This window comes from Branchiostoma belcheri, unplaced genomic scaffold, assembly GCF_001625305.1.
Source record: "Branchiostoma belcheri isolate BF01 breed outbred unplaced genomic scaffold, Haploidv18h27 scaffold201, whole genome shotgun sequence".
NCBI lineage: Eukaryota > Metazoa > Chordata > Leptocardii > Amphioxiformes > Branchiostomatidae > Branchiostoma > Branchiostoma belcheri.
The window spans coordinates 211,984-282,550 of NW_017803503.1; the positions used below are offsets into that span (position 1 = coordinate 211,984).

Genomic DNA, 70,567 nt, shown 5'->3' on the forward strand with positions numbered 1-70,567 from the left:
TACAAAAAAAACAATACATTACGGGTTTCACGCAGGTGCAGTACGTTCTGCCGATGTGCTACTCAAGAGGGCCTCAGCATGCATGGGGGGTAGTGATTACGAATGCATGCCCGTAGCCAGGATTTTGAATGGGGAAGGGGGTTCTTCCCACTGCTCGAGTGCCGAAGGCGCGAGGTTCCTAGGGGGGTCCGGGGGCATGCTCCCCCGTTAAATTTTGAAAAATGAGCCTTCTAAAATGGCGTTTCGGGCATTTTTGAGAGGATTTCCAAGAAAAAATCAGAGATAAATTTTTATTCAATGAGAAAGGGAGCAGATTCCAGTCCATCTTTTCAAGAAAAATCTTGGACCTTTACAAAAAAAGTGGACCAAAAAGTGGACCTTTGAACCTTGTGGGGGGGTTCTTCCGAACAACAACCCCAAAAATCACCAGTGTTGATGCCTCTTGAGATGACACCAATAGTTTAAACTTTCTACTATTACTAATTACTCTGCTACTAGAGTTCCAAACTTAGATCGCCCATGATTATACATTGTGTACTTAACATGCACAGAACAGCCAAACACTCTTTCCCTGTTCTTGGTAGGGCAATCAATCATAGAATCAAAGTTGGAACAAGTATTCAAGTTAAACATTGCAAAATACAACCATGACAGCATCAATAACAAAAAATTATAAATCGTAAAATAGTTACAACACTACAACTTTAAATGAAAAAAGGAACCATAACTCATTTTGAAACAGATTCAGTATAAAATTGATGCCTTTAAAATGAAACTTTACATCTTTATACTTTCTGCAGTACATTGCTCTGCTACTAAGAGTTCCAGACTGAGATAGTCCATCATCATACATTGTAATTACTTTACAGTATAATGATTGAACACTCTTTCCCTGTTCTTGGTTGGGCAATCATTAAAGTTGGAACAACTATAAAGTTAATATAATCTTTGCAAAATACATCCATGACGTCATCCTTAATAAAAAGGTAAAGATTCTGAAATAGTTACGACCACAATTTGTTACAATACTACAGCTGCAAAATGACAATTTTAAACCACAGTCGATATTACTTGTTCAAAATCACATTGAATTTGGAATCTACCATTATAAGCAACCAACTTTGAGCTTGAAAAGTACACAAGCTACTATTAAAACTGTACATAACTTTCAAGAATTGTAACTTACAAGATTAGAATTTAAGAATGTTTAATAGTACATTTTTTTGTATCTGGTGTCCTGCCTACTTGCTACAAGAAATTTTTAAGTTAAAAATTTCATGTGTTCAAAACTCCCTAAATTCTTTTGAGAGAAAAAAATTTACATTCAGGATAAATCAAATTTAACAATGATTGAGCAAGTTCATTTATCCATCCCTAAGTTTCTTGCCTTTACCCTGCTCTGTCTCAAAATAATTGTTTTCAAAATCGTCATACCGGTGATAATGATCACTGGCCATTACAGTAAGCTGTGGTGTTTGTGTTGGATTCAGTGATAGTCTGAGACTGACCCAGTTCTGTCTTAAAATAATTGTTTTCAAAATCGTCATACCGGTAATAATGATCACTGGCCATTACCGTAGCTGTGGTGTTTGTGTTGGATTCAGTGATAGCTTGAGACTGACCCTGCCCTGTCTGATCCTGACCACTGGTCATTACAGTAGCTCTGGTGTTTGTGTTGGATTCAGTGATAGTCTGAGACTGACCCTGTTCTGTCTTAAAATAATTGTTTTCAAAATCGTCATACCGGTAATAATGATCACTAAGTGTCATTACAGTAGCTGTGGTGTTTGTGTTGGATTCAGTGATGGCCTGAGACTGACCCTGTCCAGTTTTAACACGATTGTTGTCAATATCTTCATACTGGGTATCCTCACCATTGGACATTACAGTAGCTGTGGTGTTTGTGTTGGATTCAGTGTTGGTCTGAGACTCAGACCCTGTTCTGTCTTAAAATAATTGTTTTCAAAATCGTCATACCGGTAATAATGATCACTATTAAAGTGTCATTACAGTAGCTGTGGTGTTTGTGTTGGATTCAGTGTTGGTATGAGACTGACCCTGCCCTGTCGGATCCTGACCGCTCAGGTCATTGTGGTAGCTGTTTTGTACAGAGAATTTAGTTTCGATGCAGTTGGTCCTGTGCCATAAGATAAATTTCTAGCATCGAGAGATTCAGTGATGGCCTGATACTGACCCTGCCCTGTCTGATCATGACCACTGGTCATTACAGTAGCTGTGTTTGTACACAGAATTTAGCTTTGATGCAGTTGGCCCTGTGCCATAAGATAAATTTCTAGCATCGAGGGATTCAGTGTTGGTCTGAGACTGACCCTGCCCTGCCTGATCATTACCACTGGTCATTACTACAGCTGTGGTGTTTGTGTTGGCTTCAGTGTTGGTTTGAGACTGACCCTGCCCTGCCTGATCATGACCACTGGTCATTACGAGAGCTGTGGTGTTTGTGTTGGATTCAGTGTTGGCCTGAGACTGACCCTGCGCTGTCTGATCATGACCACTGGTCATTACGACAGCTGTGGTGTTTGTGTTGGATTCAGTGTTGGTCTGAGACTGACCCTGCCCTGCCTGATCATGACCACTGGTCATTACGACAGCTGTGGTGTTTGTGTTGGCTTCAGTGTTGGTCTGAGACTGACCCTGCCCTGCCTGATCATGACCACTGGTCATTACGACAGCTGTGGTGTTTGTGTTGGATTCAGTGTTGGTCTGAGACTGACCCTGCCCTGCCTGATCATGACCACTGGTCATTACGACAGCTGTGGTGTTTGTGTTGGATTCAGTGGAGGCTTGATACTGACCCTGCCCTGTCTTAGCATGTGGTTTATCAATATCTTCGTACTTGTGATCATCAGCATTAACTGCTGTGTTACCTTCACCTGCATACATAGGATTTGTCAGCACTTGGTTATGGGATAGATTTCCAACGTTCAGAGATTCAATGTTAGCCTCGCCCTGCCCTGTCTTAACACGTGGTTTATCAATATCTTCGTACTGGTGATCATCTGCATTTACAGAAACTGCTGTGTTACCTTCAGCTCCATACATAGGATTTGTCTTTAAGGCAGCTAGCACTTGGTTATGGGATAGATTTCCAACGTTCAGAGATTGAATGTTAGCCTGGCCCTGCCCATTCTGAACGTCAGTATCCTCATACGGGTTATCATTTGCAATGGCCAATACAGAACTGCTGTGTTAATTGTGTTACCACCAACAACATTGGGATTTAACCCCAAAGGGGGATGCCTGCTCTTTATCTTGTTCCAAACTGTAAGAATGATGGCGCCAATCAGGACTAGCAGACCAGCTACTGGACCACAGACTGAGCCTATGAGAACAGGTATTGGGAAACTGGGAGCAGATTCTGGTTTGTTTGAAGTGATTGCAAGGGGCGAAGTTGGTGTTGCTCTTGTTTTGCCTGCAAGGCTTAATGTTGAGTCTGGATCTGACATTGGGGCAGCATTGACCTTGAAGTGATAGTTGTGTGAGAATAATTGGATTTTAGCTATCCGTGTTGATGCGATTGGCTGGGGTGAACTGGGAGCAGATTCTGGTTTCTCTGAAGTGATTGCAAGGGGCGAAGCTTTAAGTGTTCTTGTTTTATCTGCAGGGCTTGATGTTAAGTCAGGGTTTGGTTTTGGGGCAGCATTGAACTTGAAGTGAGAGTTGCGAGAGATTGTTTTGCTTGTGTTTTCTGCGGGGTTTGCTGTTGAGCCATCAGTGGTTTTAGAGACTGATGGGCTAGCATTGCTTTCTGTATCGCCAACTGAAGGTGTTGACACTGCAGCAGAACTGCTATGAACAGTAAAAGGTGATATGCTTGGCTCTTCACATATCAAATCTTTAGGTTTGACACGTGAAAGCTTCTGTCCCTGAAGTTTCGTGGGTTGTTTACATGTTATCTGGTCGTTAAATGCAGGAATATGCCTGAAGGCAACCATCCTACAGTCACACTGCCAGGGGTTGTTGTTTAGGTACAACAATTTTAGCTGGGGCAGATTTGCAATTGTACCAGGAGGGATGGTAGTTATCTGGTTGTTGTTCAGGTACAACAATTGTAGCCGGGACAGATTTGCATATATACCAGAAGGGATGGTAGTTATCTGGTTGTTATCCAGGCACAGCTTGTGTAGCTGGAGCAGATTTGCAAATACACCATAAGGGATGGTACTTATCTGGTTGTTGTACAGGTACAACAAGTGTAGCTGGGGCAGATTTGCAAATGTACCAGAAGGGATGGTATTTATCTGGTTGTTGTTCAGGTATAGCTCTCGTAGCTTGGGTAGATTTGCAAATATACCAGAAGGGATGGTACTTATCTGGTTGTTCTTCAGGAACAACAATTGTAGCAGGGTCAGATTTGCAAATATACCAGAAGGGATGGTAGTTATCTGGTTGCGGCTCAGGGCCAAATGATGTAGCTTGGTCAGATTTGCAAATATACCAGAAGGGATGGTAGTTATTTGGTTGTTGTTCAGGTACAACCCTTGTAGCTTGGTCAGATTTGCAAATATACCAGAAGGGATTGTATTTATCTGGTTGTTGTTCAGGTTTAGCCATTGTAGCTGAGGCAGATCTGCAAATGTACCAGAAGGGATGGTAGTTATCTGGTTGTTGTTCAGGTTTAGCTTTTGTAGCTGGGTCAGATTTGCAAATGCACCAGAAGGGATGGTACTTATCTGGTTGCAGGCCAGGTCCAACTGTTGCAGCTCGGGAAGATTTGCAAGTGCACCAAAAGGGAAGATAGTTATCTGGTTGCCACTGAGTATCAACTTTTTTAGCTCGGGCAGATTTCCAAATGCACCAGAATCGATGGTAGTTATCCGGTTGTTTTGAAGGACTAAATATTGTAGCTCTGGCAGATTAGCAAATGTACCTGAAAGGATGGTAGTTATGTTGTTGGAGGACAGGTTCAACTCTTGTAGCTGGGGTAGATTTGTAACTTTACCAGAAGGGATGGTAGTTATCTGGTTCTTAATCAGGCGCAACACAGACAAATTCTTATACCGTAATAGCTCAGACTTGTTTACAGTTTTGATAAGGTTATCTATTAAATGTAACACAGAGATGGATGCTGGGAGGTTCTGAGGGATGCTGGTGAGGCCTAGCCTGTTGCAATTGGCGAATGATGATGATGTAAATCTGCAGACAGCTTCTGGCATGTTGGGCTCCTTCAGGATGATGAGAAGGAAAATCAACACGTGTCGCAGCTTTCTTCCCATTGTGTCCTGACACCTAAACAGAACGGCAAGCTCCTCAGTAAGGCTAGCCTGGGCACCATCCGGATTTTCCCTATACAACGCTCGAAATCATTTTTTCGAGCGTTGCATAGCGAAAATCCGGATGGTACCCAGGCTACAGTAAGGCCACTCCAACTTTATGTTGGACGTCGAAATTTAAAGAAATGATAACTAAACATAAGGTCCCAGGTTAAACTCTTGGTTTGTACAAGAGAAAAATTTTGTTACACTCCAATTGCCCTCCCATGACTTTGTTTTGCCCACTTGGTAAATCATAAATTCCTCTAAAATGTCATAGAACAAAAAATTAGGTTGGAGTGGCCTCAGAAAATCAATGATTTTAGAACATCTCTAGGTGTCCAGTGTGACTTCGTTTTCCCCTTGTTTTCTGCTAATATATGTAGGATTGAGAGAGTGACAAGATGCCTTTGGGGTTAGGCTAGGGTTGTTGCCTTGAATCTGAATGTTCTGGGTTTAAATCCCTGCAAGGATATCCATTATTATATATAATTTATATACATATTATCATCTTTAGAGTACAGCGTATTTTAGATTTGTTGCTGGGACCCATGTTAACTTCCGGTAATGAAGAATACGCATCCCTGTGACACATAAAGGATTCTGACAGCCGCAGTCGAAACTACAGCACTACCAAAAATGCTTTTTCTTGTTTTTCTTGTTTTTCTTTCTTCTTTCTTGTACAAAGAAAATGTATCCTATAGAAAGAAAATTATTCTTTGAACAAGAAATTTAAGAATCCCCGTAGCAAGAAAATTCAAGAAACACATGTGTTTCTTGAGTAAGAAAACGATTCTGTCCACAAGAAAATATTTCTTGGACTAAGAGCTAACTGTTCTTGAAGCAAGAAAACCATTCTGTACACAAGGAAAGATTTCTTGTAGCAGAAAAAAAAGACCTAAAAATTCTTAAGTTTCTTGTTGGTGAGCATGATAGTAGAAATATTTTCTTTCCTTTAGAAAAAAGGAGAATAAAAATTCTTTGTGTAAGAATCAACAAACCAAATCTTTCAAGAATGTTTCTTGAATTTTCTTGAAAATCCCCCTGGCAAGAAAATATTTCTCAACATAAGAAAATAAGAAAAATAAGAAAAAAATTTTTGGTAGTGAGAAAACAGCCCGTAAACTAACCAGCGGGGCTCCTGTTTCCAGTTGTTATTGTTCATACCTGTTAATTGTCTGAGAATTGCTGCTTGAATATGGATATTGTGTTCTTCTTGTGGCCTTTTTTAGATCTCCCACACAAGGAAAAAATCAACAAAATACCAAAAAGATTGAATTAAATTTTATACTTTACTTCTTTTTCTGAAATATCATGAAAAATTAGCCATTGTAGGACTGTGTTCCTTACATACATGCACTCTACTGAATAATGCAATTGTAAAATATCTCCTGGTAAGCAAAGACAGATAAGCTAGTAAGCTGTGTTACTGTGTTCATTTTGGAAAGCCTTGTGTTCGCAAAATGGTCGTAACATCAAGCGTTAAAAACAGTTGAAGCAGACTGTGGCTTAGCAAAGTCATGATGGTTTATCTGTAGTTCTGGTTCCAGCGAAAATTTTACCAATAGTGCCACGTCAGCAAATAAAACAATCATGGCAAAGCACCCCTGTTACTTCGCTTTCCTTAGAACTAACCTTTTCCCAAGCAGATATTGAGATGAAAATTTCCTGATATCCAGACTTTTCTGACAGCTATGAAACATTGTCGTCAGTAAAAAAAACAGCAAACCTTCCTCCGTCATATCTCCTTAGAGAATCAAAATCTGATTGACAACTCCGATCTGTACAGTCACTGGTTGCCAGAACTTGGAGGTAACATTAGCGGCAGGGTGACCAGACAGAACAGAAAGATTGACCAATTGCCAGCAAGAACCGACCGTTATAAAAAGAGCTCAATCCCATACTTTAATGTCACACTGTTGAACGACTCTGTATAGTAGGTAATCCGTACACTCAGTCCTTTTGTGCCTACAGGTTGTATTTAGCGTCCTTGTATATACTTTACTAGTTTTTAAAAGAAAATAAGCTAGGGTTTTAAATATTTGCGGCATTATGATTTTAATAAGTGATATGTAATATGTGCAAGCAATTCAGCCTGTGACTGTGATGTGAAACATGCCAATTGTACTGTTTATTGTATTAATTTTGTGAAATATTCCCAATATATTGCCAGCCTTACCTATGGGCGTGGGCCAGTGGCAAACTGCCTACAAGGCATTTTACCTCAATCATTCATCCTCCCGTAGATACATACCTTTCACGTTGGTCAGAATAGCTTTAGTACAGTCACTTTCTGAACAGGAACTCGGGCACAGGTTGCTGTATAGTTCTTATAGGGTGTGTCAGCCTCCCTCTGTATCTAGCTGATCCTCAATGCAGTGTCACAAACAACCTAAGATTGGTCTTACGTAAATGGTGGAGTTAATTGTCTGAAGCTGGCTATTTGAATAACATTTATGATGAAAATTCAAACCATGCTGCCGGTCTCATGTTGCATATTCACTTGTTTTCATCATACCAGCATGATACTAAGAAATACATACAGAGGTGGTATCAGATTTTGTAAGATTTGATAGCGTCTGACAGTAGCATTTCAAATTATTATTAATAAATGACTTTTTTTATCTTTGATGAGACTGTATGTTTGTTCAGCAAGATAACTGAGTCTAGAATGCTTAAATGGATTAATTTTCTATGTGGTAACAAAACAGGGTTCTAGCTAGTTCAAAGTAACGTAGGGGCCCCCTACGCTATAATTTTGACCCCCTACGCTAAATTCCCCCCCCCCTATGCTATAATTTTGACCCCCTACACTAAATTTCCCCCTATGCTTATTTTTAATACAGCATAGGGGCAATGTGACTGTATTTCTTTGTTCAAGAATGCCAGATCAAATGTGAAAAATCAAGGATACATTGTACATACCTTTAGAAATAACATTTTTTTCCCTTTGGCTATCCCTCAAATGACCTCTTTTTAAGCTCAAATTTTCAAAAGCTCCACTTCGCTCCCTCATCATGCGGCCAGTGCCACTACGCTAAAATTAAATCCTTGCTAGAACCCTGCAAAAAATTGAAAATGGTTAGATTTTCGTCTACCTGGCGGTTTTCCATGGGACTGAGGCTGACCTTTGACATGTACAACAGACTGATTTTTGAAATGCATACTTTTGTGCATCATTAAATCTTAACAATCATTTACTGAGAGAAGGGGGCAGTCCGAGTGCAAGTATTGTTTTAGATTAAAGCTATTGGCTGAAGAACGGTTCTTGTTTTGTTTAAATCCATATTTGGGAGGGCTCTGGGAGTTAACAGTCACTGAAGGAATCACAAAGTTTAGTAGTCAGGCTATACAAATACAGATACATGCATAAAATGATATTTCTTGGTTGTCTGTCTAAGTCACTGATATGCAGATCAAGGAATTTCCAATTTAAATGCACCACATATAATTTTCTTGCATGTGGTACACCTTTATGCAATAATACATGTTGAAATCATGTAAGATATAGCATAATGGCTAACCTTATGTTTGACGTGCTGTCACACTCAGACAATGACAACGCTGCGCCAAAACATGTCCAAGATTGACTTTCCTGTGATTATCAACGCTGGCGTCTTGGCACCAAGCTACGGCTCTGAACAACCGCTGGATCCTGACTTAGTCTTCAACCCTACTTACGCCCTGTACCCCAACGGCGTCACCACTTCTATCCAGTTCAACGGGATAACACTTCAGGGTGGAATCACACGAGAAATGGCGAGAAACGCTCACACGCTCGCACAGAGCCTAACTAGCCCCGTGACCTTTACGATCCTTGCCGCCGTTTCGGTAACATCATGGCCGAACGTAAAATGGCTGCTCGAACAATCCGATACGTACACGTTGACGCTTTATGAAGGAGGACTAAGCGTCGATCCCGTCGATCTCTTCACTATTCGGAACGATTTCGATTGGAGCAGAGTTCTGTACGACATTACGACCGAGAAGGCAGCAGAGTTAGCTCGGATGAGTGAGACTGGAGGCAGTTTGGTCAATGTCTTCCAGGCCAACTACAGGATCTACGGACGGGACGCTCTCTCAATCACATGGGCACATGGCGTGAACTCAAGAGAGGCTCTTGAAGAGGCCGTTGGAGGTTGGTTTCAAAATTTCAAGTCATTTCATATAATTCAGCCATTAAGCTCTATTGGACCAGGTGTAAAATTTTAGATATATCATCCTTGTACTAATGTAAGTGACAAGCAGTAAAGAGGACCTGGTATAATTTTTAGAGTGCAAAAATGTCTTACTGTCCCCTCTCCCCCACTGTATATACTTAGCCTATCGTGAGATCACCATGTTAGAGGCTGATGTCAACATCCGCTCAGACGGCATTCCCATCATGTCCGACAACGCTTCCGGTACCGGAGGTGACGTCATGACGTTGGAAGAGTGGCTGGGCGCTGTAACCATCACACAGGGTATCATGCTGGAGTTTCATAGTGTCAACTCAGTAGTCCCAGCTCTGGAGGTAAATGGGGGCCCACATGCCCTTTTTCGTAGAGCGTAATCGGCCGTTTTATTCCTACGTAGAACATAGATGGACTGCTTTAATTCAACCTAGAGCGTAATTGGCCCATTTTGCATGGAGCGTAATTCGCCGTTGTAATTCTACGTAATGCGTTGTAGCCACTTGGAATTTATCGTAATTTTAAAGCGTAATCGAGAGACTTCCTGAACTCAGCGTAATACGTAGCGGGCTCTCAAAATTTAGCGTAGAGCGTTGACAGGACACAACCCCCCACCCATGCAGGTCCCCGTAAATGTTGGATATACCAAATACATCAAATATACTATGCTATATATAGTATATATATAGAATTACCATAGGTTCAAATACATTACATCATCACCAAGTAATCATCTTTATTTTCTATGATGTCTTGAATCAATGAATATTCATACATAGATAATGATGATAATTTCATCATTAAAATTGTACAGAAAATCCCAAAGCTTCGTGACCAGTTAGCCTGTGTTTGCACGTCAATCTCTTTCTCCATGGTTTTGATTAACCCCTCCCCTTCTGAGGGGTCATTTTCTTGATATTACAGATATTCCGAAGACGCTACGAAGACTTGAAAAGCCCAATCATGTTGAAAGCAAAGATGCCTGGTCTCTTCAGCAAGGAGACATTCATTAATCCAATTATTAATATGTTTCCTCACGTGTCAATAGGTAAGAACCTTGTAGTTTTAATAATTATTGGAAACCTTGTATTGTATAATAATTATTATTCGTTGGTGAGTCACTGAGTCAAGAGACTTTTTGTTATAACCAAGTCTTTTTATATTCAGTCGATGTTTAGGTTTAACCATCTACATGATTGTATAGCTGCAGTGACACCTGTGCTGCAGTGCAATGTGAACCAGTCAGAATTCCGAATCACCGAAACGTCACCTGTGAATAAAACGACTTGGTTGTATAAAAAGTCTGTATTGTATATTTGTAAAAACTTGTACAACTTTGTATATAAAATTTTCCATCCAGCTGATGTGAAAGTGTTATAATATTTAATGAACTTATGGTTTTTTTTGTATGATTTCTCTTCAGTTTTTGCCCTGAGCCCAACAAGCCCATCGCAGGGTTACTCTCGTGCCCAGGTTGAGGAGGTAGCCTGGATGTGTTCCAACCTCACACAAATCGTGGTGGTTTTCAGTGTAGACGCCAGACAAGTAAGTGTAGATGGTTGGAACAGTGCACTATTTTTTGCATTGGAACAAGCTTCAGAATCTGCAACTTTGTAGGATCTGAAATATCACTAGAAAGGCAACATTTCCAAAGCAACTACCATCACATGGTCTTCCATTGTGCTGCTCTGTATTTTTTTGTTTTATTCTAAGAGCACTCAAACACATTGAATTTGATATATATATAATATATATATATATTACAGTGTTACTAACCAGCCCCTCCAACTTGCTACATAATGAGACAGTATAACAGGACGAGTGTGTCTGCTACAGGTCTGGTGTCTGGTGCAGGTCATTACCTCCATGAAAAATGGAGGTATTGTTTTTGGCGTGTCTGTCTGTATGTCTGTGTTTCTGTGTGTGTTTCCGCAACTTTGTAGTCAGCATAACTTCAGAACGCCTTTATGGATTACGATGATATTTGGTATGATGGTAAGTCTTGGAAAGACAAAGGTCAAGGTCAAGTATGGGCCTCCTGGTGGATGACCTTGGTACTGCAGCAGAACTTCCGGTTTTTGTATCTTTTGTCCTGAACAAGCTGTGGTCTTGAATTTCTGGTGACAGATAGCTTATCCTGTCAGGAATAAGTGGCGTAAGTTTGGTCCCCCTAGCAGCTTGTTCTGGAACTGCAGGTTAGTTTCTGGTAAAAACTTTCAAAGCCAATAAGTCCAGATAGGAACAACATGTTTTCATAATTTTTGGTGTGTAGGTAGCTGAGAGAGAGATGTACATATTAATTAAATGCAAACTATGCAAATGAGGACTTTATTTGCATAATTAATGAGGGAATTCTATAATTACAGTGTTTTACATTATACTACTTTCATACATGTAATGTATGTAATCTATGGCAGGCGGAACATCAACATATACTAATTATGCAAATGATGACCTAATTTGCATAATTAATGCAAAAATTCTGTGATTTCTTAATGGTGAATGATGGGAATGTCATACTTGGGACATCTGTAAGTTAATCAAAAGTTAACATACATCAAGATGCATATATCATGTTAATGCAGAGGTCATTTGCATAATTAAAGAAGAAATTTACATTTACATATCAAGCCCATATTTCATGGAGGTATGAAGTCTCGGAATTCTTGTTGCTCTTGTTTTCAGCAGAAAAAAACATAATGTTTTCTTAAGGTAAACATAAATCATATCCAAATCAACAGATAAAAATAAACATGTTGTTTTGGGTTGAAACAGGTGCGTCGCTCGTGGGACAACCTGAGCTGGTTACTGGACCAGTCCCCGCTCTACCACCTGTACATCTGGGCCGGCTGGTCAGAACCGGAAACATACCGGCTCGACGTCGCAGACCTGGTGTTCGTCAGAAACAACTTTGACCGCAGCCGGGTGTACTATGACCTGATCCCGAGGGTCATGGAGGGGTTTCACATGGCTCTGAAAGAGACTTAAAATGGTCCCGATTCCGGAGGGTCATGGAGGGTTTAGCATGGCTCTGGATCCGAAAAAGACTTAAAATGATCTTGAGGGTCATGGAGGGGTTTAACAAGGCTCTGAAAGAGACTTAGAATTATCACAGGGGTTTAACATGGCTCTAAAAGAGACTTAAAATGACCCCAAAGGTCATGGAGGGGTTCAACATGGCTCTGAAAGAGACTTAAAATGATCCCGAGGGCCTTACAGGAGTTATCGTGGCTCTGAGACTTAAAATGATCCTGAGGGTCATGGAGGGGTTTCACGTGACTCTGAAAGACTTAAAATGATCCTGAGGGTCATGGAAGGGTTTAACATGGCTCTGCAACAGACTTAAAATGATGGGCTATTATGATTTAAAACTTATATTTCTATCTGATTTTAATTCAAAAGAATTTCAATTTTATAATTGAATCTGTTAGCCCAACGGCTGATAGGATATCATTTATCTGGGCATGGATGTCTTAACATCAATCAGTCTAATATAAAAACATTTAATGATATATTTTTGTAGACTGTTTTAAAAGGTGTCCATTTTGTGCGTGTGTGTGTGTTATACTACTGACTGAGAGCAACAATAAAAGTTCTGCATTTTTGTGACTTGCAATCACTATGCAGTATTTTTTAGCCAAAGCTCTGTGATTTATGTCTCAAACAATGTGTGACCTACTATTATTTACTATCTGATGATTCAATATTAGATACAAAATCAATATGTACAATTTATGGGATGAAGAAGACAAGACATTAATAAAAACTTGACCAGGAAGTCCCTTAAAACCGTGTTTATTCTATGACGTAAATTGCATCATTTCTTCACATATTCACAGCATGGTCCATAGGGTAGAGTCAAAGCTTATTTATCATTTATCAATATATTTAACATTGAATATACATTAGACATTAGCAAAGAGTGTTAAGACATTAGTGTACAAGTCTTTTCCCATATAGTACACTGTAACTCTGGTTTTCTTTTTGTATAGAGGGAGAGAAGAAGCATTTTATGTTATTTCTGCCACCTGTTCTCTTACTATAAAAGGTACATTCAAGCATTTTTCTGAAGAAGTCTCAAATTGGTCAAAATTAGTACGAAAGGCGTACATGTAACTTACATGGACCAATCAGATGCATGGTCCTCTCTGATCTACATATGCAAATTAAACTCAGCAGCCAATCAAGAGCACTATTGTGACCACTTCTGCACTTGTAGATTATTTTCCCATTTGACCCAAGTGGAAAGAATGACCGTTGGAAACAAAGTTAAGAGGAAATAGTTTCGACCAATCATGGATCACCTTGTCAGGTCAAAGGTCAGATACCCGATGACCCTAACAGTGCAACATTACATCAGTCTGTAGTTCTCAGTCATGGATAGCAAACCTTGAAAATTTCTATAGTTTATCAGTATAACATGCATGGACCTGTGTTATTCTTACATTGTCAATTGTAAATTTCAGTACATGACTGAATAACATTATTTATATGATGTTTATGTACAATATCATAAATGTGATAACTAGTAAAAGAAGCAACAGCCTTTAAGGCTACAGAGTAGTTTGCATTGTAACTTGCATGAGCATCTTCCACGTTGAGAGAACCTAACAAACATTTAATATACATTCAAATCCTTACAGATTTGGTAGCCTGGTATCCAGACTATTCTGTGTTGAAGCAATAGTTGGAACAAACCATAGCCAGAATAGGCTGAATACCAGGCTAACAGATGTTTGAAATTCATACAATCTGTTTGAATGCTTGGGGACCCAAGAATGTGTTTCTCGCAGCACCTTATAGTGTTGAGTTTAATATCACTTTTCTTTCACAGCAATAAAGGATCGACAATTTCAATATACTTCTTCCCTTCACTCCCTTATTTACCTTTAAAGTTAGGGACCCAACTTTTACACGTTCATCTTCTATACTCAAAATTCCTTTCAATTTGCATTTTCACAACACTTGGTACATACTTTTTCCACCTATACATCCCTAGTTATTTTCTGCACACAGTAACCATTTTCCCATATTCTAGTCCAAAGGAAAGGAGTTTGTTCTAGAACTTAGAAGATTCAATTGATGATAGAATTGTTCTAGAAAACTAGAAATCAGTGTGTTCTAGAAGACTCTATTGGTGAAAGGATTGTTCTAGAAGTCGATTTGGCAATGCTAGTGTTGTAGAATATTCTGTTGGCAATGTTATAGGTGTTTTAAAAGATTCCATTGTTGAACTAAATGTAATCTTCTAGATTCGAAAATTCCATTTGGTAAATACAGGGTTCTAGAAGATTTTGTTGACAATGGGAGTGTCTGTTCTAGAATATGCTGTTTTTGATAAAATTGTTCTAAAATATTCTACTGGCAATGCATTTGTTCTAGAAGATTCTACTTGTAACAGGATTGTTCTAGAAGATCTTGATGGTGAACTAAGGATTTTTAAAGATTCCACTAGCAATGATATTTAGTTCTAGAACTTCAAGATACAGTTGGCGAAGACAGTGTTTGTTCTAGAATATCCCATTGTTAAACAGAGTTCTAGAATATGCCATTTGGCAATGACAGTGATTGTTCTAGAATATGCTGTCCGTAATTGGGTTGTTCTAGAAGATCCCAAAATTAAACAGTTCTAGAAGATACAATTGGTGAAGAAAGTGTTTGTTCTAGAATATACAATTGGTGATTGGGTTATTCTAAAAGATGCCATAAATGATTGTTAAACGAGTTTTAGAAGATGCCATTGGCAATGACTGTACTAGAATATCCCATTGGTGATTGGGTTGTTCCAGAAAATGCCATTGCTAAACAAAGTTCTAGAAGATAGAGTTGACAGTGATTGTTCTAGTATATCCCATTGTTAAACAGTTCTAGAATATGCTGTTGACAATGACAGTGATGGTTCTAGAATATGCCGTTGGTGATGTACTGGAATCCGTCGTACAGCTTGGTGGTGAGAGAGTGCATGCTGGACTCCACCATGCTGTCCACATACAGCTGCAGCTGTTCCTCCGTCAGGTTCATGTGAAAGCGGTCGCGCAGGCCCCGCACCGTGCTCACACCATTCTTAAAACATGGCAACTGGGAACCTGGTAGAAAAGGTTATAACATTAACCAACCATTCTATTTATTTCATCATACAAAGGTAGCCCATTCAGCAAGTAGAAGCTGATTTCCAATTAATGATTGACAGAACTTTTGTCCCAGCACTGTCCCAAAAATAAACTTCAATTGTCCCAAATTTTTGTCCCAAATTTTCGACTGTACAACTCCAGTCTTTGTCAAAGAATGAGCAATCCACTGCTTCCATGACGTCACGCAGGTAACACACACGAGGGATTTAAGAGGTTATCAAAATCAGGGCATTACAACCATCCCTCAACAGAGACGGGGGGCGCCATAGACTTCTGCAACCTATGACCCACTGCTCACGTAGTCATGTGTGTTATCACGGAAGCGATGGATTGTTCATTCCTCAAGACCAGAGTTGCACAGTCGAAAATTTGGGCTTAAAGTTTGAAAACCTTTCATAAACCAGCAGCTGAACACATCTCTAGCTCCCGAACAAAGCCAGCCCTCCGTACCTGTCTGCATGATCTCGATCAGTTGCACCACCTTGTCCATGTGTTTGCGTGCAGCGATGAACCCTTGTAGCATCAGGATCTTGTAGTACTTAAACATGTCTCCATTCAGGCCACCCATCACCTGGTAGGAGATAACAGACATCATTTATTTCAATTTTACGAAGTCTTGTACTACATGTTGCTCCATGACTGAAGTACAACAAATCAATTTATAACTAGAAACAATTTCAAAGCAACTGCATAAGTTAACATTCGTATATATGGTTTACTCTGTTAATTCTCACTCAAACACATTCATATATATGGTCAGACAGGAGTCTTAATCCCTCCTGCTATAAGATTGCAACATGATGTAACCCAACACTGGTTACCATGGTGACAGACGTCTGGTTCAGGTCATTGACCTTATTTTTTGGAAAAGAAGAGGAAGAAGAAACAGAGCAAAAACAAATTATGTTTTCCTTCTGCGAAGGTAAACATAATGAGAGCATACTTCTCTGTATACTAAGATATCCTAAATTTCTGTCATATTCATAATTAATTTTTGTTTACCTCCACAAACTCGTGCGTGAGTTTGAACGGCGAGCTTTCAAAGCCAAGGTTGCGTGGTGAACTGGACAGGATAAAGCCGAAGTCGATATGGATGACATGACCCTCCATGTCCAACAGAATGTTCCCGTTGTGTCTGTGGTAGAAACAAGAATCAATCAGTCCAGAAAATACAATCAAGTAAACATAGACAAAAACATTGCACAAAAGCAAATATTTTAGCGAGAATTGTCATACCCTGACTTCACTAAATAAATATTATGATTCAAGCACACGCTCAATGTTTAAAACAGAAAAAGTTGTTAAGAACCTCATGTCAAATTCTGCCTATAGTCCTGTGTGTGGAAACGTAAACAATGTGTTTTGTTGTACCATAAGTACAACCTCTACATCTGCATTTGGGACCGCATTGTAGATGCAATTCCCTGTAACCAAGTATCATATGTTTAAATTTGTAAACATTGTACATTTGGTAAAAAGTTTCGGTGCTGCAGTGCAATGTGAACCAGTCAGAATTGCCCTGAGGAAGGTGACAGACGGTCAAGGAAACATCAGCTGTGAATAAAACACTTGGATGTGTAAAAAGAGTCTCTCTACTCAACAATGTGACTTGCTGTGCTGCAAGTGCAACCTCTAACCTAAGTCCACACAAGTTTAATTTTTTGGTTTTCGGATTTTTCCAGAAAAAATATAAAGTGACAGGGAAACTAATAAATAAAAACAGGCCTAGGCATCCTATTATAGCCCAAAATGCAACGATAGGAGCCATGAAGTCAACACAATAGGCTGGGTTAATATCTAAACAATGAATTTTGAACTTTCAATCAAACCACTACATTGATGGATGGAAAAAATGTAACAGCTAGGAAGAAAAGGACTTTCCTCAACTGTTGGGGGCAAAATATGAGTAATTTTGAGCTGATACAGGTTTTTTTGGTAAATCAGAAAAATAAATGAAGAGGCGAACTCGAGAACCAACAAATTAAATTGGTGTGGCCTAATGCTGTAGACCGTACACTGACCTGTCTTTAACCTGCAGCAGGTAAGAAACCAGGGAATACGCTGCAGAGCTCTGTACAAAGTTCTTCTGTGCCGTGAGGAACTCCTCTGAGTTGGTGTCTCCGAACTCGCGGAGGAAGTAGTTGAAGAGCGAGAGCTGGCTGTGCTTCTTGATCTGGTGCAGCGAGACCGCGTTCAGAACCGGCTCGATCATTCCGTTATCCGCGGACGTCACGATGATGTGGTAGGGACGGACCCAGAGTGGGACGTGCTCTTCTTTCCAGATGTTCTGAGAAGGAAAAACAAAAACTTTTATTAGCAAACAGTAAACATTTTATAATCAATGGTGTCTGTATCCCTTGCTAATTGCCTTCGTCGAGAAGGCTATGAAATCAGGCTATAGTGTAGGAGACTATGTGGCATAACTCTTGAAGGCATGGTTTGATGTACATGATTTTTGGCAGGCAGGTTACCATTGGGGAGACCAATGTCAAGTTCAACAATGGGCCTCGTGGGGAGTCCCTTAGTTACTACAGTGGTCCTTTTGTATTTGTCATTTTTATTACTCACAGGATAATTAAAGTATATGTGAATGGATGTTCATGATTTTGGTAGGCAAGTTACCGTTGTGGAGACCATGGTTAATTTCGAAAATCGGCCTTGTGGGGGGTGTCTATGTCATTTCAGTGGACATTTTGTGTTCTTCTTTTTTATGTTAGCAGTTCAAGTTATGGATGCACAATTGTCTGGACTTTTGTATGGTGAATAGGTTTTGGGGCATAGATAAAGTGGTGTAAGTTTGGAATTTGCAGTTCTCTACCTGTAGTTGTTTGAGGACTTGGAAAGCGAGCAGTTCTTGTCTCAGGTCGTCCCCACACTTGATGATGACAGACAGGAGCCTCCAGTTGGGGAAGTGTCCGTAGGGCGACGTGGCGCGGATCCTACGCACTTTGTCTTCCCAGGGTTCCTTGAGAGCAGCGGCTGATGGATCTTCTGGGTCACGCTGACAATTAAACCAAACAAAAATGTTAAAATTTGCACATTTTTCACTCAAAATTCATGTTTCATACTAGTGTAGGAATATCAATAACAAAATGAAAAGAAAACCTACAATAGACTGAGTGTGTTTCTTAATTTTTTAGATATTTTAGATTCTGAAAAAGCTTAGTAATTCTAGAAAAAGTTGTTCATACATTGAACTTGGAATCAAAAGAAAACCTACAATATACTGTATGAGTTTCTTACATTTAATAAATCATGTCTAGTAAATTTTAGCTACAATGCACTTTAGATTCCTGTTTATTCTAGGGAAACTTGTACTACTTACCTTGAACTTGGTTGGAGGTGTTGTCAGGTTTTCCGACAGTCTTCTTCTGACGTCAGCGGCGGCGATGTACTGTGGCTCTCTGCTGTCGTTACTCGTGGAGCTCTCGATGGAAAACTGAGACACGCTGTCACTGGACACGGATTTCTACATCAAACAACAAGGGAATACATTGTGTTGTGATTGTGATTGAAGGGAAGGAAAATCTAATAGTAAACACCACTAAAAGGACTAAATAATTTTCACGCCCGAAAACACATATACAATAAAAACAAAAGAGCGTGCACCATCTACAGACCAATAGCAAAACGTATACCAAGTCCAAAAAAAATCCGTTCACCCAAATGCGAGAAACAGCTGCGAACATGAAAATCTAAATCTCTTACAAAACCCTTCCGCGGAAGGATGTCTCCTCCCCCGGAGGTAATAATATGCTAACAATGGACAAGTCTTTGGTGCTTTTTTAAGCTTTCCTGCTTTTCTGATGAGGCCGCAACAATTTAATTTGTTGGTTTCCCCGGTTTTTTCTGATTTGCAAAACAAACAAAAAAAAACATTTCGGGCTCTGAATCAACTACAAAATGCTCATATTTTAGCCCCAATAGTTGAAGGAAGTCCCTTTTCTTCAAAGCTGTTACAGTTTTCAACCTATCAATGCAGTGGTTTCATTGAAAGTTTGAAATCCATTGTTTGAATCAGAAATGTACAAACCAGCCTGTTTTATTTTTTTTACCCTGTCGCTTCATATTTTTTCTGAAAAAATCCGAGAACCAACATATTAAATTGGTGTGGCCTAATGTGAATTCAGAACTGCTAGAGATTTTAACATGTTTTCTTACTTAGGATTGCAAATAAAACCTTATACATTGAACAATACATTATCAAGCAAGCAGATACAGGTCATAGGTCACCAACAGCCTAAGGGTCACCCTCAGGGTAAAGGTCACCATCCAGGCAAAGGTCACCCACAGGTTAAAGGTCACCCACAGGTTAAAGGTCAAAAGAAAGTATAGCAAGGGTGAGAAAAACTGGCTAAACTGACTGTATTATTTCCTAGTTTCCTACTTTGACACCTGGTTTCATACCTTATTCCAAAACCATAATTTCTTTCGCGTGGGTTTAGTGTCGTCAGTTTTTGAGTCATCGTCACTATTGAGGGTCGTGGGGCTGCCATGGATAGTCTCATCATGTTCATCCCTGTCTAACTCTGTTCCTGTCTCCAACTGTTGGGGAATGAGCATGCAAAACAAGGAAACCTACTTAGGCCATAGCAAGTAATTTTTATGAATGACATCAGCGCGCGCATTAATTTTCGCCTGATTTGGGGAAAAAAATTGAATTGTTTTGCCTTCTGACAATGGTCAACATGCCGAAAATGGGCAAATTTTGTATAATATGCCTATCAGTTTAGAGACCATTGGAGATCCAGACAACTTGAGGCACAATGGTTCGCATTTGATCACAAATGTTGACACTGGCATGTTCCATCGCATCCAATCCAACCCAGTATAGTAGCTGCCCATGATGGTACGACTAGCCATTTTGCTAGGGGTTTTTTTTCGCCCACTCGCATTAAATTATTAGATTTGGAGTCTGCGGAGGATGTCATCCATAAAATTTACTTGCTGTGGCCTTAGATGGGTCGTATGGACTGGATTCTCATGTTGGTCACCCGATCATCACATAAACTATTACTGTCCTTCCTTACATTATCAATGATTCGTAATTTTATGTGCATTTGTGGTGTACAATTTTAATTGTGAGAATATGATTTTATGGGTTATGGGAAGTGTCATGGGAATAGAACATTTGATAATGATTTGTGATTTTCTGATTTGATAATAAATTCATAATTACAGATCATAGGAATTAAACCAGCATAGTCAAACTCTACTTTTCATTTTTCAAAAGAAATATAATAAGGGACATTAACTTCTTTTTGCAATGATTGACAATAATTCAGGGACCTTGTGTAATTCAACATTTACAAAGAACCCTGAAACTGCTATCATATACATTGTACCTGTGGGGAATTCTTGGTTAAAAGATCATTTCTTCAAGACTCACATATATATCTTTTTCATTATGATTAAGATACGCCAAAAAACAGTTACTCAAGCAACTGGATATGATTTTGGAGACGTTCCAACGTTTCAGGTAGAATCTGTCTATTAGTAATGTTTGACAGTTCGTTGAGTAACTGTTTTTTGGCGAACCCTCTTTCTATTTAGCCAGTGGTGACATGACTGTGTAAGAGTGCCCCCTACCTGTGTGTCCCCGTACTGCAGCTGCAGGTCGATGTCGTCCTGTGACCAGCAGTCATCGTCCTGGTCAAAGTTAGGGTGGACCGTGAAGGCATGAACTGGACTGTCTGAGTTGAAATACTCCTGCAGATTTTCCTCTGACCTCGTATACCTATGGGGAAAACACATCCTTTTTACTACTATGGAAAAACAACTTGAGGCCACACCAATTTCATTTCTTGGTTCTCTGATCTTTTTAAAAAAAGCGACAGGGCAAAAAAAATAAAAACAGATCTAGGCATTCTCTGATAGCCCCAAATGCTATGAAGTCAACATACCAAGCTGGTTTGTAACAATGAATTTCAACCTTTTAATCAAACCATTGCATTGATAGAAGGAAAAATGGTAACAACTCTGAACAGAAGGGACTTCCTTCAACTGTTAGAGCCAAAATATAAGCATTTAGAGTTGATTCAGAGGCTGAAATGTTTCTTTTTAATCAGAAAAAATCAAGCAGGCAAATCCGTGAACCAACAAATTAAATTGTTGTGGCCTGAACAGTGGTCGAAATACTTTTTTTCAGTGCTCTGCAATATTACAGAAGAGTCAAAATTTTGTTCTGCAATTTGAAAATACTTTCTGCAAATACACAAGCCTCCATACTACAACCTTCTCAAACCAATAATGTTCTCAAAGACAATTTTTTGGAAGTCCAAAGGGAAACAAAAGATAGACAAGGATGATGCAAATTAGTGAAGAAGCTCCTGTTGCTTCAAAACCGTGAGGAGCTTAAGTGTAAATGTCTGTCCTTGGGGCCAGAGAATTCTAGTTTGCTAAATTGAAAACTATTGAATCTGGAGCCCATTTTTCCTTCTGCAAAATTGCAGATTGTATAAATTTTTCTTCTGCAATCTTGAAAATCTATCTGCAGATTGCAGACTGCAGACGGGTATTTCGAACACTGCCTGAAGGTGGGTTTGATTCTGGCAATTCTTTTTAGTGCCAACTTAATTGTATTTACAGGATGCTATATTTTTGGACCAGTGCAGGTTAGGTGCAGGTAGCCCAATTTGACCTGCACCAATTATAACCTGCAAATACATGACTTTTGTACAGGTGGTATTTCCAGCCCTACATAGCAACTAGAAACATACAAAAATTCTAATTATTGTTACATCTTCTGTACCTTAGTGTGTTCTCCAGTATCTTGGTTGGAACAGGACAAGTGTTGGCATCTTCACACTCCAGAACTTCTACATAGATCAGGTATGGAGCCTGGGGGGAAGAAAAAAATAAAAGGATTTTAAAAAGTCCAACTACACAATGTATATTCATCATTATTATTCTGAGCTGCTAGCCTGGACATGCAATGGTTTGGGACCTGGAACTAACTAATTCTTGGAGCACATACACAGGGATTCTGGTTTTACATTACCATCTCAAATAATAAAAATAATTCCTATCCTACAGATAGTTAAGTTTTGTTTCACTTTGTTGCGAGCACCACCACCACCGGCCGTACTTAGCTTTGCACCTGGACCTCACCTGGACATTATGTCCTAGAGAAAGTGAAAAGTGAAAGTGATCTCGAACCAGTTTAGGTCATTGAAGAGCTAATCTTCCACTGGTCGTGACAGAAAAGACAGACGCTATGTACAGTATTTACAGGTTCATTGTCTTTTCGACAAGCGCAATGAACAGTGGACCATGGCTTAACGTCCCGTCCTAAGGACTGCGACCCTAAACAGTAGCATGCATGTCGGGTGAGCGACATCAGCCGGGATTCGAACTCCCAACCTCTTAGTCCAGAGGCAGGAACGCTAACCACTGGACTACGCACGCTACTGCGTGAGAGGGTTTTGATCCAGTACCTATAAGACTAAGACTAACCATCGGCCTATGACAACCACATCATTTTTGGCTGAGCAGACTAAAGATGAACTCACTTTGTCTTTAGAGTTGAGCACGACGGCTGCGGAGTGCGGTATGCGGACCACGTGATGCTGCGGGGGATGACACGGCAGCCACACGCGCGCCGGCAGGTTCAGGTTCAACAACGATAGCTCCGCGTACAATCTGGACGCTGGGAAACAAAAAAAAATTAACATCCATGAGAAATTTTGTAGAAATTTTGCCACTCCAGTGTTTATGATTTAAAAGTTACACTTGCACAAACAATCCTGTTTGAGTCCAATTTTATTTTCATTTCATTTCGTTTTTAATTATTTATCCAGGGGCAGCATATCGCCAATGGCGGTTTTCAACGCTCCCTGCACAGAACAATACATAATATAATAACAGAAAAAGTAAAAGAACTAACTTAGGTACAATCATAATCGTCGTGATAATAAAAGAAACAGGACAAATTAATAATGTACAGAAAACAAACTAAATAAATGACTTAATGATGTAAATAATATTGATAATGGAACTGAAATTGCATAATATCAATGTTTATGTACAAAATCTTTCTTGTAGCCAGTTAACATAACCAAGGGCAAGACAACAAATCAAAATAAATACTCACTGGAAGGCAATATTATTTCTATAAGCTAGTGACTTTAGAATTACCAATATTTAGTGGCCAGAGTTACCAGAAAATACCTGCTACATGAACATTTTGAAATTGTGTAGTAAGAAGTTGAAACACTTCATTCCTAAGTTTCCTTTTTTGTTGCTTTTATTTCTGACAATTATTTCTCCCCTCTTGCACATAAATCCTTACAGATATTTTTTTTCTTTTTCTCCTTTGTCCCATTATAATTTCTCTTGTTTAGAGTTAAAACTTTTGGTCCAACACAAAAAATTCTCTCACCTAGAGCTTTCAACCAGTCACTCTGGTCTTCCTCAGTAGACTGACCCAGTGAATCTTGTCACGTGGCTTCTTTGAAGTCTACTGAGGGAGACCAGAGTGACTGCTCGAAAGCTCTAGGTGAGAGAATTTTTTGTGTTGGACCAAAAGTTTTAACTTTAAACATGTAACTACCAACACAGATGAACTTTCATGATAGTATAATTTCTCTTGTTTGGTCCAGCCTTACTTCTGAGTTCCCTGGTGGCTAGACCCTGCAGTCTGCTGCCTATGGCCATCAGGGCGTTTATAAACTCTCTCATGGGCTGTAGACGAGGGGCCTGGAACAACGAGAGACTGTTTAGTCACATCAACATCAACATTACCTGCACAATACACTCTCTCTAATAACTTAAAAACGGCCTAGGAAAAAATTGTTGCATTTCCTGTTTCCTGATGGACTCAAATAAAACTGCCGACCCTAGCCTTTTTTTTATGGAACCCTGCAAGGGACATAAATTTTTCAAGCTGACCGGCCTTTTCTAGCTCCATGATCTTTAGAGTTGCATGAGGACACTTATATTTTCAATGGCAATGTTGGAAAACCGATTGTACGTTTCATCACTCAGGTGTCAGATCATGGAGCTAGAAAAGATCAACCAGCTTGCAAAATTTATGTCCCTTGCAATATTTAGTTGCATGGATCCACAAAAAAATCTTTCTTCGGATCAGTTGGGAAACAGTAAACACAACATTTTATTTACTAGGCCTGAAAACAGTCTGGCATCCAGGCTTTTGGGAGATAGTGTTAACTCACATTGCAGACACATTCTGTAGGTTTTCCGAACAAGTCGTTCATGACGCCCATGGAACTGTCGAAGCACGTGCAGCCCGAGTCGAAGGCGCGGCCGGTGGTGAGGTCACCCGTCGTGACCTTACTGATGCTGTTACTACGCTTGATACTGGGGAGGGCGGCCGGACCTGTCATCATGGCTGGATGGACAGAGGGAAAATACTTGTTACAAACTACAAAGCAAACTGCAAAGCAAAATGCATAATACGTATTTACCTTCGCATATGGTCTGCTCTGTTAATTCCTACTCAAACACATTCATATTTGTAGTGACAGGAGTATAAATCCCTCCTGCTATAAAACTGCAACATGATGTAACCCAACACCAGTTACCATGGTGACAGACGTCTGGTTCAGGTCATTGACCTTATTTCTTTGGAGAAGAAGAGGAAGAAGAAACAGAGCAAAAACAATATGTTTTCTTTTGGTAAACATAAAGAAAGGACCACAGAGTACATACAATTTTTTGCCACCTCACCAATGTGAACACTTCTTCCAGTTTTTGGATGCTTAGATAATTTTCCATTGACACAAGTATTATATCCTGTCTGTAGTACTAGTTGCTACTGTATACTGTGACCATTTTTTTTCAAGTTACACAAATGGGCAAGACACAGGTTTTGCTCATTTTTGCCCCAGTCAAACCTATACTATCATACATGTACATGTACTTCAACAGCATGCAGCAAGAAAGAATCAAAATCTGCAAAGCTGAACACAAGAAGGGAGAAAGTTGATAACAAAACATCAGAGAAAGGATCTAGTGTAACTTTGGTCACAGTGTTCAATGTAATGATTGAAGAAGAAGATGTAATGTGCAACGATGAAAATGTGTTTCTGCTTTCATATCATTATTGTGAACAAATGCTTGCTGTCAGAAATTTAGCAACATGCAAGATAGCGATAGCATGCTTGTACAAGGCTGCGTTGTCTTGGGTTTGTAAGGAAATGTGTTATGAGTTGAAGAATGCAGCATACCCCCACCATTAAATAGGTTTAAAGCCTGATCACCCAAGAAAATGTCATGACAATGAATTCAACTGTAATTCTTATTTTAGGCCTATAATTATGAAAGTCGAAGGAAAAAAATATAACCTGCTTGTACTCTTATTGAGTGTTTATGTGTTTTATTTTTTTCATTCAGTTTAGGATCCCAGAATTTAGGCACTGATTTTAAAAGTTGTTTTCAGTGTTACTGAAGTTCATAAAAATATATTTTTACATCTATCTTTTCAATCTTTCATCTTTATTATAATTAGGGCTAGAAATTCATTTTTGGGAATGGGTGCACCGGTGCACCCTACCAAAAAAAATGGGTGCACAAAAAAATTTTAAGTGCACCAAACAAAATAGAATTACTAGAATGTCAGCAAGAACTAAGTAATACTATGTTCTTTTCTAAAGAAAAGTACTACAACAATGATTTTATTAATTTTCTGACACTTGGATGTTAAGAATATTCTGTATACTACTATACATTTAACATAATAATTTAACATACGTAAACCTACGATAATATTTGGGTGCACCAAAAAATTGGGTGCGCTAAGGTGCACATGCATCCAGTATTTCCAGCCCTGATAATATATACAGAGGATGGAACCGAAGCCATCAGTGAGTTAATGTTTTTATAGCCTTAGTTAGCTGAGAACTTTAAAAGTGGGTGACCTGGCAAGCGTTTACAGTGAAAAACACCAGGCCTGCGAGATGACAGCAACAAAACGTAAAGAAAACCAGCCTGAGTGCGTGGACTCCCCCGAGATTAGGCTGTCATCGTGTGCCCTTCCAACGACCTTGCTACCGCGTAGGATCGTCAAGGTTATTGAACTGACCATCATGGCTGAAAGGATGGTTAATTAGGTTAATTAAGAAGAACCTTAGTAGCGTAACTGAAATTAACAGGATGTTTAGAGCTTGGATGTTTGAATTCAAAGCAAGAAAAGCAGACGTGCACACGATATTAATATAAGTATAGAAATGACCTAAACTTTGAGAAATTGCAGGTTTTGACAGGTTTTAGGCATTTTGAGAAGGATATGATTCATAAATGAAACGATATATGAATTGTCATATTTATATAGTTGTCTACACATGTAGTGTGTGTGTGAGTGTGTGTGTGTGTGTGTGAGTGTGTGTGTGTGTGTGTGTGTGTGTGTGTGTGTTATCATGCATATGCAAGTACACAAAGTCGATTCACATTTACTGCAAAGTTTTCGTTACAACCTAGGACTTTACTACAAAATGTACTTTGCTTTCTAAGACTGATTACAATTGTGGATTTCAGTCTGTCTTACCCGCCGCGAAGTCGGACCGTGAGCGCTGATGCGTGCGTTTTGTCGGAGAAGTCGTCGGGCTGGTCGGACTGGGGAGCCTCAGGACCTCCCGTTTGGTACGGACCGGACGCAGTTCCTCCGACAGTATCAACTTACGCAACTTGATACCCCTGGAATCAAACATGTCATTTAAACATGTCAATAAAGGTTAGACATCCTGGTAGAACCTAATGTAATACAAAACTAGAAAGGTAACATTTGCAAAGCAAATGCATAATGTTTACCTTCACATATGTTGTACTGTAAGTCTCTTTAGATTCGCGGGGCCTAAAGTTCGCGGTTTCGGGAAAATGGACAATCCGCGGTATTTTTAGATTCGCGATTTCTCCTTGGCTATTTTTCAAAGAAAAATTTGTTAAGTGTATATTTAAAATAATAAAAGTTCGTGTTCCGGCATTTATATCCTAAAATGCGGCGCAAAAATTTGTTTCGGGCTCCGCGCGAGACTGCCGGCGGTATAGCTGACGATCGATCTGACGCACGTGTAAACAATTTTCTTTGTTCGGAAATAAGCGCTAAAACGCTATCTTCCACGACTACACATCGATACTCTAGTGAATACTGTAATTCTTGATTTGATAACGGTCACTTAATTATAGCGGTTTTAGCGGTCACTATTCCACCGCTAAATTTTCATGATCGCAACTTTTTTTTACCACTTCCGCCCCCCTCCCTCTTGCCCCAAGCTCGTTACGGTACGATCGCAATCACGCTTCATTTCTTGACTACAACATGCACACAACGCACAGTACTAGTGCTTCACATAGGAACAAGCAAAACACTGATGTGCTTCCAGAAATAAAATATTTATTAAACATAAAGTAGTTCATATTTCTAACAATTATGCAGTGCTAAGCAAACCACAGTAAAAAAAATCTTGTGAACATGCACAAACACATGTGACGCAGTGACGCTTTGAAATTTCCCAGCTTATCTACACTTGAGTATTTATAAATATTTAGCGTATATTTCGATTTAGAAGTTTCTTCATAAATCTACAGAAACGATAGCCGTTCATTTTGTGCTACTACGGGACAATATCGAAAAAAATGAGACGAGTTACAAAATTCAGCGTCGCCCAAGCGCGCAGACAACAACAAACAAAATGGCGGCCCGGCGGCCAACTTCACAAACAAGTTACAAACCACGAGAAATGCGGCATAAATCTGCTTAATTTCGAGGTAGAAATCTAGGTAGAAATACAATCAAATGTTAAGCGTCATTTGTACTACAAAATGTAAAAGCGTTAATAGCGTGCTACGACTAAGACGAATCGAAAATTCGGGAACCAAGCGCCGAGTGAAAAAAATGGCGTCACAAGTTTTTCGAAAATTGCGAGTCAACTTTTACGGCAAAAAATACGATTAAACGTTACTGTTAAAGGCTACAGTGTCTGTAGAACTTTATCGAGGGCGTCATGGATTCCATTACGCTCCAATCCTAGGGCGAAGACGCCGGGTTTCGCTGTAAGCTCGTCTGCGGCGCCGGACATGTAGCGGCGTGCAGCGGCATAGCGTGCCGCGGCATGGAGCTTGGGGAGGGGGGCGGCGGTGCCGCACGCAACACAAGCGTGCGTAATTACGAACTTTTTGAAGTCACCGCGCCGCTACAGTACTTTGTAAATTATTTACTTCCAGACACCATCGGCGTGCCTGTTTTGTTTTTTCTTTGTAAAAATTGATTTTCGCTGGCGTAAACTGCTTTTTTTATTTTCTTACAAAAAAAAGGCCAGCGACTTTTAAATTTTTTTTACACACATCAGCCATGTTCTCACACCGCTATAATTAAGTGACGTGAGCTTGTCCATTTTTCGCCGACCGCTATAATTTCCAACCGCATTTTTAAATGGATTTACAGTAAATGCATAATCGAAAGAATCTTTCGGGAAAATATATATTACTAAGAATATTTATGCCGTCTTCGGCGAGATTTTGAACCCGGAAGTATGCAAAGGTCGCCTACGGTTTTGTAGCGGCCCACAGTAGCGTTTCTATCCAGCAAAACAAGAAAAAAAAAAACGCCCGCAAAGCAGGGCGCAAAAGAGAACCAACTAACACTTCCCAGGTACCAGCAGTTATATTTTTCATCAAAATATTTGTAGATTAGCCCGATGTGCCCGTAATTTTCAAGCGCCCGGGCGCGCATGGCCGGCGCTCAGCACACAGAGATTTTTGTCCGGCGGTGCACGTTTGACACGGCCAGTGCCGCAGTATCACGATTCAGTGTCTCATAATATTATAATTTTTTGACATCAGTATAACTTAAAAAAATTTTGGTACTCAAGATACGTACATTTGCTAAGAATGGAGTTGATTTGCAGTGATTTGTGTTTGTCGCGTGTGTTTGTGTTTCACTTACCGTCGTGAATGCATGTGGGGAGGGGGGCGCACTTACGCAAAACATATTCGCGGGGAAATAGATTCGCGGTACAGAGGTCCCCGCGAATTCCGCGAATCTAAATATACCGCGGAAATTTGTAGACTTACAGTACTTTCTTTCTTTCTTACTCAAAGTCAAACACATTCATACATGTGGTGACCGGAGTCTAAATCCCTCCTGCTATAAAATTGCAGCATCATATAACCCAACACTAATTACCATCATCTTAATAGACATTTGGTTCAGGTCATTGACTTTTTTGGTTTGGAGAAGAAGAGGATTAGAAACTGAGCAAAAACAATATGTTTTCCTTCAGTAAACATAATAAATCAGAAGTAATTCCATGTACAACACTGCAATCAGAGATGACCGACTTTATGGTGTCCATGTATATTCACGGCATTGCAAGGTTTGGCCAAGTCTCAGACAATTTACCTTGAATGTCGTCTAGCGTCCGCAGAGAAAGCTCCCAGTAACCAGGATGACTGTAGTGAGAAGTTTATACCTCCACGACACCTGGAAATATAAAAACAGTTTTCCAAAGTTTCACTCTACATGTACTTCTTAGACTTGTACCTTGGTTTTCGTATCATTCTTCTGCACTATTTTAGAATTGTCTCAAGTAAACATGCATTTTCAAAAGCATAAAAAAGAACTAGAAATTAAGGTAGCAAATGCCTAATGTTAACCTTCACATATCGTCTGCTCTGTTAATTCTTACTCAAATACATTCATACATTACATGTATATATATGATCAAACAGGAGTAAAAATCCCTCCTACTATAAAATTGCAACATCATGTAACCCTGAGTACCAGTTACCATGGTGAGAGATGTCAACAAATCAGGTCATTGGCTAGGTCAGAGGTCAGTGTTTGGAAGGGAAGAAGAGAAAACGTATACGTAGCAAAAACAATATGTTTTCCTTCAGTAAACATAAATATGAAAATTTTTACATCGATACAATGACACCAGTGTTCTAGCCAGGAATTTTTCATAGCATAGGGGTCAGGTACAGACGAGCAACTTTCGTGGTGCAAATCACGCACTGAGCCGAAAAATTTTGAAACTTATAACCCCCTGAGACACTTTTTCTTGTTTAATGTGGAACAGGTTTTGTGAACAGGTTTTCCCTTTACTGTAGCTTCATTCTAAAGTTATATTATCATTTTTTGCAAGATTTATGAAGGTTTTCCCTCCCAAAACACGCCTATGGTGTTTGAAACTTAGCATAGGGGTCAAAATTATAGCTGCATAAAGGGTCAAAATTATAGTATAGGGGGTCAAAATCATAGTATAGGGGGCCCTATGCTAAACAGGCCTGGCTAGAACACTGGACACCCATGTACTGTTACTTAGTTTACCCACCTTGCGACTATGTACGGGTGCAGTGCGTCAGCCATGTCCTCTCCCATGTGGATATACATGTTTAACAGCTGAGGCAGGTAGAAATCTACATCCTCCTCCAGAAAACTGAACATTTTGTTCCCTAAAATTGGACAGAAAATATAGCAATGTTAGATAACAAACGAAAACAATAAACTTTATAAAATAACAAAGAATGCTAAAACTAACAATTATTCTTTTACTTTGACAGTCTTCAATGTTTGATTTAAACTTTATAATATTGAACATCATATTTTTATTGAAAAAGAGGACTACAACATATTTGATGGCAAAATGACCCGTATTATGATACCAAAATGGGAATTTTACATAGAGAGTAAGTTATCAACAATTAATGTTCCAATACTACCATACAGAAACTTTGGAGTTTTTCTTGGCATCGTACTAAGTACATGTACCTGTAACTGCTAATATATCAACGTGATAGTGGATAAAAATGGCTTTTAGGCAATAAGTTTGTCCTTGATACATAAAAGAACACCTTTAAAGTTTAATTTTTTTTTTTAACCGAATTTTACGTCATTTTTCCCCAACCAGGGGTTAGACGTGCTTGCACCAAGTACAAGTCTTTTTTTGAAGCAGGATTTTTACGGCTGGATGCTCTTCCTAGCGCCAACCCAAACCCTAGTAGGGCCCAGGATCCCTCTAACTGAGGGGGGAAAATGCATGTTAAGTGCCTTTCCCAAGGGCACAACGTCTGGGTGCAAGTCCGGACATGTCTGGGTCCAACCCTGGGGATTGAACCTGGGTCTTCTTGCTTGACAGTCAGACGCTCTATCCACTACGTCACCACACAGATTATTTTATACTATAAGTAAGGGACTAGATCATAATACATACCGATATATGCCTGTACCCCCGGCTCCTTTGAGTTATACAGGTAAGATATGGCAATGGACATGTCAAACATTTTGGACTCAAACAGTCTCAGCAGCCAGGACTGTTTAGGGGGCGGCACAGTGTCTTCTTCTTTACTTCTCGAGTGTCTCGTGTGTTCCTTGTGTTTGTCTATGATTACTTCGGCTAGGTCCAACTCTAGGTGGAGATTTGCCGCCCTTTTGGCCAATGATTCGGCGCCGTTCACGTGTGTGTCTTGATTGGTCGAATCTCCGCCACACTGGCACGTAACGCCTTCCTGTAAACCTCCCGTTTTCTCGGAGTTTGACAACTTCGCGGCGACGTTTTGGTGGTTTTCCTCGGTATGCCTGTTGTTGTTTTGGCTGGTGTTGTTGTCGTGTTGTTGTTGTTGTTCCTTCGTAACCACGGGCAACGTGCCGCAGTCCTGTTCCTGTATGTCGGCCATGGTTCTGTCGATCGAGTTTGAACCGGTTTTATTCAGAGCATGGGTTGATACTATTGGTATTGCGTTCTCTGGCACTCTCCAGTGATATGGTTGCTCATTTCTGTAACACACAGCTATCTGAAACAGAAAGGACCAAACTGTGTTATTAACAAAAAGTACATCTCTGTGTGTTTAATAAGAAATTTATTGCAAATTTAATAATATCATACAGATGTATAATATTTTGAAAGAGTTTACGTTAATTCAACTGTGGATGAAAATAGATTGGTGAAAAAAATTTTAAAATGTAGTAGGGCCATCCTAACTTTTTTATCTCTATTACAGTTTGGACTTTAATATCTAAGAGGAAAGGGTCAAAATACAAGTTGTAATGGTAAGATATGAAAAAAGATTTGCTGATTCTGTTAATAAGTTTTGTACTCAAACTCGAAGCTATGATGAAGAAGAAGAAGAAGGTCTCCCGTGCTCTTATGTCAAGCGTAGGGTGGTGCCCATCTCTATTTCGTAGCCCTTGGGCGACACACAGTTGTGCAATGCACTACATCATGGGGCTGGTCCGCTGGTAGTGTTGTGTGTTTGACCTTCCCACACTCTTTCTCATATGTGCTGAGTGAGTGCTAAGCAGAGAAAGATTTTAATTTATTGTGTACCATTTTTAAAGTCTTTGGTATCACTATGAGATGACCCAGCCGGGGTTTGAACTCACGACCTCCCAGTTACAAAACGAGCACTCTAGCTAGCACCGGTCACAAAGCTATATGATGGGGTTATCAAAAAAAGTTAGGCATTAAATAATACTGTATCTGTATGATATAGGTCAAGGTTTAGCATTATGCATAGCGTAAGCTATATATATACTAGTATCTAAAGCATGGCCTGTACACTGTGTAAATATGATCTGTATTCAGAGCAAATTTACAATGGGGCCATCCAAACATACTAGCAACCATTAAATCCAAGCTCATTTGCATATTTTGACACGCATTCTTCCAGCAATTGTAACAATACTTGGACCTGAATCTGCATTGTTGTCTAAGACAAACAATAATGTGTTCACCACATTGGGGCATTGTCTTTTTTTGGCATCACTTGCATAAGACAACTGCCTTGTCAATTATCAAAATGATCTACATTTTGTCATTCAGATTTCAAGTTCATTAGAATTTAGAATAAAAACAATGGCATTTTACACTCACATTGAAAAAATTTATAGTGGTGGCAGGCAACAATCGATGAAAAACAAATCAATTGACCTACGTTAACTCATAGGAAATGTCCTTCTACCAAGCTTAAAAAAGGAACAAAATGTTGATATAATAACAAAGTTGATGTGTTATGTTGGTTGTTTGATACTGAATTAAAATTTTTGCTGAGGTTAGGCCACACCAATTTAATTTGTTGGTTCTCTGATTTTTTCAGAAAAAATATGAAGCGACAGGGCGAAAAAAAATAAAAATAAAAACAGGTCTAGGCATCCCATTATAGGCTTAAATGCTACGGAGTAAAGTCAACACAAAAGGCTGGGTTAAATTTTAAATTTAAACATTGAATTTTGAACTTTTAATCAAACCACTGCAATGATAGATGGGAAAACTGTAACAACTAGGAAGAAAAGGACTTTCCTCAACTGTTGGGGGCAAAATATGAGCATTTTTTAGTTGATTCAGGACCAGAATCAAATTTTTTTTTTTGCAAATCAGAAAAAAACAAAGAGGCGAATCCGAGAACCAACAAATTAAATTGGTGTGGCCTTAGTCAAACTTTTCCTTCCATGTTACTGTAAACCCTTTTATTCTTGAAATTATTGTCGGAGAAAAAAATTTACCGTTGCAAATTTATGACAATATGAATATGTTTCCCTTGCATGATTACTGTAGAACTGTTTATTTCAACCAAGAATTTCTGCAAAAACATCAACAGCAAAATTAAACCATCGCAAAAGTACATATAGTAAATAACGAATTTACGGTACACATTTGGGGAGCGAAAACGGAAGTAATATTTCCTCATGACCTCTGAACAGCCTGAAATCAAAGCAGATGTTAGGAAAAACATGACCAAATTTGAACATTTAAAGGGCTCTAGTGCCGGTGTTACAAAAATGGTCAGCCAGAAAACACTCTTCCCAACATGTGCTTGGTAGATTAGGCCACACCAAGTAAATTTTATGGATGACGTCCTCGCGCGCATTGATTTTGGCCTGTTGCTAGAAAAAAAAACAAGAAATTCCGCTTCCTGTAACCATGCTGTAACTATGACCAAAGAGTCACAACAGTGCCAGATTGACATGAAACCCGTAACGCGAAATACTGTAAGTCTCTTTAGATTCGCGGGGCCTAAAGTTCGCGGTTTCGGGAAAATGGACAATCCGCGGTATTTTTAGATTCGCGGTTTCTCCTTGGCTATTTTTCAAAGAAAAATGTGTAAAGTGTATATTTAAAATAATAAAAGTTCGTGTTCCGGCATTTATATCCTAAAACGCGGCGCAAAAATGTTTCGTGCACCGCGCGAGACTGCCGGTGGTATAGCTGACGATCGATCTGACGCACGTGTAAACAATTTTCTTTGTTCGGAAATAAGCGCTAAAACGCTATTTTCCACGACTACACATCGATACTCTAGTGAAGAAATGCATAATCGAAAGAATCTTTCGGGAAAATATATATTACTAAAAATATTTATGCCGTCTTCGGCGAGATTTTGAACCCGGAAGTATGCAAAGGCCGCCTTCGGTTTTGTAGCGGCCCATGGTAGCGTTTCTATCCAGCAAAACAAACAAACAAACAAACAAACAAACAAACAAGCAAACGCCCGCAAAGCAGGGCACAAAAGAGAATCAACTAACATAACCAGATACCAGCAGTTATATTTTTAATCAAAATATTTGTAGATATGCCCGATGTGCCCGCAATTTTCAAGCGCCCGGGCGCGCATGGCCGGCGCTCTGCACACAGAGATTTTTGTCCGGCGGTGCACGTTTGACACGGCCAGTGCCGCAGTATCGCGATTCGGTGTCTCATAATATTATAATTTTTTGGCATCAGTATAACTTAAAAAGATTTTAGTACTCAACATACGTACATTTGCTAAGAATAAAGTTGATTTGCAGTGATTTGTGAATCGCGTGTGTTTGTGTTTCGCTTACCGTCGTGAATGCATGTGGGGAGGGGGGCACACTTACGCAAAACATATTCGCGGGGAAATAGATTTGCGGTACAGAGGTCCCCGCGAATCTAAATATACCGCGGAAATTTGTAGACTTACAGTAGGTAAGAGCACATTTGCCGCAAAACAGGACAGGACGACAACTGCTGTTCCATCTGATTTATTGCTGTTTTGAAGATGACTAAAATACTTCTTGCTTGTTACACTGTGTCACCTCATTCAATTTGTGTCCTAACATTTGTCGTCTCTTAGTATATTTCTAATCTAGGCATCTTGTTTTTAGGGCCCTTCTTGTTTTTTATTCGCCCTCTCGCATTAGATTTAGGGTCTCCAAAGGAAGTTCAACGCTGCAGTACTTCAACACCTAAAGAAGCAGCAATAGCGCATCGCACAGCTCCCCTGCACGCTTTACCCCAATCTAGGGGTGTTGTGCAGAACCCGTACAAGACCCGTACAAGACAAAGGACGTCATCCATAAAATTTACTTGGTATGGCCTTAGCATGGATGCCAATGTGTGAGCAAATACAGTGGTGTCCCCTTGTCAGAGTATCTTCTCTGTATGTGTGAACAGTCAGTGCAAACAGAGCCTGATACAACAATGCACTGATTTCCGTCCAATTTTTGAGGATCCTACTTAGACCAACTGGACTTTGTGACTGACCAGTTGGGTCCTAGTATGAAGTAACCCAGTTCTGTCATTACATAACTATGCCCAGTGTGTCAGCTAAAAATGGCTTGGCAGTTTATGTCAAACTAGTCACTGGGTAATGCATTTAGTAGTAGTAGAAATCATTTTTTCAGTGTTCTTCAATATTGCAGAGAGTCAAAGTATGATTTTTTTCAGTCTTCAAAATTGCAGGTTGCTTAATTTTTCTTCTGCAATATAGAAAATGTCTCTGCAAAATGTAGACTGCAGATGGGTATTTCTAAGTCTAACACTTATTTTTTTAGGGATACACAACTGGTATAATACACTATAAAAAGATACTCCAAAAGCTATTTGCCTAACACTAAATATTCTATACATCATTGAACAATCAATTTTTGCAAATTTAGTTCCTTATTATTATTATCATTCCTTTTTCTTCTTCATTTTTTTACAACCTGGACTAACTTGAGAGAAATAAACTGAATACATAAATAAACAAATAAATAATACATGTACTAATACATTTTGTACCTTCCTTCAAGTTTTATGTAAATCACCATATAATTTACTGATACATAATTCAGCTGAGAGTGCTGCTACCTATATATTTGACGTGAATGCAGTTTTTTAAACAAAATTCAAAAAGTTACTGAAAGATTACGTTATGACCCTTGTATTTTTGTAAAAACCGTGGAAAAACGTCACAGCACATATGATTAATATTCTTATGATATTGTTGTTTTTCCTTGACTTCCAAAACAATTTTCAACAGAATTCAGAACAAAGGCTGAGAACAGGCCAGCTGGGTCTCATCAAGAGGATACGTATGGGAGTTAACAACAACCCACAACATTCCCACATTGTGTAGTAAGATCAGCAAATAGGAGCCATGTAAACCCCATACACACCCTTCTTCAAGTTCACTCACAGGCCAAGGCTCTGAGACTTGGAATTCTGGGAAATTTAACAGGTTTGAGTTACGCCATCCACAGTGTGCTCGGACATTCTTGAGTCACGAGATAATCCGGATGGTGAGTGAGTGCGATAATCTGATCAAATTCTTACTAATTAAATCACCAAACTGGATTAGACATGTTACTCAGCTACATTTTAACATGGATGTAATAAAATTCTGGAAGATTATGAGATACTAAGTCATAATGCATAATACATCTTTCATTAAAACATTGAAATTGAAGCTTTAAATTAAAAAAAGGGCAAGAAAAATTCCAACTATATCTGCTCATTTTCTATAGTCTCTTGAGTGTCAAATTGCATTTGCTTGAAATACCCACCTGAAACCTACTACTACTAGGGTACCGGGGGGGGGGGGGGGTACTAGTACTAGTATTTACAGACAATTTTTTTAGAACAACTTGCAATTCCAGCTTTATAATGGTAGGTATTATTGTACATTAACGAATCACTAATTGTACAAAGCATTGGATAATTATACTTCCTTAATTGGTGAATCCCTGGCTGTGAAACAATCTGTCTTTCTCTGTGACAAATGTACCATGACAGAGCTACACTGTACAGTAGGTAACGTGATATGGCAGCCTCCCCTGAGGAAGTAGCTATCTCCTTACACAGTGATTCTGACACTGATAACCTATTGTTTTCTTACAAGCACACCAAAGCCACTTCCTTAGCTCCTGAAAACAGGTTTAAATCTTTCAGGCGTGGTATTAAATGTTGTAAAAATTGTGTTATATTTCTTTTTATTGATGTAGAAATAAACACTGTAATTTGGTAGGACCAAATTTTAATGATGATGAAATTTTAAATGCCCTAAGGTTATAAACGAGAAACGTGACTGCTGGTTGAAGCTTTTTTCAGGTGAATACCCTGAACTTTCACATGATTAAGCTGCTATGCAACCTATTAACCTATCTTATCTAGTCCCTCACTTTCCAGAATTTTGCCCAATGAAAAGTTTACACCAAAGAGAGGGCCTGCAAGGGGGGGTCCCGACAACGCTCTACGCTGAATTCAGAAACCTCTCGATTACGCTTTACGATAGATTCCAAGTGGCTACAACGCATTACGTAGAATTAAAATGAATGCTGAATACACTCTACACAAAAATATTAGAGCGGTCCGTCTTTGCTCTACGTAGAAATAAAAGGCCAATTACGCTCTACGGAAAAGGGCTTGCGGGCCCCCCAAAGATAAACCCCCTTGTTCAAACAATCTATAAAATGTAGTAACCGTTAGTTGATTTCCTTCATCATTTAAAAAAACAGAACTTGAAAAGATGAGCTTTTTTTCCTATCTCTACAAAAAATAAGCCAAACATGGGGGATCCAGACTAAGCCTGGAGTAAACAACATTTGCATAGTATGTCTAGATCAATTACACTCACAGCATAGGGGGTTTAATCTAATTAAATCCAGATACTATCGGAGTGTAGGGTAAACACAACTAAATTCTCTGGTGCTTTCGGATTTTGGATCGTGCATAAACAAACGTAAAAGACTGTAGTAAATGCAACTAACGAAACTATTTCATTGAGGATCCTATTTCAAGATCTATTAAAACAGAATTTGAGCTGGTCTGAAAAAAAATACAAACGCAAATCGCGAGCTATCAACTGATCTCAAGATCCTGCGATTTTAAACATCTAGAATGTGGTAAAAAATGGTTTGAGCCTGTTCAAAAAGTATTGTCTGTTGTGTAGCATGTAGAAGCAGGTTTGCAGGCGTTGTAACGCCTTACTACATCATGTTACAAGCATGTACACCGCTGTAGTGTACTACAGACCACCCGCACCCAAATATCTGTCAAAACGCCCCCCTCCCACCTCCTTGCAAAGATCGCCCTTTTTCCGACGTTAAAAACAAGCGTACAGAAAAAAGTTGCGTACCTGCACATACCTGGTTAGCTTCGTTACTTTGCAGACTAGGTGATCGGTGCAAGGACGCTACATCTACGGCGAAATTTTCCCTCGGGCCCGCCTGTCTCCAGTCTACTCCGCCTGCAGCTAGCTGTGCTGTGTACGAGCCAGCCTTCGCAGTGGCACGTCCACCCCTCAAGGCTGTTTAAGGGGTTTCAGAAACACCGCATCTATTTTTTAAGTGTTAGTTTTTGCAAATTATACCCCTATATAAAAATAAAATTTAAATTCCACGACTATATTGTTCTGAAATTTTACTTTGATATACCTGTAAATATTTCAGTAGCAAAAGAATTGAGAAAATAAAAAATACGAGAGATACAATTTCGCCATAAAGAGTCACTGGCTACCCGTTGACGTTTACATAGATGAATCCATTATTGAAATAGGTGAAGGGGTGACCAGGTTGACTAGAAAATTAGATTTAAAGTTATTAACATAATATCTATACCTTCTGACGGCAATATTCTTTAAAATATAAATTAGTTATTAATTTTGATAGTTTGGTGCTCATTTCAATTTTGATAGCACATATTAGTTCGATTTTTAAATGTGTACCCCCTAAATATGGTTGGCAAAGTCTCGTGACCATGAGGTAATTTTTTTGCAGAGTGCAGCAAAACAAAACGAAACCGTTTCCTTATTCTAGAAACATCCATCTACAAAAGTAAACTTTACCTATTGTATTAGTACCAAAATTATGTTTTAATAGAATTTCAGTGTAGATAGATTTCAAAACTTCGTTCAAATTGAAGTTTATTATGATTATTGATTACTTTGTTCTGATGCGGTGATGACTAACCAGGAAGTGATCGAGGCTCAGTGATCAAGGGCCACAGAAAAAAAGACGTCTACGTTTTTGCACTGGGACTGAATGTTTTGATCGCGTAGTTTTAACTTAAGAAAACATTTAGTGGATTTTTTGACCGCCACACCAAACTTCAGGATGCCTCTTTTCAGTAGTTCGTCGCCTTTCGACCCTGATGTCGGTAAGTTTTGGTCGTCAGACGATTTTTAGTCTGAGACAAAACCATAAATTTGGTACTTGGGGAGGGGGGCTCTTTTACAAATCGCGTCATCATAGCATCCATTGCTTAGTAAAATTATAGCAAACGGTAGAAGTTAAACATATGCGACGTAATGTACGACAGAAGAACACTCTTTTAGTGTATGACTGTGCTAGTAAAGTATGGTTCAAATATTTCAGTATAAGGTAAAAATTATTATATAGGCTTACCAGGCTTCTATAAAAATCTGCCTTCTTGCCACAGTCATGTAAGAGGGCCGGCATGCCCTTTTTCGTAAGGCGTAATCAGGCCATGTTAGTCTTCGTAATTCATAGGCAGCCTCCGCAAAAATCAACGTACATGTAATTCGTAATAGGACATTAGCCGCAAATCGTAAAGTCATAATCAGCTCTGAGACTCAAACGCAGTTCGTAATCGGCGATTTTGCATCATTCGTAATCACTACCCCCCCATGCAGGCCCTCTTGTAAGCCTGCTGTACACGTAATTGTTCGAAATGTAACTCTGGCTAAGGTTAACTAAACTAGCGTGCACACTATATTTATAATAACTCTAAATCTTCCAGAACATGTAAAATGCAACTGGAACTGGAATAAACTGGAACTGAACTTGACCCTTGACCCTAAACCTGGTTACATCAGGAATGATGAACAGACAGATATAATATATTTACTGAATTTTGTAATTTTTCATCCACATATTTTCAGTTTCTATAGTTTTACTAGTACAATGTGGCACAGTTTTGAAAAAGCTACATAGTGAATGACAACTATATGACACTACGATTACTGTTTGTTTTGCATAACTGGTAAACCACCTTGTTAGGTGTAACACATCAGCTTTGTACATGTAAGTATAAGCTGCGTAAGACCGGACTGTAAGGTTTGAACCACTCACATCGGGAAGGTCCCGTACTCTTTTTGATAAGTGTGGTGGGTTCTTTAACGTGCGTGGGTTGTGGCTCTCCCAAACACGGGACCTCCATTTAATGTCCTATCCTTGGGACGTCCCTAACCGAAGCTCATTTCCACCTGAGTGAAGTGAGAAAAATCGTGTTAAGTGCCTTTCCCTAAGGGCACAAGATCGGTGACACGGTACCGTAGGACTCAAACCCACGACCTCTTGGTCCTGAGCCAAACACGCTACTATTTATGCCACATGACCCCACAGTACTACGGAATAATTTGTTTCAACCACAAATTAAAAAAAAAAACACATAGAGAAAGGTGACAGATTGTCACTGAAATATTAGCTGAATGAAGCACTCTGTTGCAAAAAAAAAGTCTTTGTCAAGTGACTTACCACTAATGAAACTATCCATGCATTTTTGCTGACTGTTTTTCATTTTTCCCCCCACAGAAAAGGTGACGAGTGAGATGAACACCACAGAAGACTGGGGGTTAATAATGGACATCTGTGACAGAGTCGGACAGACTCCCACTGGGTAAGAACAACCTGTATATAGTCTACATTTTCTAACTTGTATATGGTTATACCTGGCCTGAGTACATAGGCAGGCAGGCATACTTATGAAGGAATGAATGTCTTTATTTCAGGTATTTCACCCATAGAAAACAATGGTACAAACATAGAAACACAAACTATACATACAACATCTTATACATTTAAAAAAAAAAAGAATTTCAGTACTGACAATCTGACCTCAGAAGACTTAGTTTGCAAGTTAGACCATCAGTGACTGTGTTACACATCAAAGCATATTGTTGCTTGTCTTGGACGTTTAATCCTTTGTTGCATGATGCTTCACCTCAGTTGAGGATGACAAAAGAAGACGTGAAGAATCCTAAATTTTTTGCAGAATGCAGACTGCACATGGAATAAATAAGAGACAGTGGTCACATCTCTATATAAAACTCTATACTGCGTACAGAACAGATTTGTTGACCTCCTAATCATCACATGCCCATTACTAACCATAAACTGCTAATAAACTTATAACCCTACAGTATGGCTGATATGTTCATGTAACAGTATATGTGTATCTTCTTGTCCTTTTTTTCAGCCCTAAAGACTGTCTGAGGTCCATCATCAAGAGAATCAACCACAGGGTACCTCATGTGGCCATGCAAGCTCTCACGGTGGGTACAGGATGCAGGCATTTTATCTGTCACTTTGGGGACATTATAATACTATACCTGTACATGCACTATGCATTTTCTCTTTTGAAAATGAAAGAATAGCTGCTGTTGAGACATTGAGGAGGAGAGCCAGAAAAGCTTGGTAACAAAAAGAACTGAGTTGGCTGACTACAATGTAGACTTGTCATACAGTGAGTATGCACAAAAGTTAGGGAGCAGCTTCTACATATATATATAAATATATAAATGGTTTTTATTGTCCAAACGGTACCCGTGCAGTCACAGCCTTTATACGGCTGAATTGATGCAGGGTATCACATAATCAATACAAATCACAAGAATTACAACAATCAAATAATACACATGATGCACATATTTGTTCCACAATAATTTTTTGTGGAACTGTCGCAAGGGTCTGTGCGGCTGCCATTCGGCGCCACAAGGTGACCTCAATACGGCTTTCCCCAACCGAAGTTAGGCACCCATTCACACCTGGGTGGAGTGAGGAAAGTCGTGTAAAGTGCCTTTCCCAAGGGCACAACGTCGGGGCGCATGTTCAGACATGTACCGGGTACGACTCGGAATCAAACCCGGGTCTCCCCGGTTCATAGTCGATTGCTCTAACCACTACACCACCCAACGCCACATGCTTAGGACTTGAAACTTATGACTTAGAATATGAAATTAATAGTGATTTAGTTCAGTTCTTTACACATTATTCTGTACACTGGATCTTATTGAAAGTCTATTCTTTCATCCCTACTATAACTGAAAACCGAGGAGAAGTTGAATTTATCTAATGATAGTTAGATTTGTTTTGTATCTATCCACTGTATTTGTTCATCTTGTTTTGTGACCTGTACTTAGCCCAGTGTGGCAAAAATGTGCAATAAAGGTCTTTATTCATTTTATAATATAAAGCAATATGTTTATTCGTTCCCTGCAGCTTCTTGGAGCCTGTGCGAACAACTGTGGGAAGATTTTTCACCTGGAAGTTTGTTCACGAGACTTCTGTACTGAGGTCCGCGCTATTCTCAGTAAGGTGAGACAACAACAGATTCTTCTCCAGTTTTTTTGGAGACCATACTAGTACCTAGATGTTGGAAGACAAGCCCATGTCATAACAAAGGTTTAAGAAGGCATGAAAGACAAAGTAGTTGCAAATAGTGCTGCATACCAGTTCACTGGACTTGAATCCGGACTTGTAAGAATGTTTATGTTCAAGTCCAAAAAAAACCTAAAAGTCAAGAACTGAGTCTGGACTTATATACCATAAAAGACCATTTCACGTATTACAATTTTTCTTTCCAAACCACTTAAAACCTTCCGTAGATTGCAAAAACTTTGCTGCAAAATGAAGAAAAGATACATTGGGCATCGTCAAGTGTTGGCCTCCATGTTATGTGGCCAAAGTTTCACCCAGACAATATTGAAAGGTTGCCAACATGCAATTTTGTATATGACATGGGTTTAGGTCCAGACTTACGAGTCCGGAACTGAACCTAAACCTCTGGACTTGAATCCGGACCTGAACCTAAATGTGGGTTTAGGTATGCAGCACTAGTACCCAGATATCAGAAGATAAGCCCATGTCATAACAAAGGTTTAAGAAAACATGAAAGACAAACAAAGCAGTTGTAAGCTATGAAAAGAAGATATATCGGTGAAGGTTAGACATCTAGGTAATACGATATGCTAAAAAGCAGTTACTCAAGCAACTGGATATGATTTTGAAAATGTCAGAATCTGGATATGATTTTGAAAAGAAGATAGCTTTGAAAATACAAAGCATGATAATCATATGTAGTGAAATAGTCCTACATGCATCTTATAAGCTGGGTTGACACAGACATGGAGTAAAATAAAGTAAAAGAAAAGTAAAATCTATGGTTTTATAATATTCTCATTACCCAACTTTCAAGCATTCTGTGAACCAAACTGGTATTAGATTAGAAACATTCACTAGCTTTGCATGTATCAAAATTCTATATGTATTTTAATCAAAATAGATTCTATTTAAGAAGCATCATAATGTTAGCAGTACTGACAGTGTAGTCTGGCTCGCAGGCCCATCCGAAGGTGTGTGACCGGCTGAAGGATCTGGTCCAACAGTGGGCAGCAGACTTTGCTGACGACCCACAGCTGAGCCTGATCCCCAGTCTATACAGCAGCCTCAAGTCAGAAGGGCACTCTTTTCCTGACCCCAGCAGCAAGGTATGCTTTCTCTTGTTTTTTTTTTGTTTACCTTCACAGAAGGAAACATATTATTTTTGCTCTGTTTCTTCTTCCTCTTCTTCTCCAAACAAATAAGGTCAATGACCTGAACCAGACATCTGTCACCATGGTAACTAGTGTTGGGTTACATAATGTTGCAATTTTATAGCAGGAGGGATTTAGACTCCTGTCTGACCACATATTATATGAATGTGTTTGAGTAAGAATTAACTGAGCAAACCATACATGAAGGTAAACATTATGCATTTGCTTTGCAAATGTTACCTTTCTAGTTTCTTTAATATCTTTGTATATCTTTGTATGATAATGACAATTCTTCTATCTTGTATATTTTATATCCTGTTGTAGAACTTATATCTTTATTTGATGATGAAACATATTTAAGAATGATAAATCACTTGGCAATCCTAAACAAATATTACAATTTGTAGTTTCAGAAAAGGAAATTAGGTGAAAACTTTTTAATACAAAGAGTCAATCCACCAAAGTTTTGATCCATGGTGAATTTGGGACAGCTGTATATAAAAATAACTGTGTCAGAAAATATGATGATTTTGAAGTAATTGATGAACTTCAATTAACAAACAATTTTTGGTGTTGTCTGCCCCCCTCCCCCAGTCTGCCAGTACCCAGCCCAAAGCCTTCAGTGCTGATCCTAACGTGGTCAACAGTCAACAAGAGGAGGACGATCTGCTGAAAGGTAAAACAACTTGTACTCTATTGTCCTCTTTTTGTTACCTCCATGAAAAATGGAGGTATTGTTTTTGGCGTGTCTGTGTGTGTGTGTGTGTATGTGTGTGTGTGTGTTTGTTTTTGTGTTTCATATATTTGTAGTCAGCATAACTTCAGAACACCTTTATGGATTGTGATGATATTTGGTATGCTGGTACATTGTAGGTCTTAGGAAGACAAAGGTCAAGGTCAAATATGGGCCTCCTGGTGGATGACCTTGGTACTGCAGCAAAACTTCCGTTTTTTTGTATCTTTTGTCCTGGACATGCTATGGTCATGCTTATTTGGTGACAGATAGCTTTTCCTGTCAGGAATAAGTGGTGTGGGTTTGGTCCCCCTAGCAGCTTGTTCTGGAACTGCTGGAGACTTTCTGACGAAATTTCTAAAGTCCTAGTTTCCATGCCATACTAGTCCCATTTGTGATAACAATGAAAAAACACAGTAAGTTTAAGTGATTGACCGACAGGACTTTTGCATAGTATATCGTGGCCATGTACACAGGATAGAAAAGATTGTGAACATAAAGCATTGACATCAGAAACAAAATTTGAATAAAGATCAGTTGATATAAGGCTCAATAGATATGTGTGATTGATATTATGTAGACAGTAAAGTTCAACTTTAGCAGTTTAGCATGAAAGTTCATCTGTGTTGGTACAAGTCATTCCGTGAACAAGGTTGATGGAGTCAACCGAAAATTTGGGTAAGTCCCAGTTCTGTAATCTAAGTGTTGGAAGTTAAAGCTTAGTCTTTATTTCATAACATAGCAGTTTAATGTATTTTGAAGGAAAAGCTACCTAAACTTTGTATCAGTGAACACAGCATTCTTTTCTATTTCCTTCCAGCTATTGGGCTTAAAGCTTGCCCAGACTGATGAAGCAAACATTGAGCAGTTCTTATGATAAAATAAAATAAAAATTACTGAGTGTATGTCTTCCCTCAAACTCTTCAATAGCAGCTATGCCAAAGAGTGTAGTTTAAATTTAATACAAGAGAAGTTTTCTTAATTCTGCATCAATCTAAGGCAAAACTTTCCTTTCTTTTCCTTCCAGCAATTGAACTGTCCTTAAAGGAGGCCCAGTCCAGCCCCTCCTCCGGTAGTCTGTATCCTTCTGTCCGAGCGCCGGTTTCCGAGTCTCCCAGTCACAAGTCCGACACGAGGAAGGTCCGCGCCATCTACGACTTCGAGGCCGCTGAGGACAACGAACTGACCTTCAAGGCGGGAGAAATCATTAGTGTCCTTGATGATAGGTTAGTTAGTTATCAACTTATTGATTTGTCAATAACTTATTACTTAACTTGGATAAGTTATCAAGTTACTGGTTTATCAATAGATTACAACTACCAAAAGGCTAGGGAAATCATTAAATAAATGTCCTTGATGATAGGTTAGTTATTAACTTGTTGATTTGTCAATAACTTAGATAACTTATCAAGTTACTGGTTTATCAATAGCTTACAACTTGAGTGATAAACTTGATGATCTACTTGTAACTTGAGTTGAGTCATCATCTCAATTACTAGTAAGTTAATGGTTTATCAATGACTATAACTGAGCTTAACTTAGTTAACTTATGGTTTATCAGTAAGTTACTTAATCTTAACATGGTTACTGTTTAGAATCAAATTGTGGCTTTGTGTGTGACTTAATACATGTGGCAATCTGCTATTTTTACATTTTTTGTGATTTGTAAAATGCAAGAAGGTTTTGCTTTGAGTTTGAGCATCAAAAGTCATTAGCTCCACATTTTAGAAGAACCAAACTTTTGTAAATATGTGTATCTTGTTTTTTTCTAGTGACCCAAACTGGTGGAAGGGTGAGACGTACCGTGGAGTTGGACTGTTCCCGGCTAATTTTGTGACAGCTGACCTGAATGCTGACCCTGAACCTGGTAAACTATGACTCATTTCTTCATGTTGTTCATGTGCTGCTTTTGTTTGTTTGTTTGTACGCACACGTGCGCTACATGTGCATAAACTAGTGGTGTGACTTTGTATATTCTATGGTAGATGTCTCATACTTTGTCGTATTGGTGTAGAATTGTTTTGTCAAAGGACTTAAAGGACAAATACACTAATTTCAGTTTTGGTGCCTTTTAACCCACAAATCCTGTTTGGAAAAGGTGATCCATTGGTTTCTACCAGTCCCACACACATAGGGGTGAAATTTGACCCAAATGCAAATTGTTCACGCGTTTGATGCCTGCCTATTCCACCAGGAGGATGTGGTGATGTCGTGTGTCCACTTAATATAATTAACAGGCTATGAAATCACTACTCTGTTAACATTAGTACATAAAAGAACATCTCCACGAAAAGAAAAGTATAAAGAGAAACCAGAGGACGAATAATCACCTGAGAGAGAATTCAGTAAGCTGTTGTCAGCATGTCAGTCCATCTACAATCACGACATTCGTTATACATGTATCTTATCCGAAAGACATACATGTACTATAGACTAAATTATATTTAGTGGACAGCCTACGTCACCGCAGCCTCCTGGTGGAATAGGCATCAGATGTGAACATGGATTTGGGTCAAATATCACCCCAATGTGTGCGGGACTGGTATAACCTAATGAATCACCTTTTGCAAACAGGATTTTGGGTTGAAAGGCTGAAATTACTTTAGTTGTCCTTTAAGGTTCCTGAAGGTCGTTTGTGAAGGTCATTGTGTAACTGTTGTGTCTTTGACAACCTTAGATCAGCCTGGTGCTCAGCAGGCTTCCAACAAAGGTTGGTTTACCCCAGTGAACATGTCAGCAAAACGTACTGCGCCTGCGCAAACCCGCATTTTTTACGGTCTTCGTTGGATTTTTGGTCAACATTGCATCAGAACTTTGCCTGTTGCAGAAAATATATTGTCCAACATAACATTTTGGAAACGGAATGTAACGTTATATATTTAAGCAAATACGACCTTATACAAGATGTTCTGACAAAGTGCTATGTACAATACATTACGGGTTTCGCGCAGGTGCAGTATGTTCTGTCGACGTGCTCCCCAGGGATCATCCAAAATCACATCTGTGTCATCTTAACAAAATTCTGTTGTTTGTAGTAATAATTTGTATTATGAATATGAAAGATTTAAACAAAAGTCTCCAGGATAACAATTTTGACTCAGAACTCAAACGAATGCCTCAAATTCTTTCCCTAGTGACATTTAAAACCTGTTTGAAGGAAGGAAAATGTAATTTTGTTAAGTTTGAAACTTTGGTGGTTATGGATGGTCCATGAATCTGGAATTTTGCAGTGCAACATTTTTTTCTTTCTTTCCAAACCGCGCCTTTTCCAAACTTTGCTCGTGCAAATTATTTTGACCAGTTTTTCTTCTGTTGAAAACTAACTTACATTACATAGCCCCACCCCCAAAAAATTATTTCTAATCTGTATCTAAATTGGTTGAATTTCACAATTTATTCTCAGTATTCAGTTATTTACTATGTCTATCTTTCCCCCCAGTGTCGGTGAAAGCTGGAAAGACGGTACAGTTTAATGAAGAAGTGACTGTCAACACTGTGGAGCCAGAACCTGAACCGGTGGAAATTGACGAGGTAGGTTTGAATTAGACGTGGCAGACTCTTACATCTGACGATGATAATATGACATGTTTCTTGTAGAAATAAATTAATGTTGAAAATATCACCTTAAGGGTATAAATTATTTTTTCTCAGGTTGCCCAATGGAAACCTAGTTTTGCTAGTTTGCCCATCAATATTTTAGGTTGCTGTCAACACCAGCTGTTTAGATTAGAAGGCAAGCCATAAGCCAGGCGACCTGGCCAAGACAGGCCACAGTTTATTTCAGAAGCCAGGCCACTGTGAATTTAAAAAGTTGTTTGTAATTGTATGCCAAAAATGAACTTGTGAGGCGGTCTGCCTGGCATGTGCAATAAGTCTCGCACAGAATATATGACTTGGGAAACAACATGTAGTTCAGTCAAAATGTTTGATTCTTTGTTTCTCATAACCACTGCCAGTCCAGTGAGCCACCTTCAGGCAAAATTATATCACACCTCAGTTTTTTACTGGAGGTAGATATACAGGGCCACAGTGTAAGGTTTGAACTACTCACACTGGGATGGACCTTTACTCTTTTACTTCTACTTTTATATAAATTATTTCTTTTGTCTCAAACTCTTCAGGAAAAGATGAACGAGACGTTAGCCATGCTTCAGAACGCCAACCCTACTGGGGATGACGCAACAGACCCTCCACATCTCCGCGCTTTTGAAGGTAACAAGAAAACTAATGAAACAAAATGGCACTGTAAAATGAACTACTGATTCAGAATTAGATATGAATGCACTGCAATGCATAAATGTTTTGCTGCTGTCGGGCGATCCGACGCGCGGTCGGGCCAATACCTCGGGCGATACGGAATACCCCGTGTTGTATTCTATGTGTATGAGCATAAAAATACATGACATTGTAACTTTGTTAATCTTGTCAACAGATGCTTGTCAACAAATGGGACCTTTGATTGACCAGGAACTTGAAAAGATTGACAGGTACGTGTAATGACTGACAGGTAAAGCCCTGGTCACAACCCGCCGTACGTGCTTTTTGTCTGTACGTTTTTTTGGGAGGCTACGTCTGCTACGTTTTTTCTGAGAACGTGGCGTTGACGCACGTCACTCGCACGGTTGTGCAAGGTGTAAGAGTGTGGTCTGCATGCCAGGTCTGGCCGTGAGCGGTTGCGTGCATCGTACGTTGCGCAAGTGGTGAGTTGTACGTGCTTACAACGTACGATCTCTGTGCGATTGCAACTTAACCGTAAGGAGGCCGTACTCACACGTGCTTCTTTCGTACGGTATGTACGGTGCACGCGCGTCGCTCGTACTCGCACGCACGGGTGGTGAATCTGCAGACCGTACGCAGAAAAAGGTTTACATGCACTTAAAGTTCTACGGCGTGTGACTGCGTGCTCCCAAATCCATAAGATTCCGTACGGAGGCGGTACTCACCACGCACGGATGCCCTACGTTTGCCCACGTTTTTGCACGTAGATAGCACGCAGAAACACGTACGGCGGGTTGTGACCAGGCCTTAAGGGATGGTGTTATAGGAATTATTGGCAGGTGGGTACATGTATCTTTTGCTATGTCCACAAGTCATGTATTGACTGTTCAAACTGATTTCAAATTTTTTCTTTGTGTGTGTGTGTGTGTGTGGCTAACTGCACAGTCTTGATTAAGTTTCGCAAACACTTTTAGTAATCCCCCTTTTTCCCTGTAGGAAACACATTGAGCTGACATCGTTAAACCAGCGTCTGATGGAGGCCTTGTCCATGTATCACAAACTGATGAAGGAAATGCCGCAGTTTGCTCACAACCCCCCTCCAGGCCCCCCTCCTGGTGCCGCCTACCCCCCTCAGTTCCCCCAGTACAACACCATGCCCCCACAGGTGAGAACATCATGCGTCATCATCATGTTTACGGAAGGAAAACATATTGTTTTTTCTCTGTTTCCTCTTCTTCTTCTCCAAACCAGTAACTTAAGGTCAATAACCTGAACCAGACATCTGTCACCATGGTAACTAGTGTTGGGTTACATCTTTTTTTTTTTAAACCGATTTTAACGTCATTTTTCCCCAACCGGGGGTTAGACGTGCTTGCACCAAGTACAGGTCTTTTTTTGAAGCAAGATTTTTATGGCTGGATGCTCTTCCTAACGCCAACCCAAACCCTAGTAGGGCCCAGGATCCCTCTAACTGAAGGGGGAAATGCGTGTTAAGTGCCTTTCCCAAGGGCACAACGCCTGGGTGCATGTCCGGACATGTCTGGGTCCAACCCTGGGGATTGAACCTGGGTCTTCTTGCTTGACAGTCGGATGCTCTATCCACTACACCACACGGACGCCACTCATGTTGCAATTTTATAGCAGGAGGGATTTAGACTCCTATCTGATCATATATATATTCATATATGAATGTGTTTAGAGTATTATACTGTAAAATCAATTTTTTATTTCCTCTCAGGGTTATGCAGGTGGACCAGCTGGTGCGTATCCAGTCCAGGGTCCACCCCAGTCCATGTCAGGTACAGCCACCCTGCCCCCCTCCCACCCCGCACAGGCCCAGGCCTCCCTCCCCACCACTCTGTCTGCTGCAGGACCCCCTGTGTCATCACAACACATGCAGGGATATCCCAACAGGTGACAAAATTTTATATTTCACTCCATACCATATAAGGTACGAATGAAATACATTTTGTATATTGTTTTTCCCATGCTTAGCATGATGAGGTGGAATATGTTGCATTTGCTCCCATGCAAATGTCAGCCTTTCTAGTTTTGAAACCTTTTTTCTTAGTGCAACCTGGCCACTTCTAGGCACTGAACTTAAGGTTTGGTTACCGAAAGAGCATCTTTTCAACCGAAGTCATAAACATTCAATGTTTGAGACAAGCTTGACTAATTTGGAGGTATGCAAAAAAAAAGAATTCTAGCACTAGTATATACAATTATTTTTATTAATTGTAGTATGTGTAGTTGCTAACTTGTTGTCCACCATTTTCTCCCCAGCACCATGGCAGCCCCCGTTACCATGGCACAGACCACCATGCAGGGCATCATGCCTCCAGGGGGGGTGGGCAACCAGCCTGGAATGGCCGCCTACCCGCAACAACCAATAGGAACAACTGCCTCCCAGCCTTTGTTATAGACCCACTGAGGACTTATGCACTACTGTAAATCATGATATATATTCCTGGTGGTTTTATCTTTGCTAAAGAAAACATATTGTCTTGCATTGCATTACTACCACACTGTTTTGACTGCTAACATAAAATTCTGCCTTCTTTCCCCTCCTATTTCAAAATCAAATCCATGCAAACCTAAGTTTTGCCAAAAAGCAGTTACTCAAGCAACTGGATATGATTTTGGAAACGTTTATATTTCACTGCATACCATATTAGGTACGAATGAAATACATTGTTTTTTTTTAATGTTTGGAATGGAGAGGGAGATGGAGTGAAATATGTTGCATTTGCTCCCATGCAAATGTCATGACGTTTCCAAAATCATATCCAGCTGCTTGAGTAACTGCCTTTTGGCGCATCGTATTACCTGGATGTCTAACCTTCATCGACAAACCTAAGTTTATTTACAGTTACTCCCCAAAGTTTGGTTGTAAAATTGACCTCAAAAAAACTGCCTAAAACTGTAAAAGGATTGAGTACTAAGTGTGTTAGAATATAACTAACATAATCATATAACTAACAGCATAGAATATGTCCAGCTGTAACATAAAATGGATCAGTTCTAAATTGTGCAAACTAAACAGGGACAAATGTACTAGTAACTCCATGAAGACAAGGCAAGGAAATGTATTCTAAGACAAGACATTTTAGAACTTGAAAAAAAGAAGGGCAATACTAATAAAAGCAGTGTGTGGCATATTGTGAGCCTAGGCAGTCAAAAACTCTAATTTTATTAATCTAATAAAATTAATGGTGATTTTGGCATTTCATTCACACTACAATGCCTTGACTGTGATAAAACAATTATTTTAATTTGCATTTTTGGTTTCTCCCCATACTTTTGTTAGTAAACCTAAAGTACTTTTTTATCATGACGTGGACATTTCTTTTTTGTTGTTGAGCGTTTTTCTCCAAATTCAAATTAGTAATTTATAGAGTATTCAAGACATTCTATTTGAGTATTTGCTTGTGTGTCACGTCATAGATTGGCATGATTATTTCAATTTACCTTGTACTGTCAATCATTATTGTTAACCCAATTAATTAGTAGCCAATGATCATCTAGCTGAATCTAAAGGTAAATTTTCATCCACTTTGTTGTGAAATTTTGTTTATCTGGAGAAATATTTAACAACATTTTGTCACTAGATTTAACATAATGTCATCAGTGTAAATTTCTAAACGCCAGTTTGATAGAATTGTTCTTTTGTTGTTGTTGACTTCTCTGTACATATATACATACATGTATATCGTATTACCTTTATATCCGACTCCATTCAGGAAAAAAAAAGCATAATGATTTTATTGAAGTTTCAACTTTTACAAGTTAAATCTTCCAAGTTGGTTCTGGTTAGATCAACCGTGTTTAAAGGTATCCAATGTAATTTCAGGGCTACAAAACCAAAAAAAATATATTCTGGATTATTAAATCTGTCCGATATTGACATTTACTGCCGCCATTTCTTAGCAAATTTTGGTCATCATTTCATACTTGAATATTGTTTGAAACAAGCTATGTGAGGAGGCCCTTTGTTTTTTGGTACCACCAATAACTAGCTAGAACAATATGACAGAAGCAATTGTTTTCTGTCAGCGATATTCCATTTTTGCCGCACAGATATCATTATATACTATTCAACTTAGGCCATGTTGATTTGATTATATGGATGACATCCTCCGGGAGCCCCAAAACTGATGCGCACGTGCGAATAAAAAAAAAGTTTTGCAAAAAAAAAAAGTTCTTTTCATTATGAAATCTACGTGGTCATGAGGGTTGAGCAAATGGCACAGAATATGGTTTGGCGAATAATCTAGTCTTCAAATTAATTTCTTTACAATTTCGTCTTTTTTCGTTTGTTTTTGGCATTCTACGACATTGGTACGGTTTTTATTAATTTTTTTTGTAACTTATGGTATATTTTTGCTCATTTTGCAACTGTTTTGTACGATTTACAGTATGGTTGAAAACTTTTTTTTTTTTTGGAAACGGCCGAAAATTCATGCGCGCGGGGATGTCATCCATATAATCAAATCAACATGGCCTAATCATGAAATACAATTAATATAACATTACCAGGATTTCATTATATCATGGTTCACTGTTGTTCGTTGTTGTATTGCTGTCTCTGTTCCTCTGCTCTCTTGTTGGATGATGGTCACATATATGTGCTTCACTTGTGATGTATGAAGGTCCACCTTTTCCTGATGTTGTGTAGTTGTAGCTCTGTAGATTAGTACATTGTAGTATTGTATAACTGTTAGTACCTCATCTGTGTAATCCTAGACCGTTGGTAACTCCCTGTGTAACTATTAAAATGCTAAGCCCCCTTATAACCATTAGACCACATCTACCTGTATTACAGTTCACATACGGATCAATAAATCCGGCTTCAGCAGAAGTAATCGGACTGTTTGGATCTCTCTCTATACTAAGATATATAGAGTAAGACGCTAAGATACCAAACTACCACTAGACCTGAAATATTACAGTTGCATCCCACAGGTATAAAGTCCCCGGTGATGAGTCCCATGTTTGACAAGGTTGCGCAGGGGAAGAAACATTTGCTGGTCCCTGAAACTGTGGAGCAGGCAGAGGAGATGTTTCATCTTTGTCTTCATAACAAGTCACTCATACCATCTAAACAGGTAGGGAAATATCAACTGTAGGCTAAGGTGTTAAGGAATTAGAATAACTTAAACTAAAGGCTTGATGTAGGACCATGGGAAATTAAATGTACTGTCCAAAAGATTTTGAAGAAAGGTAAAATCAGAAGAAAACGGACATGCAGTTTAAATTAACTGAAATAAAGTTGCACTAACTTGCATTTTCACACATACCTTACAATATTTTATTCTCATGTTTATTAAAGTTTTCATGAATATCCTTTCTTTTACATCTCCACAGTTAGTGAAAGGATTTCTAGACTACTACAATACACCTCGTATGAGCTTCTTGAAGAAAAGTAAGTGTCTTACAGCTGTGCTCTTTTTAATGTCACAGTGGTGCAAATTGATTGGTCTAGTATCCAGTTTTCATTTTCAAACTTCATGAACTTTCTTGGTGGATTTTTCTTCAGGTTACTCGCTATTATCCAATATAACTACATGTAATTTACTTGAAGATTGAAGACATTTTGTACAGTTACCTTAACAACTCACTACATGGTCCTTAATTTCAGTGTTTGATGCTCTACTTGAAGACCAAGATGCCCTTACCCCTCTCCTTGGGAAGATTTCTGCACCAACACAAGTGATGTGGGGCAGACATGAGGAGGTATGTAGTATATGGGAGCAGTTGGACAGTGCTGATTGATAATAAATGATTCACAGCATCCTGAAGTCAACCCGCGTCAACCATTAAATCAGGTCTAGTAAAAGCAATGAATCAAATACAGTTTGATTTGCAAAGCAAAAGCATAATTTTACCTTTAAGGTGTAGGCTTACAAACTACTGCTCTGATAATTTTTACTCAAATACATTCATATGGTGTCCAGCCCCTCCAACTCTATTCTGCCACTTGCTACATACATTTGTAATGTATCTTGAACAGGGTGTCTGCTACAGCACCAGTTACCATGGTGGCAGCCATCTGGCCCAGGTCATTGACCTTATTTGTTTTAGAGGGAAGAAGAGGAAACAGAGCAAAAACAATATGCTTTCCTTCTGCAAAGGTAAAAAAAGTATTGATGATCTGGTCTTGTATTTTGAACCCGTAGGTACTGCACATAACCTGTGTGGATGTGATAAAGAGAGAGATGACAGCACCCCTACATGTGGACATCATAGAGGACAGTGGACACTCCATTCCTGTTGAAACTCCCAAAAAGGCTGCCACTCTGATCATGAACTTCAGAGATAAATTTATTTATAGATAGAACAAAATTTAACATTTTCTGTCAGCTTGATTTCTTTTATGGGTATAAAATTCTACCCCAATAAGATGTATGAGAGATTTGATGGTTCATTTTCATGCCATTAGAAAATACTCGATATTATAGAACTTTCATCAATCATGATTTGGGAAAATTGTCTTTCATTTAGCCAGTATTTGGTATCAAATGTCAGTAACACTCTTTTTTATAGTTACCTGCAATGGATCATATCTAACTACTTGGTACATATTAAAGGTTGAAGTTATTTCAATCATTTTCTTGTGTAATAAATAAAAGCTTAAGCTATATCAAAAGTTTATATTACCCAAATGCACAAATTGCAGTGGGATTTGCCTAATCAAAATCTTGCATCAGAGGACCCCCATGTAATATTACATTGGGGAAATTTGCTCCTCGGTTCAAACCATTCCAGTAATTATTCCACGTCTGTCAGGTTTGATAGATGACAGTTTGGAGGGAAATCCCAGCACAATGTGCCTGGATATTGTATGACGCACCACGGCTCGAAATTCATTTTTGGGAATAGGTGCACTGGTGCACCCAACCAAAAAAATTAGGTGCACAAAAATTTTTGGGGTGCACCATGTAAAACAAAACCTAACTACAAATCTTACTGCTCCTCTTCTGAGCTTGAATCTGAAATGGTAGCTAACTTCAAAATCTTAAACAAGTTACTTCAACAAAGATTTTATTATTTTCTGACACTTAGAAGTTAGAAGCCACGAATATCCTGCATGCTATCGTATAGTTGATATGTACAAAAATACCCACAAAAATATGTGAGTGCACTGGTGCACACACAGAAAAAAATTGGGTGCACAGCTCCAATATTGTGTGCACAAAGGTGCACATGTACCCAGTATTTCGAGCCCTGTGCACCCTGCAGAAGTTGTGCAGACTGGTGTGATGGATAGCATTTGTACGGTACAATAGATTAAGTCAGCACAGACTGGAGAAGGACTCATGTGTCTCTGTAATGTGCAGTGATCAATAATGTCTAACACCTTAAGGTCTGGCATTACAGCTTAAACTTTTGACAGGAATTTAAATGGGGTACAGTACAGCTACAGAGAGCCACTGGCTAGCCTGTGTTTTCATGTTGAATATCAGTATGCTGTATCCCTGCTGCTTTTGGTTTTCAAAGTACAAATTACAATACAGACTCCTTGGCAATATTAGGCTTATATGATATATATTCCATGATCCAAATTATTATCAGTGGCTCAAACAAGTTAACACAGGAGGATTCATGAACATCAACTCTCTTGTTCTAGGAAAAAACTTCATAAATATAAGCACATCTATCAATTACATAATTGGGGGTCTGATATTAATTATGTGTACATGAAAGGAAATGAATTACACCAAAAATGAATCAGATGGGCAAGGATTCAGTAATTCTGAAATTAGTCACAAGTGCAATGATTTATTGAGAAATGGTGTTAAGAATGTAATAAATTGGGGTCAGAGAAAATAATCAATTTGAAAAATGAACTGTAATATCACTGGAATGATACATTAGGTAGCAGCTGCCAGTGCATTAATTTTCTCTAGGTGTTTTGTTAAGCTGCTTAAGTTAGCTTTATTTCCATTACCTGTAGATACTTACCACAATAGGCTTACAGCTTAACCCCAGTCTAGTGGCAGAGTGTATCACAACTGATGTGTTTGGATTGGCTATTGGCAGACAGCTTAGGTTTAAAACTGAAACATGGTATGATGCACTCAGACAGGTCTCGACACCTGATTATATTGGTGGGCTATACAACTGTAATAGGCCACACCAATTTAATTTGTTGGTTCACAAGTTCGCCCGTTTCATTTTTTTTTTAATTTGCAAAAAAAACCAAACATGTAAGCCTCTGAATCAACTCCAAAATGCTCATATTTTGGCCCCAACAGGCAGTTCCTATTATAGCATTTAGGACTATCATACATGTAGGTCTGTTTTTTTTTGCCCTGTCGCTTAATATTTTTTCTACAAAAACTCCGAGAACCAACAAATCAAATTAGTGTGGCCTTAACTTGTTATGGAAGGATCGTTTTATGTGAGTCGTGGGTGTGTTCCTCCAAGTAGTGACCATTGCATGGAGGGTGGGAGGTGATTTTGACAGTTAATTAACCCTGGGAGGTCAAGGCTGAAGGTAACCCAGCACACGCCAGTTGCGAGTAACTGGGTGGCATGTGGAGGAATTCAGGAAGTGATGTTATACACGATTGACTTACATGTACATCATTCAATTCCTCTACAGTTCCAGTGCATTCATGAAAACTATTTAGTTTGTTGTGAATTGTTTTCTCAGTCAACAAAAGTCAAACCAGAAGACCGAGAATTGGATTCAATTGGCCTAATCAATACTATGTTAGGTAAGAAGCTATAAATTTGACATAATGCTTTGAGAGTGGCAGCAACTCTGCTATAAAAGGCAGGGAGACATCCCTGCAATTTCCTAGAGCAATGATTAAATCCTGCGGGTGATTATGAGTGCCCCTTTCAGGCCTGGCTAATTCTACATCCAGGTTCCTGGCTGACTGCCCAGTAGCCAATTGTAAAATCTTACGACTGGGGATATGTTATGGAGCTATAGATAGGTGGTGGCTGCTATTCCAGGTTTGGCTGCATTATGTTTAGCAAGTTAACCTCCAGGTCACAATCATTATTACTGTCGTGATCAAATTTATTGGAAAGGGTCATTTGAACATGTAAAACTATATAATATCCAGTAATGTTGGTGGAGAACTCAGTGGTATATAAATAATTATGTCCAACTGAGAGGAATAAATACTAGTAGTATGTTTTGTGCTTTGATGCCTGTTGTCACAGCATATTATTTTGACTTCTTGGTTAGAGATTTATATGAAGGTTTAGACTAAATCTGCTGGCATATATCTAAAAGTCATTGACAGAATTGGCCATGGGATGAACTGTTGCTCTTCTATTGGTACAATAATGTATTATGTAATAGCTACATGTATGCATCCTCTGATGAAGTACCTACTACCTATTAAGTATTGGAACAGTTTATCAGAAAGCTTTTGTTTCCACACCAAATTGACCTACTTATACCGAACCGAAATTAACTTAGCCTAGCCTAATTAAATTACATGTGGACCTTGCTATTATTGCTGTCTAATTAATTTGCGTAGAGAAAGGCAATCTAATTAAGCTGCAGCTTTGCTCAATTAACAGGTTGTAAAAAAAATACGACCAAATTGTTTTGCAAACCATTTTAGTGTCTTTTTATGTTTGAAATGACCTCATAGGGAATTTAAGGTACTGAAGGGACTTTTGTAGCATGTCTGCCCTGGCAAGCTGATTTGTCTCCAAATGGTCCTGTTCATGTTTTATTCATAGCATAGTCATATTAGTCTAAGAGGTTAATGTTTAGAACGGAGTCCTGTAATATTTCAAATGGCTGCAGATTTTGCAGCACTACCATATTGAGCAATTCATTTGTCTGTTTGGATTCTAGATTTTTTCAAAGTGTATGCGGAAAATGTAGGGAAACAATCATTATAAAGATGAAGAATTTCATGTCAGTGTGTGCATGTTAAAAATCTATAGTAAGCAAACAGGTGAGGAAATATTAGACAAAAGTAGCAACTGTGGAAGTTTGAATCTTTGGCCTTTGAAAACCTTTTTTCTCAACAGTCCTTTGCTGCTGCTCAGAGCTCCAGATTGGGCCACCATAGGTGATCCCATGGTGATCCACACAATATACATTGCACACTTGCCCTGGATTAGGGCCCTGCAAGGGACATGTCCATTTAACAGATGGATTCATCCCCTTCCTTCACAAAGGTCGTTAGGGTTTCACGTTACGGTACGCTGGAGAACAATCTGGCCAGCGCGTAGGAATGAGTTGTGACACGGGATGAACAATCTCCAATAGTCGCTGATGAATTGCAGGCAGACAAGGGGCCAGGGTTACAAATTGATCCCGTCAGTTGTGTTACAACGCTGCTACATGATAAATCAACCATCCCCAACCTTTATTAGAGCAAATTATTTCATTCTACAGAACAGGGCATGCCAATAGACTACTAAATCTCCAAGCAGATACCCAGTTTCAGCTTGTGTTTCAAGTAATGTCTTATTATTCTTCAAGTAGCTGGCATTTGAAAATGACCTTTATGAAGGACAGGTAAAGTGCTGCAAAAAGACATTTGAAAACATGCCAAATCCTGACATCTGCTCTGAGATGACCATTACACTCGCTGGCATGTACAAATGGCCTGAGTTTGAACAAGCTACTAGGCTTTAATGTCTTTAGAGTTATGGGCTGTAAGATACTCCATTATACCCAATACAAGTTGGCACGGTCTGCCCGACTTTACAAGGTCAATTTCAGAGAATATTTCCAGATCCATTTTTGCAATATAATGCCCCATTGGAGTGACCACAGGGTTTTATATTGACCTTTGAAAGTTTTGGGATTGGGATTCGATGACGGCGCAATCTTCTTTAGCTTTGTCCTACTTTATGGTACCCGTTGGGAGATCATCGTAATATCAAAAGTGGCAGGCTCCAAAAATATCAATAATCTTCAAAGCTGACTTGGATTCCAGTGGGATTGGAGTGTCAGATTCTGCAAATGGACAGTCTGAGCTGGGAAGGAATTATAGCACTCTGGAGTCATTTAGAAGTTTACCCTTACTCTGCCATGGGGTCATACATGTGCCAATCTGATGGTTTTATCTGGCACACTGTCAAGCGAAGGGTTAAGGTATATATATACATTAGGTACTATAATGATATTTGCTCCAAGCTATTGAAGGTCAATAAAAAAGTAGAGGTTACCAAGCATAGGTGTAGAAATAAAACAAATGGTTTTACTTAATTGGATGATGACTTGGACATGATATTTGTATGCACATATAGTGTGTATGCTGTAACTCTTGCCTTTACCTAATACTCAATTCTCAATATAAAGAGTTAACATCTAGACTGAACATCAATACCCTTACCCTTGTGATGTCAGAAAAATCTATTTCCAATGCAATAACTTTTTTCATTTACTAAAGATCTGCCCTTTGGGCTTTGCCCTCTGAAATGACACCATAAATTGAATGTACAGCTGGTATATAGCTTCAGTTTTCTTTTATTACATATACCTCTGAGCTCTGACCTATGCCACGACCAGCAAAAATTAGGTAAGTAACCTATCAAAAGTAGAGAGAAGGGTCACACCTTTACACATCATACACACATCAATTTTCACATCTACTCCTGTCCAGTGAATAGATGCTGTAGTGAATGTCCAGTCATTTTTTCAACTTTTCACATAAATTATACAGAACAAAGTTGAAAAACAGAGTTATACTTTACTCACTGACAAACACATCAAAATAATAATATCAAAACCAAAATGTAAAAAAATACACATAAAATATGGTGACAAAAATATTATGTAACAATACAATCCTCCATTTCCAGACTAGTACAAATCTACAATAATAAAATATTAAAACAATAAATAATTCATTCCCTTGTATCTGAAGTAGACAAGAACTGGAGCTGTGTGGATCGATACATACTTTAGCAAAAGGTATTAGATAATATATAGCAGTGTTGTCGGACACCCTTTTTCATAACTTCAATGCTCGCAGGAATATATTTCATATCAAATACAGGGCAGAACCCTCCTACCATAACTCTTGTACTTGAAGGAAAACAGAGCGAAACGGAAGTAATCAATAAAATTGATCAAACCCTGGGCAGAGGGGTCATCAATTTTTCCAAAGCACCTCAGTGAGCAACTTGGACCATAAGATTCCCCCCAGTATTTCCCAGTAACTGTCCTGACATTTTTCTGATACTCTCGACACAGACAACACAGCACACTGCACAGCATTAGCTCCACCTGGTTACCCGTGGAAATGAGCTGTGGTAAAAGCACAAGAAAAGCCATTGGTTCTGCACAATGACCCATCCCATAGGCCGTCATGCTCAGAATACCAAATAAGGCATCCCCCAACAAAGCCTAGGTCAGCGGTTAATCGTCTAAATCTGCTCTAGCGAGCATAAAATCATTTCTGACCCAGGGCTACAAACGGTACCGTTAGAAAAAAATATAATCTTTTCACTGAAGTCTTTTGTGGATTCCTTATGTGTGCATCAAACTGTAAATCCACAGTTGACTACCTATCACAAGCACATTGCGAGTAATATTTTTGCTCTAAAATGATAAAAGGTCTAATCAGATCCTGCAGGAGCCTGGGGAAACTGTTATTGCTTGGGGTAATATCGTTATTCTAGATGATTAAATTTGTGTCTGCTTGAAGTTGTCCCAGGCCTACCATTCCCCATGTTATGTGTAATACGTCACACAAGCCTCGGGCCCTCCCAAGCTCTGAATAGCGTTTAAGGACTTGTAATGCTATAGAGCAAGTTTATCACGGCAAGCAGATGCTGTCAACATAATCTCCCATTGAAAGCTGGCAAGGAAGACTGTAATGTTTACTGACAGCACTGAAGTTTTCCTTTTGAAAACGTTACCTTGGAATATGTTAAAATGATCTGACAGCATTTTCTAGGAGATTACTTTCAACATATTTTGTGTAACATATTCAATTGAATTCCCTGGTGATATTCCCAATCACAAGTCATTTTTCAACACAGCAATTACTTGGAGGAATTCACATTTTTGTTTAAAGTACACAAAATTCCCACAGTTCAAAAATCATGACTTTTGACACTTGGTAATTGCAACCATTGGGAGTTGCAAAAAATGTTCCAATTTGATGAATGTAAAAGATACCAAAAGTAGTTTCAAATCAAAACCACTGAGTCTGACAAAACCCAACTGTTTGCATAGGGTAACACTTTCCTTGTCCCAAGTCAAAAACACACAAGGACAAGCCTACCATATTTGTCCCTAGTTGTTTACATTGTCTGCTGTGAGTATATTTGTCACCCTTGTTTTTCAATCATTTGGAATTAAAGCTTGTAATGCAATATCCTAATTAGTAAACAAATTATTCTGTACAAAAATAATGGCTTCAGGATGACTGCTGACTTAAAACCATCTGTTCAATGCTTTGAGGTCAACTCTACAATGTAGAATTCCTGCTATTTGATTTGTCAACATGCAAACCTCATATTATAAGTTATAGCAGTAATTTAAACCCATAAAATTCTTCACAACATTTTCTAAAATTGACAAAATTTCACATAAAAGAACGAGTCATATACATAGCATTCTCTGATGGACAATTGAAATAGATACGTTGAAGATGACAGGAACTTTTCAAAAAGTGCTCATCACTGCTCAAAATCTACCAGTCGCCCATCAAAGTGAATGAAGTCTTCCTTGAATCCCCGCTTGTCACCAGTGATGTGTGTATCTGTAGATCACACAGAGATCAAACATCGTACGCAATAAGAATCTACTCGTCTATGACGTGTGGATGGGTCACATTATTAACCTTGGAGCCAGGGTGGTGAGCAGATAGCAATGTCTGTATTGAACAAACATACTTTGAACTGTTATCTCTATATGATACTTCATACAACGGCCTCTCTAAGGCAAAAACAAGGAGTTTGAAGTTTCAAATTTTTCCTCCCTCACAGTAAAACCAACAGAATGAACTCCAAATTCAATCCACAAAAATGATCACTGTTGTCTTCAGTATAGCATTGACATTATGACCATTACGGTACATATCTTTATTTTCAATTGAAAGATAGCAGATTCAGAATACGGCAAACACCACTATAAGTTAAGTATAACCTGATGATGGCATAAGAACTGAGCATCTTGAGTCATCTCACCGACAGTGTGCACTAATGGCTACCAGGATACGTGACAGTCACCGCACATGACCCAGAACACTTTTAGCCAGCAGTGAATTGTCACTTTTTCAAAGTGCAAGAGACAGCTAAAGTGCATCTAAAAGATCAGACATCTTTCATCTAGGCACTACTAGTAGGAAGGGCATTCTGGCAACCATCATTGGTTGACAGTCATTTTGTACATGATTTATGAATGGTTCAACTGCATGATATTAAAATTGGAAATTTCTTACATGTAACAATAGTGAAGGATTGTAGAGTGTGGAATGGTATAAAATTGGAAATAAATTTACACAGGAATGTCTTGTCTCATTTTTTTGATGGAGGATGAGTTATCTAAAAAAATCAAACAAAAGGAAACGCAAGAACAAGCTGTCATAAGATAGACACAAAGCTTATCCCATCCCTACAAACCTCGTTGTCCACCCTTGAATGTGAAATTCACCACCAGCCAACCACCACATTTCAATTCCAACCATGTGCCCAAACTCATAGTCTTAACCTGACTAGTAGTCTTCTTAGCTAATGGCTAAGAGATTTTCCAAGGGTAAATCTACAAGGACAGCTTGCTGAAGACTTCTAACCCTTCCCGACACCATGATTCCATATCACGTCACAGCAGAAGTCAGTAATCCTAGGCTGGAATTGGACAACTATAACAAACTGTACTCTGATACTTCCTTCACTGTCATGTAGACATTTAGGAGGGATCTTTCTAAGCTTAGTCCTCAGACTCCAATGTCAATTACGTGGTGCATGCAGAGCTAAGTGCTACCATCACGGCTCATTTCTGTCCTTCAGTACCACTTTTGGTGCTAAGGCTATTGAGACATCAGACTTGACGATAAGCATCCTTTGAAGGGTATTTCTGTCACACTGAGCTCCAAATCTATTTCAGAAGCCCCTGGAGTTATTTTTCCCAAGGTAGCTCCAGGCAAGCACAGTTCTTATCATTTTACAGCCACAATCACATATACACACACCCAGTGTCATAATACAAATCCTTATCATAACTTATTACAAAGACTTATCTACATTTCTGAGCCCTATGTTGCTGGAAGCCTACAGGCTGGCAATAATTTGCACACATTAGATTTAGAGAAGTACACAGCACAATAAATTACATTTCTTACCCCTAGGCAAATATTAGAGATACAGTACATACTTGCATTCGTGTATTGGTACACAACAGCTATCTCATCTGCCAGCCTGACTATATGCTATATAATACCTGAATGAGTGAGGACATTATCATTGAAGTATGAGAGTTACGAGGATCATCCATAACACAGTTATACACGTACAACTTAACCGATGACCACTCCCAACGTCAAGTTCAGCATATCCCGGCGTAGTCGGCGGAAGTGTCGCCACTTCGTAGAGCGTGATGCTTGCTTCTCTCAGAGCGACACTGTTCCTGATGCGACAAATGTACTCGCCAAAGTCTCCGTCCCTAACGTCCGCGAGCTCCAGGACCAATGTTCCCGTCGTTCCTCCGGTAGACTCGTATCTCCGTCCCAGCGAGATCTTACGGTTATCTTTGTACCAATCCAGTTGTGTCGCGGCTGGCAGGGCGTCCACGTCACATTTTAGCGATGTCCTTCCCCGTAATACCGCCATGACCTCTGACCGCCGAGGGGTCACCGTTGGCACGTAGTGGACTTCAAAATCCACGACTCTGTTGTGTGTTGGCGAAACGTTGTTCGAAGCCAAGCAGCTATACCGTCCCGACGCCGTGCGACTGACGTTTGACATGAGTACCGTGCTATTCTGGAAGAACACGCTACCGTGTTTGCCGAGCTTCTTCCATATGACATTCGGTACAGGCTTGCCCGTGGCGGTGCAGTTAAAAAGTGTGTCTGTCCCCTCTTCCACTACTACTTTCTGTCCCACTTCCTGGCCGTTCACGGTCATAGACTGTACGGTGGGAGGCACCAAGATTGTCAGGTCCCCTGAAGAAGAATTGTACCCTGATGAGAAGTAGATGACACACGTGTAGGTTCCCTCATCTTCCAGGACGGTTTTTGTGATGTGCAGATCGTACTGTCTGCCTGTGTTGATGAGTGACATGCGGTTTTTGTCGGCCAGTAGGATGTCGTTGCCCATACTTACTGGGATGCTGTTCTTGACCCAGCTAAGCCTAGCGTCGCCCCTGTTCTTGACGGTACATCGCAGGATGGCCGGCTGTCCAACGATCGTGTCCACGCTAGCGACGGGCGAAGCAAAGCCAGGATTCTGCTGACAGTGCCCCGAGTTGACCCACAAACAGAGGAGGATTGTTGTTGCCACGAGCCGAGACATCGTCCGTGCGTGCAGTTGTAGTAACCCCATCTGAAACGTTGCTGTCGCGCGTCCTTGATCGCTACTAAACCGTGGCTGCACGCGTACGCTGTCGTGCGTGTGAGTAAACCCCCTCCCGGCACAGTGATTGGCTTCTGGCGGCAAGCCAAGGCACAGATTGATTTCCCATGGGCGTGCAGCTAGCGTACTTGTACTTTTAATCCCCGCGGCGGCTCCCGTACTTACAATCCAAACAGTACCAATTGCGGGCTAAGCTCATCCGTCCATCTGGTCCGACTGTTTGCCGCGAGCAAACGTGCGCCGTGTCAGGCAGAGAAGTAGTCCTCGCCGATACCTACACCTGATGCGCGAAGGAGACACTGATTCCCCGCGAACGGTAGGCTTTCTCACGGTCGTCTGCACGGAGATGAAAATTTCTGAAACAGTTGCAGGCAAGGTCGTTAATTATGCAGAAAGTAGACGGGATGTACTGAACGGGTCGGATGAATAATACATGAGTTAAAGTGAAGCGGCCGTGAGGGGGGACAGTGGGTCACCCGGTGGGTCCCTGGGGACACACCAAATAAGGCCTCGCCACAGAGTTACTCTATGTACCCACCGCTTTAGGGCAATTTTCACTCAAACAAAAAGAAATAGCAGTAGATCAACTGAAAAGTGACCCCGTGTTGTTGTCTTGCGTACGTCTGGTGTTTGTAGTCATTTTCATTCTACTGGTCAACAAAATATCAACAGTGGCAACTAGAGAATGATCTTTTTCCCTCGGCCGCGAGTGCAAGTTACGCCAAGGCTAGGATTGGTTACACCAATGACCTATATAATGTCATTAATCGATGTCTGGACATATGTAAATAACACACGAGGTCTCTGTGATAAATATTTAGATTTTACAAATCCCTTATGTACTCTCCAAGTAGAGGTTGATGGGTGAACATCGTTACATTTCTATATATGCCCCGTTTTATATTTGCTTGGAGGGTAAATCAATGGCGATGTCAATAAAGACAGTTACATGTATTTGCTTTGTTAATTAGTAGCACTAATAGCATCATGACTTTCGCGTAACTTAATCAGGGAAGATCGGATACAACATTACAGATAAATCAACTTGACCACCCGGCTAGTCCCGTTGACGTCTTTTCTGTCTGAAGCACATTGATTCAATTTTCCTCACAACTTACATTGTACACGCCCTGTTTCCTTGATGATCGCTGTGAAGAATCTTCTGAACAGTGTTTTCAACTCGCAAATATTACTTTGAATGCTAGTCCAAGAGAGATCAGAGATGCCACACAATCTAATTCTACCAAAATCACCGAAAAGTCCAAAATCAGCATTTAGAATTTCCATTCTATAAATCCTCTTCCCTGCCTCTCAAAGTAGGGGTTGCCCTTTCCTCGATTACACGCTTGTCCCAATTTTGGTCTTAGATTCGGTGCTCTCTCTCCAACTTGTAATTACTCTCTATTAATACTCAGGACCCAAGTTCAAGTGTGCTGGCGTAACTATTACTACTGCGCAGATTGAATTACTCCTCTAGCCTGATAAGGCCCGCGATAAGAAATTGAGTCGTCGTGTACTGTACTGAGGAGTTACCAAAGGCCTTTACACTGCGCCATTGGCCAAATGGTAGTTAGGCCATGTTGATTTGATTATATGGATGAGATCCCCTCGTTACCCTAAAACTGATGCGAGCGTGCGAATAAAAAAAAGTTTGGCAAAAAAAAAGTTGCTTTCTGATTCAACATGAAATCTACGTCATGAGGGTTGAACAAATGACACAGAGTATGGTATGACAAATAATCTACTCTTCAAATTGAATTTCTTTACATTTTCACTTTGATTTTGGTATTCTACGACATATGGTATCGTTTTCCGATCTTTTTTTTAACTTACTGTTGTATATTTCCTTATTTTGCAACTGATTTGTACGATTTACAGTATGGTTGATTTTTTTTTTTTTTTGGAAACGGCCGAAAATTCATGCGCGCGTGAACGTCATCCGTGATATAATCAAATCAGCATGGTTCACCGGTACCCTAGAGCTAGAGATTCTATTAAGTTTGTTATATCATTGTTGCAAGCAGGGGAAAAGCCACGGCGCCAGGGTCAGCACCTCAGCTTCCTAACGCAGCAAAAACCCGCGCGCAGTCCAGATGTTTTCAGCGATAGGAAATCTGCCAACCAGGCTAGCTAGGCTAGCTTCTTTGCAAACACATACAGGAAAGTCCTGTTTTTGTCTTGTCGTAAAGGCATTTTTAAAAGCTTTTCTATGCACGAAAGGTCCGGTCACTTGCCAAAACAAATTCAGTTGTTTTTTTTCACGATAAAAGCTTAAGTGTAAGAAATCACCTCTCTTACAGATCCACCCTCGAGCCCAATATACTCCAAGGGTTTGTGTATAGTGGCGCTCAAACGAACCGTACAGCGCATGAATGGATCACCCTTTCGCTTTGCTGCGTAATCAATAGGCTGAATAGCGTACTGAGGTATCGTGTATGTGTGAATTCAGCCTAGTCAACGCAAAGCCAAATTTGACATTCAAACCGTCAGCCTCGTCAGCTCCCCCTGTCTACAAAGAAGTGCACGAATAGCTGTTTATATATCTCAGTGGACAAATTTCACAGATCGATGCCCGCCACCATATGCCTGTAGATCTGTACGGTTCTTTCGAGTTGAAGGTCAAAGCGGCCGTTGCAACGGTCGTAAACTTGAGCGGATATAGCCTGCAATCAAACAAAACTCTGAGTCCCTAGGCCTCTTGCTCAACCAAGGCGTTGTTCTTTGATCGATTGGATAAATCATAAATGGCCAACAACGCAAACCTGATGCCCAGTTGGATTAAAAGGAAAAAGCACTCAAGTTGACTTGAACGTTTCAAAGCGGCATACAGAGCTGCTGAAATAGTACCGACGAGGCTAGCTGTATCTTTCATTGTCACTTCCACAGTTCTCTCTGGAACCGATCCACTCAAACTGTCAAAGAAAAAAAATGAAACGCTGACCCAAGGGTTTATAAGATTTACAAAAGGCGTCATTGCCAGGCAAGAAAAATATGATGTGACATGACCCACTGTACGAATATTTTGCGAATTTTGATGTTTGAGCTGATTCACGATTTTTTAATCTGAGTATCATCATGTTCAGCGAATAACCTAAAGAACATCTTGGACTAATATCGTAAGATTTTTGACGTATGTGATGATATTACATGTATAGTATCAGCAATACGTCATTGCCCTTACGTACGGTTGCAACTCTCTGTAAAACCGGTAGGAGGCAGGGCAATCTTGATAGACCGCAAGGCGAAGCGAAGTGAAGGTCATCGTTCGAGCGGTCGAATCGACAGCTGTTCTGTACATGTGGCCACGGGGACATCCACGGTACACTTCTTTACGCCTTTTACCTTGAATTTTAGTGTGATGCTGATGTTTAAACTTCTTCTGTTGTGTTTCTGTATTTTGGTGTGTGATCTCTGCACAGTTGGTCGTAGTCAAACTCAATTTATATGGTTAAATAATCGTGAACATTGGCCCCGATTTTCAGCGTGGCCTTTGTTGTCTTCGCTAAAAATCACTACAGGGGTCCTAGGGGGCAGTGGAGCCAGCTAGTGAACTTGGGTTCCAAGGCGGTGCAAATAAAACCTTTGTCTAACAAAGGATTTTCTCCTCCCCCTCCTTACCTTCAGGTGTAAATCTACCTCACCTGCCCCCCCACTCCCCTCCCCGGCCCCCCGTGAGATGGATGTCCTCCCTGCCTCGCCTGCCCTGATCCTGCTGGCCGGAGGGGGTACACTGGTGTCCACAGTAGCTGCCGCCCTGTTTGTGTGCTATCTCCGTCCTGCTTATATCCTTATCCTACTCAGATGGTAAGCCAGGCTCTACATTATTGTTTAGAATTTTTAGCTCGATAGTTGTTACAGTATCATGGGCAATGATTGAGTGAGCGATTGAGTGAGTGAGCGAAGGAGTGAGTGAGCAAAGGAGTGAGTGAGCAAAGGAGTGAGTGAGCAAAGGAGTGAGTATGTGTCTGATTGAGTGAGTGAATGAGTGAGTGATTGAGTGAGTGAGCAAAGGAGTGAGTGAGCGAAGGAGTGAGTGAGCAAAGGAGTAAGCGTCAGTGATTGAGTGAATGAGTGAGTGAGAGTGATTGAGTGAGTGAATGAGTGAGAGTGATTGAGTGAGTGAGCGAAGGAGAGTGAGCAAAGGAGTGAGTGAGCAAAGGAGTGAGTGAGTGAGTGAATGAGCAGGTGAGCGAGCAAATGAGTGAGTGAGAGAGTGAGTTATTTGCAATATGACATGGCGGTACAAGAACAGGATAGCCTTTCTGAATGAGATTAAGAAACACAACACAACACAATGGGTTGAGTAAAACACAAAGTCTCCTAATGCTCCCAGGAATCAAACCCGGACTGCCAGCTCACGAATGCTCAAACCACTAGGCTAAAAGGTCTGGATCTGTTGGACAGGTCAGTTGGTGGTACTTGAACCACACTGCTACAATTACATACTTGTCCCATTAGGTACAATGTGTGGAAAACGGGTTTCAAGATCAAGTTTGTCAAGGCAGCGGGACGGCAGGTTGCGTACATGGAACGAGGAGAGCCACGGGATGGAGAACCCTCCATGTTGTTCCTGCACGGATTCACCGACAGGAAAGAAACCTGGTGTGAAATGATAAAGGTACCTTCAGACAATCAGTTACAGTTTTTTCTGAGGTCACACTTATTTGATTCGACATGGCGGAAAAGAATAAAAAAACAAGGCAGGCAATAAAAATCAGTGGCATGGTGACGATTTAATGATTATTGTATGTGCTGGAGCCAGTAATCTCCATTACAATGCTCGAAAATAGATGCTCACATTTA

General features: G+C 39.6%; 8 protein-coding genes across 10 annotated transcripts in view; 4 read left to right on the plus strand and 4 right to left on the minus strand.

Moving 5' to 3' along the window:
• The window catches only part of LOC109469381 (protein FAM151B-like), an 8,941-nt gene extending 8,108 nt beyond the window's left edge, over window positions 1-833 (plus strand). Inside the window, 1 exon segment of the mRNA XM_019767882.1 lies at window positions 801-833. Coding sequence (XP_019623441.1) covers window positions 801-833 — 33 coding nt within the window.
• Window positions 834-1,283: 450 nt separating this feature from the next.
• Window positions 1,284-2,904, minus strand: LOC109469382 (cell wall protein IFF6-like). The gene is made up of 3 exons (XM_019767883.1): window positions 2,342-2,904; window positions 1,509-1,864; window positions 1,284-1,300 (listed from the first exon to the last, which is right to left on the minus strand). Exons 1-3 carry the CDS (start codon window positions 2,902-2,904, stop codon window positions 1,284-1,286), a joined length of 936 nt encoding a protein of 311 aa, XP_019623442.1.
• A 418-nt stretch (window positions 2,905-3,322) lies between these two features.
• LOC109469384 (leucine-rich repeat-containing protein 15-like) lies at window positions 3,323-5,237 on the minus strand. Its single transcript, XM_019767884.1, has 3 exons — window positions 4,425-5,237; window positions 3,783-4,148; window positions 3,323-3,343 (listed from the first exon to the last, which is right to left on the minus strand). Exons 1-3 carry the CDS (start codon window positions 5,235-5,237, stop codon window positions 3,323-3,325), a joined length of 1,200 nt encoding a protein of 399 aa, XP_019623443.1.
• A 7,972-nt stretch (window positions 5,238-13,209) lies between these two features.
• LOC109469394 (phosphatidylinositol 4-kinase beta-like) lies at window positions 13,210-39,136 on the minus strand. Of its 2 annotated transcripts, none has more exons than XM_019767898.1 (18): window positions 38,890-39,136; window positions 31,746-32,325; window positions 30,867-30,987; window positions 29,933-30,013; window positions 27,080-27,228; window positions 24,750-24,925; window positions 24,183-24,273; window positions 23,088-23,224; window positions 22,328-22,416; window positions 21,166-21,313; window positions 19,984-20,121; window positions 18,902-19,045; window positions 18,395-18,577; window positions 17,598-17,863; window positions 16,579-16,711; window positions 16,027-16,147; window positions 15,333-15,531; window positions 13,210-15,272 (listed from the first exon to the last, which is right to left on the minus strand). In XM_019767898.1, the coding sequence occupies exons 2-17, from the start codon at window positions 32,206-32,208 to the stop codon at window positions 15,347-15,349; spliced, it is 2,625 nt and encodes an 874-aa protein (XP_019623457.1). In that variant the 5' UTR covers window positions 32,209-32,325; window positions 38,890-39,136; the 3' UTR covers window positions 13,210-15,272; window positions 15,333-15,346. The 2 variants fall into 2 exon arrangements, with proteins under 2 accessions (XP_019623457.1, XP_019623456.1); XM_019767897.1 differs by having other exon boundaries at window positions 13,210-15,282; window positions 15,343-15,531; window positions 38,900-39,134.
• Window positions 39,137-39,746: 610 nt separating this feature from the next.
• On the plus strand, window positions 39,747-51,744 carry LOC109469401 (signal transducing adapter molecule 1-like). 2 transcript variants are annotated; one of them, XM_019767906.1, is made up of 15 exons: window positions 39,747-39,908; window positions 41,306-41,390; window positions 41,970-42,045; window positions 42,992-43,087; window positions 44,113-44,259; window positions 44,899-44,980; window positions 46,065-46,263; window positions 46,810-46,904; window positions 47,715-47,747; window positions 48,477-48,568; window positions 49,159-49,249; window positions 49,470-49,524; window positions 50,252-50,420; window positions 50,994-51,169; window positions 51,539-51,744. In XM_019767906.1, the coding sequence occupies exons 1-15, from the start codon at window positions 39,866-39,868 to the stop codon at window positions 51,675-51,677; spliced, it is 1,578 nt and encodes a 525-aa protein (XP_019623465.1). In that variant the 5' UTR covers window positions 39,747-39,865; the 3' UTR covers window positions 51,678-51,744. The 2 variants fall into 2 exon arrangements, with proteins under 2 accessions (XP_019623465.1, XP_019623466.1); XM_019767907.1 differs by lacking the exon at window positions 47,715-47,747 and having other exon boundaries at window positions 39,759-39,908.
• Window positions 51,745-53,928: 2,184 nt separating this feature from the next.
• On the plus strand, window positions 53,929-56,214 carry LOC109469386 (monoacylglycerol lipase abhd6-B-like). Its single transcript, XM_019767886.1, has 4 exons — window positions 53,929-54,360; window positions 54,620-54,677; window positions 54,894-54,988; window positions 55,432-56,214. The coding sequence occupies exons 1-4, from the start codon at window positions 54,235-54,237 to the stop codon at window positions 55,588-55,590; spliced, it is 438 nt and encodes a 145-aa protein (XP_019623445.1). The 5' UTR covers window positions 53,929-54,234; the 3' UTR covers window positions 55,591-56,214.
• A 7,619-nt stretch (window positions 56,215-63,833) lies between these two features.
• On the minus strand, window positions 63,834-66,138 carry LOC109469400 (opioid-binding protein/cell adhesion molecule-like). Its single transcript, XM_019767905.1, has one exon. The coding sequence runs from the start codon at window positions 65,732-65,734 to the stop codon at window positions 64,655-64,657; it is 1,080 nt and encodes a 359-aa protein (XP_019623464.1). The 5' UTR covers window positions 65,735-66,138; the 3' UTR covers window positions 63,834-64,654.
• Window positions 66,139-69,440: 3,302 nt separating this feature from the next.
• Window positions 69,441-70,567, plus strand: part of LOC109469397 (monoacylglycerol lipase abhd6-A-like) — a 3,674-nt gene continuing 2,547 nt past the window's right edge. The window contains exons 1-2 of the mRNA XM_019767902.1: window positions 69,441-69,568; window positions 70,223-70,382. Of these exons, the coding sequence (XP_019623461.1) occupies window positions 69,441-69,568; window positions 70,223-70,382 (288 nt within the window). The remainder of the gene's footprint in view (window positions 69,569-70,222; window positions 70,383-70,567) is intronic.

Coding starts and splice junctions, on each gene's coding strand:
- LOC109469382 (XM_019767883.1), bottom strand. CDS start 2,904: ATGTATGCAGGTGAAGGTAACACAGCAGTTAATGCTGATGATCACAAG. Junction 1,865..2,341: donor ATGACCAGTGGTAATGATCA/GGCAGGGCAGGG, acceptor TGGTGAGGATAC/CCAGTATGAAGATATTGACA.
- LOC109469386 (XM_019767886.1), top strand. CDS start 54,235: ATGAGTCCCATGTTTGACAAGGTTGCGCAGGGGAAGAAACATTTGCTG. Junction 54,361..54,619: donor CACTCATACCATCTAAACAG/GTAGGGAAATAT, acceptor ACATCTCCACAG/TTAGTGAAAGGATTTCTAGA. Junction 54,678..54,893: donor TATGAGCTTCTTGAAGAAAA/GTAAGTGTCTTA, acceptor CCTTAATTTCAG/TGTTTGATGCTCTACTTGAA.
- LOC109469401 (XM_019767906.1), top strand. CDS start 39,866: ATGCCTCTTTTCAGTAGTTCGTCGCCTTTCGACCCTGATGTCG. Junction 39,909..41,305: donor GCCTTTCGACCCTGATGTCG/GTAAGTTTTGGT, acceptor TTCCCCCCACAG/AAAAGGTGACGAGTGAGATG. Junction 48,569..49,158: donor AACCGGTGGAAATTGACGAG/GTAGGTTTGAAT, acceptor CAAACTCTTCAG/GAAAAGATGAACGAGACGTT.
- LOC109469400 (XM_019767905.1), bottom strand. CDS start 65,734: ATGGGGTTACTACAACTGCACGCACGGACGATGTCTCGGCTCGTGGCA.
- LOC109469384 (XM_019767884.1), bottom strand. CDS start 5,237: ATGGGAAGAAAGCTGCGACACGTGTTGATTTTCCTTCTCATCATCCTG. Junction 4,149..4,424: donor TGACCAAGCTACATCATTTG/GCCCTGAGCCGC, acceptor AATCTGCTCCAG/CTACACAAGCTGTGCCTGGA. Junction 3,344..3,782: donor CTGCAGTGTCAACACCTTCA/GTTGGCGATACA, acceptor CTGTTCTCATAG/GCTCAGTCTGTGGTCCAGTA.
- LOC109469394 (XM_019767898.1), bottom strand. CDS start 32,208: ATGGCCGACATACAGGAACAGGACTGCGGCACGTTGCCCGTGGTTACG. Junction 24,274..24,749: donor CTACAGAATGTGTCTGCAAT/GTGAGTTAACAC, acceptor TCGTTGTTCCAG/GCCCCTCGTCTACAGCCCAT. Junction 16,148..16,578: donor TCACGCACGAGTTTGTGGAG/GTAAACAAAAAT, acceptor ATCTCCTACCAG/GTGATGGGTGGCCTGAATGG.